The sequence below is a fragment of the Erpetoichthys calabaricus genome, chromosome 9 (genome assembly GCF_900747795.2).
Source record: "Erpetoichthys calabaricus chromosome 9, fErpCal1.3, whole genome shotgun sequence".
In the NCBI taxonomy this organism is placed as follows: domain Eukaryota; kingdom Metazoa; phylum Chordata; class Cladistia; order Polypteriformes; family Polypteridae; genus Erpetoichthys; species Erpetoichthys calabaricus.
In genome coordinates, this window is record NC_041402.2 from 181,125,881 (window position 1) to 181,197,239 (window position 71,359).

The 71,359-nt window shown below is 41.2% G+C and overlaps 5 protein-coding genes across 8 annotated transcripts in view; 1 reads left to right on the forward strand and 4 right to left on the reverse strand.

Annotated features, from left to right (window-relative positions):
- Positions 1-8,503, reverse strand: part of phldb1a (pleckstrin homology-like domain, family B, member 1a) — a 65,652-nt gene extending 57,149 nt beyond the window's left edge. The window contains 1 exon segment of the mRNA XM_051932160.1: positions 8,079-8,503. The gene's annotated coding sequence lies outside the window, so the exon portion shown is untranslated.
- An 8,578-nt stretch (positions 8,504-17,081) lies between these two features.
- On the reverse strand, positions 17,082-36,901 carry arcn1a (archain 1a). The gene is made up of 10 exons (XM_028808511.2): positions 36,748-36,901; positions 33,812-34,075; positions 28,257-28,436; positions 27,963-28,168; positions 27,715-27,879; positions 27,464-27,629; positions 27,215-27,362; positions 26,937-27,048; positions 26,514-26,718; positions 17,082-17,707 (listed from the first exon to the last, which is right to left on the reverse strand). Exons 1-10 carry the CDS (start codon positions 36,748-36,750, stop codon positions 17,618-17,620), a joined length of 1,539 nt encoding a protein of 512 aa, XP_028664344.1. The 5' UTR covers positions 36,751-36,901; the 3' UTR covers positions 17,082-17,617.
- Positions 36,902-41,349: 4,448 nt separating this feature from the next.
- Positions 41,350-50,075, forward strand: hmbsa (hydroxymethylbilane synthase a). 2 transcript variants are annotated; one of them, XM_028808512.2, is made up of 14 exons: positions 41,350-41,570; positions 47,597-47,650; positions 47,749-47,821; positions 47,958-48,007; positions 48,088-48,143; positions 48,219-48,296; positions 48,367-48,444; positions 48,532-48,607; positions 48,705-48,818; positions 48,905-48,943; positions 49,022-49,141; positions 49,257-49,310; positions 49,396-49,482; positions 49,700-50,075. In XM_028808512.2, exons 1-14 carry the CDS (start codon positions 41,538-41,540, stop codon positions 49,871-49,873), a joined length of 1,086 nt encoding a protein of 361 aa, XP_028664345.2. In that variant the 5' UTR covers positions 41,350-41,537; the 3' UTR covers positions 49,874-50,075. The 2 variants fall into 2 exon arrangements, with proteins under 2 accessions (XP_028664345.2, XP_028664347.2); XM_028808514.2 differs by lacking the exon at positions 41,350-41,570 and adding an exon at positions 47,138-47,495.
- An 11,179-nt stretch (positions 50,076-61,254) lies between these two features.
- LOC114656910 (histone H2AX) lies at positions 61,255-63,529 on the reverse strand. Its single transcript, XM_028808516.2, has one exon. The coding sequence runs from the start codon at positions 63,284-63,286 to the stop codon at positions 62,858-62,860; it is 429 nt and encodes a 142-aa protein (XP_028664349.1). The 5' UTR covers positions 63,287-63,529; the 3' UTR covers positions 61,255-62,857.
- A 3,433-nt stretch (positions 63,530-66,962) lies between these two features.
- c2cd2l (c2cd2 like) overlaps positions 66,963-71,359 on the reverse strand; it is a 6,068-nt gene continuing 1,671 nt past the window's right edge. For 2 of the 3 annotated variants that reach the window (XM_051931572.1, XM_028808517.2), the window contains exons 6-13: positions 70,928-71,027; positions 70,741-70,849; positions 70,576-70,643; positions 68,375-68,496; positions 68,124-68,277; positions 67,775-68,040; positions 67,423-67,699; positions 66,963-67,344 (exon numbers count right to left, since the gene is read on the reverse strand). In XM_051931572.1, coding sequence (XP_051787532.1) covers positions 67,118-67,344; positions 67,423-67,699; positions 67,775-68,040; positions 68,124-68,277; positions 68,375-68,496; positions 70,576-70,643; positions 70,741-70,849; positions 70,928-71,027 — 1,323 coding nt within the window. In that variant the 3' untranslated portion in view covers positions 66,963-67,117. The remainder of the gene's footprint in view (positions 67,345-67,422; positions 67,700-67,774; positions 68,041-68,123; positions 68,278-68,374; positions 68,497-70,575; positions 70,644-70,740; positions 70,850-70,927; positions 71,028-71,359) is intronic. The other variant, XM_028808518.2, reaches the window with a different exon arrangement.

The following is a 71,359-nucleotide window of genomic DNA, read 5'->3' on the forward strand; positions in this document are numbered from 1 at the left end:
ACCGTTGGCACACCTGCGTTCTGATTGGCTAGACGAAAGCCCATTCTACTGTGCAGCCACGCTCTTTGAAATCCGGGATAGAGTCGAGTGGTTCTGACCGCCCCGCGTTCTTTTCAGGTGTCTCAGCGGCTGTCTGATTCTCTGTCCCTCCCGTTCATACACTTGCACTCGGCATCAAACCTGAGACTTCTTCCGTATATCTTAATGTTACTTACTCATCTGTTCTCCATGACAATCCACTGTCGTGAGCTGACAGAATATGAGCGTCATTGCGCCCGAGGATGGATGGGTTGCTGTTGAATTTTTAGGGCACATTGGCTCACCCGCAGTTTGTGTGACAGCCACACCAGCCACTGCGCCATCAAGCCCTCCTGTAATACCAGATAACGAATTTAGAAGATCAAATGTGCAAATGGCCACAGCACACAGACAGCGTGAAGAATAAGAATTCAGATAGGAGCTCTCGGGCGGCACGGTGGCGCAGTGGGTAGCGCTGCTGCCTCGCAGTTGGGAGACCTGGGGACCTGGGTTCGCTTCCCAGGTCCTCCCTGCGTGGAGTTTGCATGTTCTCCCCGTGTCTGCGTGGGTTCCCTCCGGAGTGGGTTCACTCCGGTTTCCTCCCACAGTCCAAAGACATGCAGGTTAGGTGGATTGGCGATTCTAAATTGGCCCTAGTGTGTGCTTGGTGTGTGGGTGTGTTTATGTGTGTCCTGCGGTGGGTTGGCACGCTGCCCGGGATTGGTTCCTGCCTTGTGCCCTGTGTTGGCTGGGATTGGCTCCAGCAGACCCCTGTGTTCGGATTCAACGGGTTTGAAGATGGATGGATAGGAGCTCTCCGTTTACAAACCAGTAAGTAAGGCTCAAAACTCACTTATAGCCAGTGAGCCACCCTGGACAAAGAGTCAGGGTGAGCTACCAGAGGTGAAACAAGTGAGAGTGTGCTACAGTGTCAGTTTAGTGACACCAAGAGAGAGTGATAATGCTTGGTTCAAGAGACTGAAAATGAGATATGGCAGTTGAAAACACACCCAGGTAAAACAAACATTACGAGTAAAACAATTTAGAGTGAGCGATCGTGGATAAAGAGTCAGGGTGAGCCACCACAGGCTAAACAAGTGAGAGTGGGCCACGGTGTCAATTTAGTGACGCCAAATGAGAGTGACACTGCTTGGTTCAAAGGCTGAAAATGAGCTACAACAGTTCAAATCACACCCAGGTAACACAAACATCTTGAGCAAAATATGCCATTGTAGATAAAGAGTCAGCGTGAGCCGTCACTACTCAGACAAGTCAGAGTGAGCCACGGTATCGATTAAGTGACACCAAGTGACATTGACACTGCCTGATTCAAGAGACTGAAAATGAGGTACAGCAGTTCAAAACACACCCGGATAAAAAAAACAGCTCGAGTCAAAGGATTTAGAGTGCACAATTGTGGGTAAACAACAACAACATTTCTTTCTATAGCACATTTTCATACAAACAATGTAGCTCAAAGTGCTTTACATGATGAAGAAAGAGAAAAAAGACAAAATAAATAATAATTAAAATTAGGGAACACTAATTAACATAAAATGAAAGTAAAGTCTGATGGTCAGAGAGGACAGAAAAAACAAACAAACAAACAAAAAAAAAAAACTCCAGACGTCAGAGTGAGCCACCACAGACAAAACAAGTGAGAATGAGCCACACTGCCGATTGGGTGACACTAACTGAGAGTGATCCTCCTTCTCGGTTTAAAAGACTGCTGGTATTTATTAAAAACACACAGAGTGCACTTCCTGGCCATGATCTACCCTTCTGAAACCAATGAGAGTGAGCCATCATGGATAAAGAAGTCAGAGTGAGCCACCACAGATGAAACAAGGGAGAGTGGGCCGCAGTGTCCATATTCTTTGGTACACTTTATTAATACCCAATGACAAATTGGGTCAGCCATTGTAGAGCCCCACCTGGAGCATCTTTCAGGTTAAAATATGGTAACACAAATTGAGAGTGAGCCTCCTAAAAGGCCATAATTTATTTAAAACACTGAGAGTGAGCTTCCTTACGTAAAATTAGTTATCGCGAGTTACCACTGTAAAACCAATGAGAGAGGGCCACCACCAGAGAAACAAATAAGGGAGAGCCATAAGTCAGCAGAATTTATTTAAAGCACTGACAGTGCGCTTCCTCACTTAAAATGTGAGATACGAGAAGGAGCAGTAAAAGTGAGCCATCATGGATAACGAGTCAGAGTGAGCAAGCACAGGTAAATCAAGTGAGGGTGAGCGACAGTTTTTATTTTAGTGAGGCTGATTGACACTACTTGGTTCAGGAGACTGAAAATGAGCATGGCAGTTAAAGACCCCCGAGAGTGGGCTCCACCAAGTAAAACAAGTGTTAGTGAGCCATCATGGATGAAGAGTCAAGGTGAGCAACCATAGATAAAACAAGTAAGAGTGAGCCATGGTGTCCATTTAGTGACACTGAGTGAGAGTGATCCTGCCCCCAAGTTCAAGACACACTAGTAAAGCCTCAGTAATCGATTAAAACACTAAGAAGGAGCTTCATCACTTGAAATCATTGAGGTGGAGCTACCATGGTAAAACAACAGAGAGTGAGCCGCCAGAGGTGACTTAAGTGTTGGTGAGGCATCATACCCAATTACTGGCTCCCAGTGAGATGTACTCTCTGCTTGGTTCAAGAGACGGAAAATAAGCTTCAGCAGTTAAAAACACACCCGGGTAAAATGAGTCAGAGTGAACCATCATGGGTAAAGTGAGCGAGAGTGATCCACCGGAGTTAATACAAGCATTCAAGTGAGCCATCACAGGTAAAACAAGTCAGAGTGAACCATCATGGGTAAAGTGAGCGAGAGTGATCCATCAGAGTTAACACAAGCGTCAGAGTGAGCCATCACATATAAAATGAGTTAGAGTGAACCATCATGGGTAAAGTGAGTGAGAGTAACCCACCAGTGTTAACACAAGCGTTAGTGAGCCATCACAGGTATAACAAGTCAGAGTGACACGAAGTGACATTGAGTGAGAGTGATATTTCTTTGTTCAAGAGACTGAAAGAGGGCCACAGTAGTTAAAAACACAGAGAGTGAGCCTCCTCACTTTAAACCAGTGAGAGTGATCCATCATGGGTCAAATGAGTCAGAGTGAGCCCACTACAGGTAATAAGAGCAGCCACAGTGCCAACTGAATGCCACCAAGTAAGTGTGATCCTCTCTCTTAGTCCTCTTAGATTGAGAGTGAGCTAGAGATGGTAAAAACATCAAATCTGAGCTTCCACACTTAAAATAAGTACACATGAGTGATCACAGGCAAAAAAGTGTTTAAAACCACTAAGGGGCTCACGCATAAGGTAAAACCAGTCACAGTGAACAAGTCTGCTTGTTTTAGACCAGTAACAATCGGCCACTATAGTGACACCAAGTGAGTGTGAGCCTCCTCACTACAAGCTGCCAAGTAGGAGCTGCAAGCATAAAACAAATGCCAGATTGCATTTTTGCTTAAAAAAGTGACAGCAAACAATCTCAGGTAAAACCAGTAACACTAAACTGGTGAGAATGAGCCTCCAGTCTGAGACCAGTGACCATGAGCCGCCCAGTCACACTGAGCCTCAGAGAATGAGCTTCAAATTTTAAAGCCAGTAAAAGCAATGTTCCCAAGTTAAAGTTGGTAAGAAAGCACCAAGGTTTACAATTTAAAACAAGCAGTTCAGATATTTAGAGCTGGACGCTGAGCCCCCCCTCACCCAAGTTCAAGAGACGGAGTGGACCCTTTCACTTTAAAGTCAGTAAGCGTACACATCCCAAGTGTTACCCTCCTATTTTGGGATATGGAAAACCTCCCAGTTTCAAGTCAGTGTGAGAAGCAGTTTCCCACCTTAAACAGTCCAAATGAAATCCCAGCCGGCCTCCCAGTTCAATCCTGGCCAGTTTATTTTTTCACCTGGCTGCCAAATGGAAGCTGATTTCACATCCCTCAGCCTCTGCGACAGACTCCCAGTCCAGTCAGCCCCCCGCCCGGCTGGAAATCGGAACACAAAGCTGTTTTTACGGAGTGCCAAAGGCCTTTCTCACAGTTTCCAGTGGTGACTCATTTCTGCTGCTGGTGTCCCTCAGCGCCGCCTACGCTAGGGGGCTGGAGGCGGGAAGGGTGGCTTAGGGTTAGTGGAAAGACCCACTTTCCCAGTCTTTCGCCCCCTCCCTTAAACCCTGCCTGTTGGCTTAAACGAAGCAGCGTGACGGTCGGCCAATCTGCCTTGCTTACCTCCAGCGCGATCTGAGGATGCTGCTGTGGTCAATCCATCTTTGCTTCTTTCCCTGCATCAGCCATGAATAAAAGCACAGGCATATGCCCAGCCCGGCACTCCTCCTGGGCAGCAAGGTTTTACTGCTCAAAGAGAGTCGTGTGGGCTTAACCAGGAGGGGACAGGATGGAGGGAGCTACCATTAGATGAGGCAGCAAAGTGGTCACTTCCTTCAGGGGGCCCTATATCTGGCCTGGCCTTCAAGGGGCTGGTCTAAAGCCAGCTTGACACTTCCCACAGCAGGAAGAGCAACATCCCGCCTTGACTTTACTTCAGCTCTTGGATAGTCATTGGGGGAAAGGTGCCGTGATAATACCGATTTAAATGGGACCATTCAGTGATGTTCTAAAGGGTCAAAAATATGAGAATGAGGAATAACATAACGAATAGAACAATAAAGGATATTATGGCTTCAGAGAAAAGATTACATGCAATTGGACACCAATGTGACCAAATGGACACGAACATCTGAAGGAGAAGACCCACAAATGAAGAGTTTGAGGTGGGGGCCTCAGCATAAAGATCAGATAGAAAAGGGTCCTAATAAAAAAAAATCATAGGAGGCATTACTCCTACATTCTTAAAATAGACTCAAACAAATCAGCAGAAACAGGAAACCTCTGTAAGGATCTTGAGATGATGGGGTCCCCACATAAGGGGTATCAGAAATAAATCCCCCACAAGCATAAAACATTAAATAGGGCCACAAACATATTAAAAGAAGTGGGACCCTACAATAAACATCAAGCCCAGTGAAGTTCAAATGATGAACTGAAAAATAATGGGGCCCTGATATAAGATTGGGACAGGGTCCCCATTATTGCAATTATGTAAAAATGGGCCCCAACACAAAAAAAGAGGAGTAGACGTCAAAAAGAAGATTTTGAGGTGGTGGCTGTGATATAAAGAATCAGGCCAAAAGGGGTCTTGATATAAAAATCATAGGGGACCCTCCTGCTACCTTCTAAATATAGACAGTAAAGATCTTGAGGAGGTGGGGGTCCATACATAAAGGATAGTGGCCACAAACACGTTAAAAGATGTGGGACCCTGTATTACGATCAAGACAGATACGGCTCAAGTAAAAGAATGATGATAAAGTGGGCCCCAATTAAGACTCGGAGTAGGTCATCCATCACTAAAATTATGTAAAAAATGAACCCAATACAAAAAGCAGAAGAAGTGGGTCCAGAAAAGAACATTTTGAGGTAGTGCCATCAGTATAAAGATCAGACAGAAAAGGGTCCTAATATAAAAATCATAGAGGCCTTCCTACTATACAGTATTCTTAATAGAGACCCAAACAAATCAGAAGGAAGAGGAACCCTACTGTAAAGATCTTGATGGGGGTCCCTACAGAAGAGATTGTGGTCACAAACACAAATATGTTAAAAGAAGAGGGACTCTGCATTACCATCAGGATCAATAAGGTTCAAGCAAGAAAAAACTGAAGAAAAAGTGGGCCCCAATTTAAAATCGGTGGTGGGGTCCCCATCATTGCATTATGCAAAAAATGGGTCCAAACACAAAACCCAGAAGGAGAAGTCCCAGAAAAGAAGATGTTGAGGTGGAGGCATCAAAATAAAGATCTGAAAGAAAAGGGTCTTAATATAATAATTATAGTGGGCACTCTTCCTATATTCTCAACAGAGACTCAAAAAAGTCAGAAGGAGCAGGGACCCTACTGTAACGATCTTGAGCATATGGGGGTCCCTACATAAGGGATAACAGTAGTGAATCCCCCCACAGGCATAAAACACTAAACAGGTTCACAAACACAAACATATTAAAAAGTGGGACCCTGCATTACAATCAGGATCCATAAGGTTCAAGTTAAGAAATGAAGAAAATGTGGGTCCCAATTTAAAATTGGAATAGGGACCCCCATCATATAAATGATGTACAAAAGGAGCCCCAAGACAAAAATCAGAAGAAGTGGGACTGGAAAGGAAGATTTTGAGGTGGTGGCCGCAACCTAAAGATCAGACAGAATAGGGTCCTAATGTAAAAAAATATAGAGGGCCCTCTTCCTATATTCGTGATAGATACTCAAAGCAGTCAGAAGAATTAGGCACCCTACTGTAAAAATCTTGAGGAGATGGGGGTCCCTACATAAGGGATAGTGGCCATAGACACAAACATATTAAAATAAGTGGGACCCTGCATAACAATCAGGACCAATAAGGTTCAAGTACATAATTCAAGAAAAAGTGGGCTCCAATGTAAAATTGGGATAGGGCCCTCCTGTCATTTAAATTATATTAAAACGGACCCCAACATAAAACTCAAGGGGTATGCTTTCTTCTAACTCAGTGTTTCTCAACCCCTTTGCCATTGATTAAATAAAAAAAAAAAAAAAAAAAAGTGGCTGAGTACTTCAGAAATCCACAGGCACAAAACACCAAGGGGAGCCCCCCTTTTTGATATTCTATACATTTATCATTGTGTTTGTCACACCAAGGGGACTCCAACTCTTCAATATTATATAATTGTATGACTGCGCTTGGAATTCTAAGGGAGACATCTTCAACATCATACAATTGTATGACCACCTCGCTGTTTGATGTAACACATGCATACAAATGCCCTCAGAACTCCGAGTGGGACCCCCCCACCTTTCAACTGTGCACTGACAAAAGAAGCCAACAAAAACAGAGAGCACTGGCTCTAACTCAAATAAGAGAGAAAAACAGACTAAAGACCCCCCAAAAAAAGAGAATTAGGTTTAGGTTTAGGGACAGTGATGTCATAGAGAATAGGGTACGGCTAACATACATTTGTAAAGTATTATAGCTACAACAGGAATAAATTATAAATATCAAGATAGTTAAGCTAAATGTGAAGAAAAAAATCAGAAAAATGGGGGCTCCAACATAAAAATCCTAAGGTCTCGGGGGCACTGAACTAGAGAAACCCGGTCCCAACCTAGCTAACAATCATGGGGGAGGCCCAGTCTTAACCAACATAACTCAAATAATGGGGACCATAACCACAAAACAAAAAGGAACTGGACCCCACACCGTGACCTAACATGCACATCCCTGGGAATGGGGCCACAGACCCTAGAAATATCAAAAGGAATGGAAACATGAGTGAGAGAAAATGGTACTCAACACAAAGACAGGGGTCATCCTAACTTAGAGAAAAGGGGAAATGGAGTCCCAAAGTAAAATTAGGGGACAAAACAGAACACGAATAACATAAGAAATGGCACCCCAGAATAAAGATCCAGAAGGGTGGGCCCTCAACATTATGATCACACAGAATTCTACAACACATATCATCTGAATGGCATACACATGTGAGGGATCCCAAAGATAGAAGACCAAGGAAGAGAGCATTCTGACACAAATTGTGAATTGTGAATTTCCCATTGGGATTAATAAAGTATCTATCTATCTATCTATCTATCTATCTATCTATCTATCTATCTATCTATCTATCTATCTATCTATCTATCTATCTATCTATCTATCTATCTATCTATCTATATGAGAAGAAGAAGAAAGGTACACAGAAATGACAAAAAGGGGGTCAATGGATTTGGGGCCTCAGGACACCATGGCTATTCTCAAGGCTGGTGCTGCTGTTGGAATTTCTAACGCCGGATTTCTGAATCCTTCTAGTGAGGACAGGCGGACAGCACATCTTAGGGTTTTGGTCCAAGGGTGACTACAGGCACCAGTCTGAAATGTGTCGTGGGTGCCCGGATCTTAAGACCCCCAGCACCACCACTACCCCCCCCCCCCCCTCCCACTCAAGATAGAGCTCACCTGAGTAGACAGTGCTGGTCAGTTGCATCAATGTTGTCTTCAGACGGCTTCAGGAGTGTGTTTGCTTGCTGCTGCTTGAAGGGTCTTCCTGTCCCTCCCCCTTGTCCGGGGAGCCCCTCCTTGGCCGGCACAAGGACTTCTTTATTCCTGTTCTAGCAGCTGAAGAAACCCCTACTTGTTCTCCTGATCCTTCGAAAAATCTCACTGGAGGCTTGTCTTTCGTCACAATGAGAGCCTTGGACAAGCATCGGAGGAGAGGGGAGGGAGAGGTCTGGTGGACGTGGTGACCACCGTGTCCAGCAGCAGGGAAGGAACGGACAAGGTGCTGAGTGACTGAACTACAGACGGCAGCTCTTGGTACAGGGGCACTGCGATGGCTTGTTACATTCACAGGCTCAGCCCAAAAAAACCAAAAAAGCCTGCACAGAGGAAAGTTGTTAAAAATAGGAGCGCGGGAGGGAGGAGGGATGGAAAGTTAGAGAGAGAGAGAGGGAAAAGGAGGCGGGGAGACAGACGGAGGACTTGTGAGCACCCAAATCCACACTTGGAGCAGACATATTAAAAAAAAAAGAAATGGCATCAGCCTGTTGGCACAATTCAGGGGTGTGTGTGGCACTGATGATGAGCATCCAGAAAGAGGCGTGGAGGGTAACACTGCACATCCTGCAGTCGGCACTTTCCACATCCAGGAACACAACAAGCTCCTAGGAAGGTCTGTTCATAAAATACCAACCTATTCTGTCCCCTCTATTCTTCTATTCCTGGATTTCACCTGCCACCACCCCCTTTCTGCATCTTGCACAGGGTACAAGTTCACAACACCAGGCTTCTTTAATTAAACTATTGTCCACAGTGCAGCCCAAATGTCTCAAAAATAAACCACGATATATTAAAGGCCGTATCTGGTGTGCTGAAAATTCGCAGGTCAAACTAAAAGTCAACAGCTAACGTAGATCCTCAAAGGTGCCCACTTGTTTCCGTCCCGGTTTTCCAAAGCCATTTAAAAGGCAGCATGCATTCGATGGGGGAGCGCTCCCTCTATCGGCAATAGCAGGAACTACAATTTACAGGACAGGGGACTTCGAATCCGATCCGGGTGCGCTGCTGTGGCTGCAGGTTTTAATTCTAAAACTTTTCTTATTTAGTTAACCGTTTTTTTTTTCTGCTAGGTAACTTAATTTGCATTAATTTTAATTGACTCGCTATTTAAGACTAAGGCTGCTTAATTTGGTCTATTTACTTGTGTCCTCGAGTACCTATTTTGTTTATTGCCACAGTAATTAAAAGGGGTGACCTGGCTGGCACCCCAACACTTCATATAGTCATCCTCTGTTCCTTCCACCTGTCCACACTTGTTAGTGTTTACATTCAGCCATGCCAAGTCATTCTTATATCATATCGATTTATTTTCCCTTTGAAGGATATCATCCAAATGACATGAAATGCCTGAAGCGGATGACTAATTCTCAGTCCTTATCCTTTCAAATATTTTACTAAACCAGGCAGTTCATAATGAATACACACAGGTGTAAATTGGTAGCAAGTTACATGAAGAACTGCTTTGTCTGCTATTGCTAACAAGCAGCAACTAAAAAAAAACAAAACGGGAATGCAGCAATTTAAGACTAAAAGAAGCAATTTAGAAGGAGAATTTTAACAAGCGAGACCACTACAATGAAGCTGAAAAACACTGCTTGAGCAATAAGAGCTTCAGTGCTTGACTTCTCATTAAGAAATGGGGTTGAATAAAAACCTGCAGCCACGACGACCCTCCAGACCCATCGTTTAAGACAGTGGCTCTCAAGGTCAGTCCCGGGGAGTCACTGCAGCTGCAGGTTTTCATTCCAACCAGCTTCACAAGCCATTGGCTCAGTCTTGGCTCTCACTGAGAAAACTCCACAGAAAAAGCCAAAGGTAAAGGAAGATGGAAAATGAACGTTGGTTGGTATTTCTAAATTGCTTTTGGCATGCAAGCATTTCGGCCCCCTTGCTTAAAATATCTACTGCTGGGAAGAGAGAGTTATGTGAGCAGAAGATGAACTGATCACCAAAATGCTTCAAGTTCAAGATGACACAATTTTTATATATTTTAAGTTAGGTTACATTTTTATTTTCATCATTCACAGGTACAAAATACCAAAAAAATGAAAAACAAATGTTCGGGCACCCAATGTGCCCCTTTGGTGAGTATCACAGCTTTTAAAATTTTTTTTGTAGCCAGCTAAGTGTCTTTAAGTTCTTACTTGTTTTTTTTTTTTTTTTTTGCCCATTCGTCCTTGCAAAAGGCTACTGTTTATGCTTTATAAAGCCTTAAATAATCTCACTCCATCTTATATATCGGAATGTCTGACATCTTATATTCCAAATCGTAACCTTAGATCCTCAAATGAGTGTCTGCTTAGAATTCTAAGAGCTAAACTTAAAAGAAGTGGTGAGGCGGCCTTCTGCTGTTATGCACCTCAAATCTGGAATAACCTGCCAGTAGGAATTTGCCAGGCTAATACAATGGAGCACTTTAAAAAACTGCTAAAAACACATTACTTTAACATGGCCTTCTCATAACTTCATTTTAGTTTAATCCTGATACTCTGTATATTCAATTCATATAATAACTATTCATGGTGGCTCTAAAATCCGTCCTAACCCCCACTCTCTCTTCTGTTTCTTTTCCCGGTTGTCTGTGGTGGCGACCTGCGCCACCACCACCTAATCAAAGCACCATGATGTTCCTACATTGATGGATTAAAAGCCAGAAGTCTACATGACCATCATCATCAAGTCCTCCCATGAGAACCCAATACAAAGAGGACTGTTTCATTTATGTTAGGCAGAATGCCCAGAGGGGTCTGGGTGGTCTCGTGGCCTGGAACCCCTGCAGATTTTAATTTTCTCTCCAGCTGTCTGGAGTTTTTTTTTTGTTTTTTTCTGTCCTCCCTGGCCATCGGACCTTACTCTTATTCTATGTTAATTAGTGTTGTCTTACGTTAATTTTTACTTTGTCTTTTTTTCTCTTGTCTTCATCATGTAAAGCACTTTGAGCTACATTATTTGTATGAAAATGTGCTATTGAAATAAATGTTGTTGTTGTTCTAATTCTACCAGATTTTTGGGCCATCTTGTACGCACTGCTCTTTTCAGATCTTTCCACAGATTTTCAATGATGTTTAGGTTGGGGGACTGTGAGGGCTTTGGCAAAACTGCCAGCTTGTGCATCTTGGGGTGTTCCATTGTAGATTTTGACGTGTGTTTCATTTCATTATCTCATTGTAAGGGCCCGTCCTCTTTTGAACTTCCAACTTTTCACTTTCTCATATACGGAGTATTGGAATTGTCCAAAATTTTTGATTTTAGAGATTTTGATGAATCTCGACATTTTAGACATCTCTGAGTCCGAAAATACCATTTCTGGAATTATGTCTGTGTGTGTGTAAACATGATAACTTGAGCACACTTTCTCTTTGGTTAACCAAATTTTGCATAAAAGTATTCGGTACAAAACAACTTTTGAGCTATTTCCGCTAACCGGAAGTGGTACTTTACCTGAAACGTTTCCACAAAAATATTAAAAATTTGATCATTTCACATCATATTATGGTAAAGCACCACATTCTAAGCATTTTTTGTCTCTTTGCATTTTTTCTAAAAACAATTGGTTTTCAAGAAAATTGCAAATTAAATTTTGTGTACAAGTATAACATTACACATATTACTAAAGTCTCTTGCAACTTTTGACCCACTTCCACTGACTGAAAGTGGTAATTTGCCTGAATTGTTCGCCAAAATAAAATTACCATGGCAAATTTTTTATTCATGCAGCTGCAGAGTCCGATTTGTTCAACTTTACTTTTAGAATAATTGTTCAATATATTATTGATTCATTGTTGATGGTTTTCTAATGTACATAATATCTTATATATAAACGTCTACGCGTGGAAGTGTGTGTCTGGCCTGGAAGTGAGAGGTGGAGTCGGGGTAAGGGCTCCACCTCCGAGGAAACAGAAAACTCGCTTAGCTGCTAATAACACAAGCAAGGCGAGCACATCAACAAAATAAAACTTCTGAAGAAAGACAGTCGGTTAGCCACTGTTGTGATGTGAGATTTTGCATACAAGTTGATAAATATTTTGTATGTCTTTATTTGTAACTTAGGCAAAGCAATGTAATATTACTGTTACATTAGTGAAAAGCATCCATGTTTACAACCTAACCATGTATGGCAGGATCTGGGGAAAGTGCCTTAAACAAGTTTGACTGATGTTTCTCTGAAGTCTCTCAAGCCTTTAAGTACAATGACATCCTATTGGCTCTAGGGGTTGGACAGAACATCTATAAATTTGCTCACTCACTCTCTCTCTGTCTCTCTTACCAACTGATGAAGGAGCAGCTCACACACACCATGAACTGAAAAGGACAACACAATGAAGAGCACAGCTCGGCAGCCATATTGAGACAGGCATGCGGCCTGTTCTGAAGAAAGCTGACCACCAATGATGACTTAACTAGAGACATTTTAAGTAACTAACAAGTCTGTGTGCCGTCTGAAACTACACATCACCATTTATCAGGTTGTATGGTTGCCAATATTCAAATGTACTTTGCATATTGTTATTATTTATGAATATTACCAATAATACATTGTTTAAATTGTAACTTAACTCCTGTTTGTCTTTTACTACACCTAAATGCCTGAGGTTATAGAAGTAGAAGGGAAGGTGGGCAGAGGTTATATACTATAATACCTTATAAACAGTGGTAAGTCTGTGATATCTGAAGCATTCTGACAAAGGCTACACATTAATAATACAATAGGGGAAAGTAGAGTAAAATATTACTCTACCAAGACAAAACAGCCACTAATGCACAAGTGATGCGAGCACATCAACAAAACGAAACCTCCTAGGAGAGATGCCCAGAGTTGTTCCTTTCAATTACCTGACATTTCTACATTTCAATTTTTTTTCTGATGATTTCCATAGTTTCTAGGACTCCAGGCTTTTTACACCATGGGCCTACACAGCTAGTAAAAATATAATCATTGTCTTGCAGTTTGCTCCTCAAATATCCATCCCTATCTCTGAGTATACGAGAAAGTCGAGAGGAGACCACTCCCAATCTTTTTTTTTTTTTTTTTTTTTTTTACAAATGGTGTGATATTTGCTTCCAAAACTTGCTGGTACTGTATTGATTTAAAGCCACTCTTCCCTCTACCAATGACATGTTCTGTGTGCCAGTGGCTGCAATACAAGCCCAAAGCTGATTGATCCACCGCCATGCTTAATTGTTGGAGACTTGTTCTTTTCCTGGAATTCGGCCCCCTTTTTTCTCCAAACATACCTTTGCACATTGTGGCCAAAAAGTTCTACTGTGACTTCGTTAGTCCACAGGACTTGGTGTTGACTTGCAAACTTCAGGTGGTGAATTTTGTGGCTAGGACAAGGGAAGGGTTTTCTTCTGCTAACTCTACCATGATAGTCATATTTGTTCAGGTGCACAGCATAGCAGCACACCACCACTCCAGAGTCTGCTATATCATCCTGAAGGTCTTTTGCTGACAAATGTGGTTTTTAAGTTGCTTTTCTAGCAATCTAATGAGCAATTCTTTCAGAAACTCTTCTTGGTCTTCCAGACCTCAACTTGACCTCCACCATTACTTGTTATTTCTTAATAACATTATGAACTGAGAAAACAGTAGCCTGAAAACACATTGCTATCTTCTTGTCGCCTTCTCCTGCTTTGTGTCAATTTTTTTATTTTCCAGAGTGCCAGACAGCTGTTCAGAGGAGCCCGTGGCTGCTAATTATTGGGACAAGGTGTGAGGAGTCTGAGAATTTATACAGCTGTGCAAATTGCATCACCTGGGGTTTACTAACGATGACCATGATCAAGCCAGAGCCCTGACGAGCTAATGAAGATCTGAGACCACCTTGGGGAAAAGTTATCAGAGACCTGAAATATCTTGGGGTGCCCAAACTTTTGCTTGGTGCTTCTTTTACAAAATAAACACAATACACAAATCCTGCATAAAATATTAAAGAAATATGTCACCTTGAACTTCATGTCTTTTGATGATCAGTTCATCTTCTGCTCACTTAACTACTCACAGTAACATTTTAAGCAAGGGGGCCCAAACTTTTGCATGCCACTCTAATTATCATGCTAGCACATTTTGATGAATGTAGAACAGGAGAATGGTGGCCTACTTGAGACTGACCTGCTGATCTGTGAAGCCCACTAGTGTGAAAACCTGCAGCCACAGAGGGCACCCAGGAGTGAACTTGAGAGCCACCGCTGTGAGACACGCTGGACCTTCTCAGCATGCGCATCTTCTTCACTGAGGGATACTAAGGATCTACTGGTCAGGGTGGTGGACCTCACTGGGAGGTTACCTAAAGAGGGGGTCTGGCCTCTGGTCACTTCCAAAGAGTGGACATAGTGATGAGGGCCAAATATTTAATGCAGTTCACACATTTACAGCAGTGGCTTCCAACTCCAGTCCTGGGGGCCCCATTGCTGCAATTTTATTTTGCCAGGCAGTTTCCCAATTAGTTATTTTAACCTCTACTTTGATTTTATTGTGTAATTAGCTAGTCTTTACTGCTGTTTTCTAAATGTTGAATAGTAGTGTGAGATTTACATCCAGAATTGTTCCATACTTTCCAGTTCTTAAATCTCTGCCGTCCCATTCCTGTGAACTCTGCCAGAGTAAGACATTTGACCAAGAGCATCCCAGGAGCAGAGGAGATTTTCAAAATTCTCAAAAGGCATTGATAAAGCACATCCGGTAAGAATTCTTGGTGGAAATTAAAGGAGGAATTTGGAGTTTTTCCAATTTAAAGTTATTTCTTCAAAAACATGGTATATATACATTTGAAATTGTGTCTCAAAATAAAGTTTTTTAAAAAAAAAAAAAAATTTAAATAAATATATTTCTCCCACTGGAGATTTAAAAAGGAGACTCTGGAGTACCACTGGAAAATAAAAGTGTAAAACACTTACTGAAGACCATTGCTGATTATTGATCCATGCCTTATGATTACTCACATGTACACATTATAAAATAGTTTATACACATTGTTTCTGAACAAAAACAAAAATTATGATATTCAACCATTTCAAAAGAATACCAGCTGTGCCCAGCGCCTCAGCATCCATCTCGTTCCGCAATAGTCTAACAACCCTCTTGGTGTGGTTTCCTCTCAAAAAACAAAATCACAGTAAACTGTTGGTGCCGTGTGGTTAGTTTTGTTTTGATTAGTTACTATTGTATTTGTGTGATAACTCACAGAGCTGAATAGAAAATGCAAAAAGTAGTACTACAAGCATGAAATATAACAACTTTCACATCCCTTTGGATGACATAAACATGGAAGGCATATTTTCTTGTATTCAAACATTTGTTGCTTCATCTGCAAATCTGGCTGAATCTCACATTATTGGTGTTTTTTGTTCAAAAATGGCATACATAAACTATTCTACAACGTGTGTGTAATCAAAAGACGCAAACCAATGCGGAAAGAGTCTTGGACGTATTCAGTAAGTTGAGCTTGTATTCTCTGGTGGTGCATCATGCCAGCATGGGCAAGATATTTTTTTAAATTCACAGAAATTCAAAATTTCACATCGCAGATGCATATATACCATGTATGTGAAGAAATAACTAAACTTGAAAAATACCAAACTTATACTTTAAGAGGAATTGCATTTAGGACCTAAGCCAGAAAGCACTACTTCACTTAAAGAGTTGAGAAAACAAACTACTGAGACACATCATGGAAGTAGAAGCCTTCTCCACCTACTGAGCGGAGTGGTGGCTCTGAGGCTAGAGATCTACACTGGCAATTAGAAGGTTGCTGGTTCGAATCCCGTAAATGCCAATAGGGACTCTGCTCTGTTAGGCCCTTAACTTGCAATTGCTGAGTGCTTTGAATAGTGAGAAAAGTGCTTTATAAATGTAAAGAATTATTATTATAATTTCTCAGCCTGCAAGAAGTACCTGGATGAGACATCGAGACAAATTAACAACTACAGCCTGATGGGCTGAATGTCCTATGAAGATTACTCTCTTAATTGTATCTTAATAAAGAACAGAACATTGAATGATGAAAGGCATGACACTAGAAATTGCAAGTGTTTGCTAAATTTGTATTAGACTATGTAGTAACCTTTTATATGTGATATGGAGAGGGCTGAATGTTTGTACCTTACGTTTCATTCAGATGTTCTGGTTATTTAAGGCTGTTACTCCATAATGACCACACCAGTGGGTCGACACTCAAATAGCGGCCGCCTTTCAACATTCAGTGTTGTTTGCCCCCCATGTCTAGTCCCCTGAATATTCATAGGATACAATTAAGGATGTAATCTCCACAGAAAAATAGACAAACTGGGAAAAATCACAATTGAGGAAAGAACTTACAACTTAGAGTACAAAGTACACACCTTTCTAAAGTATCCTATAAACGTAAATAACACACTGCTGTATTTTTTTTTTGAATGCAGACTAAGAGAAGAAAAAAATGTAATTAAACACAGAGATTAATTAAATGTAATATGAAAGAGGAGACAAAAACACACAACCACAGAGGCCTGCCAGGAATGGGACCGGAAACCTTATGCACACTTTTAGACAACTGGCTTTTCATTACAGGTGCAAACACAGAAGAACTGGATATGGGCAAAGTCACAGTAACCAAATCACAGGGGGTCAGGGGAGGTATGGTCACCCCACATCGGTTCATGTGGATAACGTGTCATGTCAAGGGGCAGCACTAATGGCTCTGGTGCATCACACTTTTTACAGTAGGACCACTTTCTGCTTTGCCTGCACGGATGCCAAAATCGGTTGGATGGGTTAAAATGGGGAGGACACTGCAAAGTTGAAGACAAAGAGGGAACTGCACTAAAGGAGACCCATGGCAACAAAGCCTTCACAAATGAAGGTCAAGAGCTTCTTTATACGCCATCCAAATCAACAACAGATGCCACGCAGATAGACACACGTGCTTCTTTTACTATAATACACTTTAATCACTTAAAGAACTTTTATTTATTCATCTTTACACTGGAATGTCATGTCATCCTCTAACAATTTGTACAGGAAGCTGATCTCCCACGAAAAGAAAATCCTAAAAATGTCCCCAACTCACCAGGGGTCAAAACATGCAGCCACCCAGACCAGAGGTGCGAGGGGGTTGCCAAGAAGGGATATGGGGGAAGAACACTAACTCCTCAGACTCGGTCTTGTCCTCCTGGCAGGAGCCACTGGGAGGAGGCATCAGACAGAAGAAGGGCCTCTGAATTGCTGAGGGCCATGTCTCCTCCCACTCAACAAAAGCAGCACTCAGCAATCCATGAGGGTCTCATCCACTTCCGTGAAACCAAAGCTCTCCCGAAAGGGGGGGAAAAAAAAAATACCACACCAGGAGGTCCCTGGTCCAGTCCAGTACTGGCTGCTTACAAATGTGTCCACCGAGACAGAGATAGTCAGCTGCTTCATTTTTTTCTTTTCTTTTTTTTTCAAATTTTTGGTCTCTTTGTGTTTACAGTATTTCATATTTCTCCACCATAAATGAAGTCTCTGTAGAAAATTTCACTGCATCATTTGAGTCGACAAGAGTCACTTTGGAGACCTGCAATTAAGAGACAAGATATTAAAATACAAATAAGAATCGGGAGCCTGCAGACACAAACTAATTCAACAAGATTACTGTGTATAAAAGAAACTCACTTTAAACCACCAGAACGGACATAAAGTGTGCTGAATATGTTACTGAGACCAACACTGCACGCCATTTTTATAGACTTGGCTGAGTTAATATTTAAGATGTCAGGTACTTCTTCTCACTCTTCTGCTAGTTATCACTGTTGAGGCTTTTCTTTCACCAAATATGCACTTTGCACTTTTTACACCTGAAGTTGCTGTTATGTCCGCACTTGCCCAAGTCCATCCTCGGTTACAAACTACTGATGTCCCATCATAGCGCGGGTGCCTACACCTGCAGGCATTGCAGCATCAAAATCTACTTCTAGTCATCCTGGTTTTTTTTTTTTTTAAGCTAAAAATATGAAAAACAAAAACACTAAGCCTGCAAATGTCTCCTATTTGCTGTGGCTTACAATTCAAAAGTCCCTCAGCTTTAATTTTATGAGACTAGACTCTCTTCAGCAACTCTGTTCTGCTCATGGTGTGGTTCAGGATTAAGACAGAAGGTCACACATGACTGTTCTAATGTCTCACTGTACAGCCCTATTTCTCAAAGAACAGAAAAATTTAATTTGAATGGGACCTGAACTTTGGAGCCCTGTGAAGTGCCCTTCTGGGTCCCACCACTTCATGCAAGATTACGTAGATGAGGGTATGCAAGTGATGGCACACAGCAGGATTGTCTTAAGTGGCTATCCGATTTTGAACTAAATACATGCTAACCTGTTATTTTACTGGACTGTGTGATCCAAGGAGTCAAAATTGGTTCATGGAAGAAGACAATGGCTGTCGGGTTTTGTTCCGGATTCTTTCTAAATTAGTAGCCACATGAAATGGCTGACAAAACACACACACACTATGAAAGCCATTTTAGAGGGTGGCACAGGGAAACTTTCAATTGATGTTCAATGCACGAACAAACACATTACAAAATACATTTAATGATGAAATGTATTGTACAGGATATGCAATTAATGATGGTAATCAATATTCATTTTAGGTTTTGAAGAAATCATGAAGGTGGTGTCCACTTCTCTGTACATATTCTGACAGCCTGTTGTGGAATTCTGCATTGCACAACATAACACGTCAAGAGGAATTCCAGCGATTTCCTCTTCAATCCTCCTTTTTACTTCAGCAATGGTTGCATGACGTGTCTGCGTTACATTTTGCTTTTATGATGTCCCCACAGAGAAAAAGAGAAAAAAAAAAAAAAAAAATCACAAACAGTGAGATCTGGGGATCTCTGAGGCCATGGAATGTCATCGTTGCATGAAATAACGCGACTTCCAAACAATAGTTGAATAGCTGCCATCGATTGTCTGGGAGTATGCGAAGCAGCTCCATCTGTGGAATGCTTTTTTAAGCCTCCTCTTTTCTTCGAAATTACACACCCATGTTGAGCAGATGGGACACGATCATGATGTCCCAACTAGTAATGACGCCGAAATTCCCTTTCCACAGCAGTCATGCGATCTTCATTCTTATAAAAGGCTTTCACAGCGAATGCTCATTGCGCACTACTCCACTGCTCCATTATAACTAATGGCAAGGGGTTCTAAAAGAGGTTGCATTGGTTCCAAACAACTGCCGACACCCCAGGGTCTCCAACGCCTAGTTCCAAAATTTCAGTTTCCCTGCACCACCCTGTACAATGTAATGACTGATGACATGCACTCAATACGATATGAACATAAACAGTATGAGAACACATGTCTGATCAGAAAGCACATTTGGTTAAGATGTTGTTTTTACACCACAGGAGAATTAGATTCTTCACCACCTACTTGCTATGATGATATGAGCATTAAAACTTCCAGAGGTCTAGCTATAGATATATATTGTATGATGGTACTGCTTATGTAATGCAACACTACTGGTATACAAATTTGTTTTCACATTTTTCAGGTCAGGAAGTCAGATGTTTCAAAGCAGTTACACTCACTAATCAATTGGGCCAGTGAGTGGCAAGGAGTTGCATTTTGATTAGCACATGCAAACAAGAATTTCACTGTACAGGTGACAACAAGGTCTCTATGAGTATCAATGCTAATGGAATATACTACTGTACATTGCCTTGATTTTAACCGGTTCATTTTTTTCTGTAACCAGCTACCAAACTGATGACCAGGCTAAATTGTATCCCCATTTGTACCAGTGTTTTTAATATCTGTCACTGTAAATGTCTCAATAAAATGGTTGAAAAGAAAGTGAATGTCTGTATCTGATGTGGTCTGCAAAGCATTTGGATGATGGGCATCAAAAACAAGAAAAATCAGCTTTAGAAATGGCAGAATGAGAACATTAATTACCCAAAGAACCAAATAATGGGGTACAATTACAGCTAAGAGACTGGTTGGAGTGAAACTGGTGGCTCTCCAGGACTGTTTGCACCCCCAGAGTTAGCTGGACATCTATTGGTTTGCTTTGTATCTCACTGTTTGGCTGCTGGATTTTGAAGGAAAAAAAAAAAAGTAAATTAAAATGAACACAAAATAAATCTATTGGCCACATTAACTGGTGACTAATGAATAAAGTGCCTGTAACAAAAACCTGCAGCCACTGTGGACATCCAGCTGTGATCACTTCACTCTAACCTGCTACCAAAAATGTGGGATGTTCACGTGGCATTTAATCTTGTCCATACTCGGGGGTAGCGACCTGTTGATGCACAGGGTAAACTTCCCATACATGACATATAACAAGGGAACTCTGGTTCAATAATTGGCCTTTATTCAAAGAAACAAAGTTGCTGGCTCTTTGGTCTTACAGCTGAAGGGGACTGCATTGAAATAATGTTAAATTAACTCACAGTGTGGGGTCTGAACATTTCACTCATGCCTGTGAAAACTTTCACCTTCTGGGTCTCGTTTATTCTTCCCACATCCTAGAGAAATTGCGGTAGGTTAACTAAAGACTACAAAATGGCCCAGAGCGTTTAAGGGTGTGTGCATTAGATTAAACCAGAGTCTCAGTTTAGTGCCAGGCTAGGCTCTGGCCCCCAGTGACTCTGAATAGTAGCCAAATCTTTGTGAAGCTGGTGTGGATGGTTTCTGCAGAATTTTCTATATTTAGCACAGTCAACCCAAACCCCACTTGCTTTAATTCACAATAAAGCAAAAGCCAAGGGTAAAATCTACATCTATCTAGGGTAGTGTACTGTGCTAATGAAGCTAATCATTTGTCAGCTGCTAGCTCAAAAGGCATGCCACCACATTTTAACTGAATCTGGATGAACACTGTGTTGGTGGTGTTACTGTACTATATATACTGTATATTAATAGAAGCATTTTACAACAGCATTTTTTTTTTTTTTTTACGACCGTACTCTTAGCAACTGACAAAACTTGTTATCTTGAGGAATGCCACAAAGCACTCAGGCATGCTGAATTTTACTTAAATTTCATCTGGACTGCACATGACAGCAAACTGTTACTTCACCTCTAAACAAATGAGTGTAGTTTTCATTCAGACTCGGACATTACTATAAATGAAAGATAAATTCAGGATATTGCCAATGCAGTGGTCAATTGGTTAGTTAGTTATTCAAGTCTACCAGATACCCACTCCCCCCACCCCCATTTTGGGTCCTCTTCTAAATTTAACAACTGCAGCTGCAGATGCTCCAATCCAGTCACCGTCAAACTACTAACTGCTGATGGCTTTGGTGGGTGCTGGTGTGTTGTGCAAAATGGCAGTGTGTCAGAAGATCAGGGCTTAGTTAGAAATTTTAACTCTTTAACAGTTTCAGTTAGAATGAGTAGTAATAAAAAGAAAATGAATACCACTATAGACAGTTTTGGTTCCTCTGCTTTAGTGTTTTTTTTTTTTTATTTTAAGTACATCTTTGCCACTATCCTTTCAGGCTGATTGACATTTTCATCTTCTGGTTTTACAAGTACATGAAAAGAAATTTGCCGTAGGTCACCATAGTTCAAAGTTAAAAATTGCCAAAAACAAAGTGAGTACAGCAATATTAAGAACTTTTGCAACTTAAAAAAAAAAATAATGTTGCCAGACTTCACACGTCGTTTTAAGGTAACAAAGAAACATGATGGTCCGATTATAAATTTCAACTTTGTGTGTTTGAATGAACGAGATGTGGGTTTGGTTGGTTTCCTCCAGGCATTCTGCTATTCTGGGTATGCTAGGACCTGGAGATTCAAACTCAGCCCTGCCCTTGGTTTCTCTGCTTATTAAGTTCAAAATGAGTTCTTTTTTTGAAAATTCAAAAATTTTGCTTAAAAGTGCAGTGTAGTGCAAACAGGGTGTGGAAACAAGCTAATTACATGTTTGCTATGAGGGAAAAAAAAAAAGTCAGGAAAACACTAAAATCTGATTTAGCTCTCTTAATACCTATAGCAAACTACTCAATAATCAACCAAAAATGAGTTTTGTGGCTCAAATGAAATACACACCAAATCTATCTGGAAAATTTAAATAATGACAAAATTCAGTATAGATGTTAATAAAAATATGAAATGAAAAAAAGAGTTAAAGTGTGTGTGGAGAGGGGGAACAAAAACAACACAGATGGCAGAATATATATATATATATATAATTATGGTGTGAATTACTATCAAATTCTGACAACTGCAGTATATTTTTGGACTTTAATATTGCTTAGCACGAGATATGTGGAGGACACAGACATAATAATTTAAAATGTGTTTAAAAAAAAAAAAAAAAAAAATCTCTAGTAACTGTCATTTTAGCTACTCTATATTTAAATATAGGTGTATAGTACATGCACAGTTCTGCTAATTAATTTCTCAACATATAAAAACACAATATGAGTGAAGGATTACTACTGTTAGAAAGTATTTGTCCCCTTATTTCTATTATTATTGTAAATTTTGGACACAGTGTCAAACATTCATATGTTTACAGGGTTGTTAATGCCATGTGTGTAGAGTACAATGACATTTTTACTTGCATGTGCTAATCAACATACAGCACATTACCACTCACCGGTGCCATGATTATCGAGTACAACAATCTCATCTTAGAACTTCTGTACTATATTCTTCACCTGAAAACTCTCAGATTATTTAAACTCAAATTTATATTTACAGCATACAAGTGAAGTTAGAAGTTTCCATATAGTTTGGGTGAAGTCTTTAAAACTCACTTTACGACCGTTCTACATATTTTAACACATCTTTTAAGACATCGACTTTGTGCAGGGCAAAAGTAATTTTTTTCCAACAATGTTCACAGGCAGATTATTTCATTTTTTACTATCTATTTCACAATTCCAATGGGTCAGTTAATATGCATGTTGTCAACTGTGCCTGTAAACAGCTTGGAAAATTCCAGAAAATGATGTCAGGCATTTAGGTAATGTCACAGTGTACAAAGTTGTAGGTTAAATGCGAGCAATAAGTGTGCCTAATCCTTTTAAGGATACTGCTTAGACCCCGGTACAATTTAAGATGGTAAGATAAAAATCAATCCACTAGTGGGAGGAAGAGTGAAAATAAGCATTTTGACAGTTAAAAAGAGGTGCACCTGTGTGCATAATTCATTATTAACACACACATGTTGCATGTCAAAAAGCATGTTTCATTCTGAAAAGTACATACAAATAACATCATTCCAGTATTTATCGAAACAATATGAATTTCTAATTATAACTTAAGATGTTTTTTTGACCATACCTCCAATTCCTATGTCCAATCTAGATATGCCCATCTCAACTGCCATCTGCCATCGTTCATATCAGCATATGGATGTCTCTCTTCATTTGAGCTATGTGTATAGTGTTTCTCCCAACTTTGTTTATTATGGTACATATGTATCTCTGCATTTGTTACCTTGCACTTTGACCTTCTACCCTTTTATCAAGTTAATATCCAAGCAATGTGCATAATTTAAAGCAAGCTTTAAGCAGCTTTGAAGACAGTAATTTACTGAGTGCCAGGTGTGCCAACACGACTCTGCTAGAAACAGAAACTCTTCTAGACTTTTCACAAATGACCAAGTAACTTGACAACAGGATACAATGAAAAGCATCCAATTTTGTGCACTGTTTACTCATGAAAATCATCACGGCAATATGCTCTACTACAATAACTAGGAAAACTCAAGGGTAGTTTCAGTAATATGATAGTGGATTCTGCTAAATACAGTTGTCTTCTACAGCAAGACAACAACTGAAGAACACACCTTTGTCAACACTGACCAGAATCCCGGCATGACACTTTTAATGCATCACCTGAAGAGTTCATGCTGTCCTGGAGTCAAATATCTGACAATCTTGCCCTAAAGGCAGAGTATTTGATAAACTGGTCACATGTATATAATTTGTTTAAAATTTAAAACATACTTAAAGTATGTTTAGCTGTCCCCTAGTCCAAACATTAGGTTAACACCAAGTTAGTTAAAAATGCAACATTTTTAACAAGAAACAGGTTTGTAAAAAAATCTGTGATATGTTAGTTTTTGCTGTGTAACAGGGGCGGCACGTGCAGTGGTACCGCTGCTGCCTCGCAGTCAGGAGACCCGGGTTCGCTTCTCGGGTCCTCCCTGCGTGGAGTTTGCATGTTCTCCCCGTGTCTGCGTGGGTTTCCTCTGGGCGCTCTGGTTTCCTCCCACAGTCCAAAGACATGCAGGTTAGGTGGTTTGGCGATTCTAAATTGTCCCTAGTGTGTGCTTGGTGTGTGGGTGTGTTTGTGTGTGTCGGCACCCTGCCCGGGATTGGTTCCTGCCTTGTGCCCTGTGTTGGCTGGGATTGGCTCCAGCAGACCCCCGTGACCCTGTGTTTGGATTCAGCGGGTTGGAAAATGGATGGATGGATGCTATGTAACACCAACTTTAAAATGAATTTGTTTTGTTAATGTATGGAAGTACATTAAAATGGAGAGACTATGTAAATATTAATGGCTCCAGTAGGAAACAGGGACTGCAATAACCCAAATAATTACTGTAGCTACAAAGAATGACAGGATGTCAATTTACTATTGTGCAGTGGAAACACATATGGGAAGGACTCAATTTGTCATTTGTCAGTTTGAGAAAACATTCATGAATTTGCCACACGTTATATAGTACTAGGGTGTTGTACCATGTTAGCCATTATGAATGTAGTGAAAAGTCAAGCAAAATGACATCTTTTATTGGCTAACTAAAAAGATTACAATAAGCAAGCTTTCGAGGCAATCAGGCAAGATGTTGCCTCGAAAGCTTTCTTATTGTAATCTTTTTAGTTAGCCAATAAAAGGTGTCATTTTGCTTGACTTTTCACATGTGATATAAAAGGCAAATTATCAAAATGGTCATAGATGGAAAAGCAACAATTAACATTGCCTTTTTAAACTGCCCCACCCCTGGAACTAAAATATGCAAAGCAAACATACCAGATGGCTAACTTCTGTTTGATTAATCAAGCCGTCTTAGGTTGAAAGATGTACTCCTGGTTACTGGACTTCAAGGAGCTTGTGGTAACTTTACATTTATTAAAACACAATCTGTGCTCAGGTCTACAGTTTCAGTTCATCCTTTTCTGTTACTTTATATGCCTTTTTGGCAGGTGTGTTTTATAACTGACCTTGATCCATGTTAACTACAATGATTAACAAAGAAACATAAAAATCTATTTATGCCATTATGTAATGTTATATTATATCTATGCTTAATTTATAAAAATCCTTTTGACATTTCACTGTGCGAAACCTGTCATATACACTTCAAAGTTCCTCCCTGTGTATTAAAAACACTAGACTGATCAATTGTTAATTATATATTATGCAGTAAACTTGTGAAACCTGTAAAGCTCCTTGTGGTGTTTTATAAAAATAAAGACGGACTGCTATGGATACTGGTCGCATGGTGTAGTGGCTAAGGAACTTGACTGTAAACATGAATATCGCTGTTTCAGTTTCTGTCTCTGACTCGTAGTGTGATCTTAAGCAGGTCATGTATTCTTCTTGTGTTCCAATAAGAAAACATAAAACAGCTGTACTATGCATCTGTGCTTGTTCACTATGCAAAAGCGCAATAAAAAATGAGTAGTTGTAGTAATTGAAAAAAGACAGTAAAATCTGACTTATAATTATAAAACATTTCTATTAAAAATTTCCTCATGTTTTTCAGAGGTATGTCTAAAAACATCTCAGCATCCAAATGAATAAAATGTAGCTTACTTAGGGAATTAAACTGACATGTCCAGTGCATTTATTGCCCATTTTCAAAAAATTGCAAATTATAAAATGCAAATGTATATCCCACTTTGAAAAGGTGGAAACAATGTCAAAACGTCCAGGATTATGAGTTTGGTGTGGTACTAGGGCTTGAGTTCCTCGATATGACTTAGAACTACGTTGTCTGTAGATGTGTGTTCTTGACAGGGTAAGACTAACCACAGCAATTCTGTCTAACAGGGAACTCCACAGAACTAAACAATCTACAAATAACCATAATTATTTCAAATTAATCAAAGAGAACCACTCCTAAAACACCAAGTGAAGTCAGATGCCAAAGTGGTGCCAGCTGGGCTCTGTCTGAAAAATGCATTGAAGTAGCCATGTCGGCTTGCTACCCAGAATATAAAGAATGAAGGTCAAGAGCAATGACAGTTGGGCAACAGAGGTATGGATCCAGGAATACAATGAAAAACATGCTTTTCTAACCAGTAGTTTTACAGAGAAAATACTCTGGGATCTTCAGTAGTCCATGTAGAAATTTGTTGCATTAAACCATAGGATGACAGCATTAGAACTACCATGACTCACCTGTATATCACAGAAGTTGCGCTTGGACACAAAGGAGACGTGGACAGGAAAAAAATCACTGGGCTGGCCAGCAATGCTAAATTCTAAACTGCCGGACTTATTTTTTGCATCAATGACAGGCAGACACCACTCGAGAATGTTTCGTCGGCTGTCATGCCGATATTCGCCATCCAAGTCACCAATGACAGGAGCACCAACACCAGACCTTTTTATAGATTAAAAAAAAAAAAAAAATGCAAAAATGAACAAAGGACAACTATGTAGATCTTCTGAGGAAAGAAAAAATGAATGGAACAAAAGTAAGCCCTGCTGCAAGTCAAGCATAGTAAATCTAGACATTAGAAAGGCATCTAGTGATAGCATGAGGAGGTATAGATCAAAATTACAAAGACCCCCACCCCCATACAATCTCCAAAGACTCACGGCACTGGGATACTGATGACCACATCGTTAAGTTCCAAATTCTCCTCCTGTAGCTCATACTCTATGTTGACATCACAGGTACTACTACCACTTTCAGATGGCCAGCAGTTTACTGTAGACAAATGGGCAAAAGGGTATAAATTAAGATAATCTGCATATAGCACCAGAAACTTGAAAGCAATAGACAATTACACTTCTCTACTCCTATTCAGTATTTAATAGAGAAGGTGAAGTGTCTTGAACCACCAAAAACATTTGCGGAAACATACAAAACTTACTGGTAAGGGGTATGAGAGACTCATCGGTGGTCTGTAGCCTCCATTTGAGTACACCCACATCACTGTTAAGAGGGAAGGATTTGTCTGCATTCTTTAAACCGACGAGTGACTCAGAAGTAAACAGCTTCTTATCTACATTTGGATGAGTCTAATTAAAAGAAAGCGACACATCACAGGTGACCACTTGTAAAGGACACACTGTAGCTATGTCAGAGTGTTACAGCATATGCACTCATAGGATGTGCTTACCTGCAACTGGATACCCTTCTTGTCACCGTTATCTACATGCACACGGATACGACCACTCTTTTCATCCGATACCCGGAGTGTTATCATGCCATGAACTTCCATGTTTTGTAGTCCTCCATCTCTTCCACAGGTAAGTGAAATTTTCTCCTCTATCTTCAGGTGTGTGCTTTAGGTAGATAAAAAGGGAATCTAGCCAGGCTGCTCAGCTAATCAAGATGATCAGTGCAAAATGATCACTAAAGGCAGCTTACCTTTCCATGTTTATAGGAGGTGAAAGCACTTTGGCGGCTTCAGAGGGCCTCTTCCCCGATCCTGATAGGATAATTGTCTCACCTTCGGATTTCAGCTTGTCAACAAAGTTGTCTACTTCCTTCCCCTTGGCTCCAAGTTTTAGGGCTTTGCTGGGACCAGATGGTCTTGAGGAAGAAAAGGTCAGGTATGACATAAGAAATTTGCTACTGATCCCTGCTTTGTATATTTACAAATTGACATAACCTACCTGACAGGAACAGGAGTTACTTTGGGCTTCTCTGGTTCCATGAGTGTATCTGCAATGATTGAGGTGTTGTTGCTGCTGGATACTGCAGAGTTACCAAATCCTCCAAACCCTGGGGCCTTCTTTCCTGACCTCTCTGCATCCCGTCTAGCCTGCTGCAGCTCCTTGGCTTTACGGCGCATTTCAGCCTTGGCTTCACGCTCTTGTGTCTGAAGGGAGTGAGTCAGTTGAAAGACGGGGTGAGGCTTTAATCACACAGTGCCAATTTATAAATAATGGGCAAATCAGGTCTATTACCTCACGCACTGCACGGAACACTTTCTCTTCATGGGAATCCATCTCTGTGAATGTGCGGATCTGTGCTAGATTTACATTCTCCCGGTATCCAAGTGCAACAATCTCATCAAAGGCAAAAATGAGATCAAAACAATGATCCGATATTTCTGTCTCTTCCAGCACACGGCAATATTCTGGTATCTGGGCAGAAGGATGAAACAGGAGAAAGGTTAAATAATGAGAAGTCACCAATATAGCAGATTACACAAGTAGAATGACAATGTACTGGGGTGAGGGTAAGAGAAAAGAACTGAGTGTTATGATAAAATGTGGTTTGTCTAAGTGCCAGCTGATAAAGTACATTAAAGCAAGTAAAAGAAGAGATTCTCTCTGGGAGTGGCATTAAGCTGATTCAATGAGCTCTGCTTAATAAACTAATCACAACATCTACTGGACGCTTCACACTTAGCATTCGTTTTTGACTCGGAGGCAGATGCCATTGCTGTTTTACTACCAAACTGGGACTTTGGCTCCAAGGTTCCTTCACTGCAACATGGAGTGGGGGGCTGGGGGAGAAACAGGCATTCTTAATTCAGGTGATCCACAATGACGCACAGCAAGATAGTGCTTGGACTGAGGACAATTTACACATAGTCTTCCCAGAGGAGTGTTTAGAAGTCTAATCATTTAAGTGACATAGCTTTGGAAAGACAGCTAGAGGCTCCTATACATATTTCACTCCAAATTAAAATGCAATCTAGGTACCCAATCCCAGACTTCTAGGAGTTCACAGTTAAAAGGCAGAGAAAATAGCTGCCTGGAGGAGTGGAAGTCTCACCAGGTAAGAAATGAGTGAAAAAAAGAATTTGAGCTTACATGTTAGCAGTGCAAGGAAAGAATTTAGCACAATGACAACATATTAAAGATTTTATGCTTTTGTAATTGTAAAATTGCAGAGGAAGGAACGAATACACTTTACTATGCTAAATCTGAGCAAATGTCTATCTTTTTATAAAACCTGAGGTGTCCAAGTTTTCATCCAGACCTCATGTTTTAAAGAATATTGCGGGACAACATTAAAACCAAAGTTGAGAATTTAAATACAGATGACATCTTTAATTTTTAGGTTCATGCTTTATTTCCTGTTAGCATGAAGATTTGCCCAATTTTCTTACAATTCAGAAGAATGTTAATAGCAATGTGATAGCTCTGGAGTTGCTTTACAGTTCAGTCCTAGCTTGCCGTCTACTATCTGCAACCCTGAAGACATTAGAGAAGAATGGGTTGCTAGTTGGTTGTAAATTTCATTGTTAACTGGATGACTTATCACGTTTTTGCAGGCTTGATTAATTCAATCTGAGGGAAAAAAAATGAGAAAAAAAGAGAGAGAGCAATGCTTCAGGAAGGAGAACAACTCAATAAAAAGATTGATTTTATATGGAAGTGGAAAATACTGAAAAACAGTTCATCACAAATAACTTGCAAAACAGTCAGAAATCATGAGATCAGTGCAAAAAGCTGAAAAAAATCTATTCTCAATTTCTGTTTTTCCTCATTGATTTCTTATTAATTGGTGAAAATATTACTGGGTATGGGGAGGGCACATGAGTGGTTTCAGATGATGAGACTGCAACACTGAAGTCTTGACATGTATCCTTGGCCTCATCATTGTGCAGACATCATGTATGCATTTTACTTTGGTGAATCAAAATGTTCCAAAACATGCATCTTAAGAGTGGCTGGTCAAATTAAATGATCCGCTGTCCAATGAAGGTTGCTCCTTTGACACAATACTGCATAAATATGTCCAAATATGAATATAGGGTGCACATGCTGTTTTAATATGCTCAGACTATTAGAAGCTCAGAGTTGTGACGTTTCACCTTCCCACATGTGGTCATGTGGGTTTCTGGTCGAGGGGAAAAAAAAAATTCAAGGTAAATGGTGTTTTTGTGGAGATTAAGAGCAAAATTGTGTATATATATCAAAAAATGGCATTCTGAGCCATCTACCTCATTGACTAAGTTGAATGGTTAGCATAATGCCACAACTCTGACAATAACAGTAGTTTTGTTTTACCCAAATTATAATTCAGGGTTCATCAAGCATTCATGTGGTATTTATGACTAGACAACTCAGATTTATTGCATGTGAATGCAGCAAGAAAGTAGAGAAGTGCTCTGACAGTCTCAAATGATCTTGCACCAGAGAGCGAGGAGGCTAGTCAGAGATAGAAACAGACAGTTTCACCAGTAAAGGTTATGTAAATGTGACACATTCCCCTAATGAATCACACAAAAAATTTAAAGTGAACATTTAACACCACTCTATTTATTTTCTAAACCCACTTAATTCAAAAGAGTTGTTAGGCGAGGATTCAGATCCCAGAGCATTAGACACAAGTAGAAACCATCATTCCTAGATGGTGCACACCAGCTGATTACAGGGAGAACTCACTCATATTTACAGCCTATTCTACGTATCTTTCGGAAGTGGCAGAAAAAAAAAAAAGAGAGAGAATGGAGAGATTACCCCACTGTGATACGGGGTTTGGGGGGGATGAGAGTGTAAACCCCACACAAAAAGTGTCCAAATAAGTTTTCAAAGCCTCACTCGTAGAATAAGCACTGAAATTAAAAATAGCAAGGTAAGAGTATGCTTACATAACACCATTTAAAACATTCTACAATTTCAAAAAATGCTCTGCAATACATGTTTATTTTAAAAGTCCAAAATGTGGTTGTGCCCATGTGTTACACCAAATGGTGCATGCATAAAAGAACAAGTTTTGTCTATCTTATACAGAGCTCTTTCAAGAGAAAAAAAAAACAAGTAAAAAGAAGGTCATTTCACCATCCCAAACCATTTCTGTGTAATTTGACTTTGATATTCAACTGTATCCTGGAGCTTAAAAAAAATGACATATATGCAAAAATGTTTTCTTTACTGCACTCTGGTTACATTTTAATTCTAGAACTACGTCCAGTTAAAGTGTACCCTCTCCAGAGAATTCTCTTTCAGTTTTTTAGCAAATTGCAAATAACATGAAAGAGAATAAGCAAGAAGAGTTACAGCCGAAACCCTGCCATTTATTATTTTTTCCTTCCTGAGATGAACACTCAAATGGCACATATAACAGGAGATTGACTAAACGTTCCTTAGTGGAACGCAAAAAAAAAAAAAAAATACGTGAATTGCTCAGAGCTAAACAATGGTATGGTAGTCAGGATCGAAGAGACATTCATGTAACTTTGCAGTACTGCAAAATGTGTAACTGAGGGAACAACTTAAATAGGCATCTTTTATTAGCAAGTCACATAGGGTAACAGTCAAATAAATACATGTAATAAAAACATGTATAACACATGGTATACAAGCTTTATAACACATTGGTGAGGCCTCATCTGCAGGTATGTGTCAAGTTTTGGTCTCCAGGCTACAAGATGGACATAGCAGCACTAGAAAAGGTCCAGAGAAGAGCGACTGGGCTGATTCCAGGGCTACAGGGGATGAATTACGAGGAAAGACTAAAAGAGCTGAGCCATTACAGTTTAAGCAATAGAAGATTTAAAGGTGACATGACTGAAGTGTTTATCCATTGAACTAATTTCCTTCATAAATTTTAGAGACTGTTATTTTAAAATGAGTTCATCAAAAACATGGGGACACAGCTGGAAACTTGCTAAGTGTAAATTCTGCACAAACATTAGGAAGCTTTTCTTTACGCAAAGAACGATAGACACTTGGAATAAGCTACCAAGTAGTGGGGAAGAAAGACAGACTTTACGGACTTTCAGAACTCGACGATGTTTTTTGGAAGCAATAAATGGATAGGACTGGCAAGCTTTTTGGGCTGAATGACCTGTTCTCGTCTAGATTGCTCTAAAGTTCTTTAAAAAACAAAAAAAAAACAAAAAAAAAATAAAACACATTCTTCATAAGAATATGGCTAGAAATACCTGTGAGGATGTAATACCATTATCAAACCATTTCTACTAAAAAAAAAACAAAGCTATTTTATAGAAAACCTTTCCATAGCAACCATTATGTCAAAGCACATAAAAGTTCAGAGACTCTGTACAACTGTTAAGATACATATATATATATTTTTTTGTTGAAGTACAAGCAGATTAAGTAACTTGCTCAGGTTCACGCAGAGAGTCAGAAGTGGAAACTAAAATAGCAACCTTGCGTTCCAGAGTCAAGTTTATTATCCCTGTGGAGACTGGAGGGAAAGATTTGGGTTAGACCAGTGTTTCCCAACCTCACTCCTGTGGCCCATCTGTGACTGCAGGTTTTTGTTCCAACCAGATTCCTAATCAGTGAAAAAACCTGATAACACTGATCTCATTTAATTAGATGGTATTATTTTTTTTTTATTCTACATTCAGAAAAGCACAGCAGCATGATTTGTACATTTACAAGACATTTAGAAATATTTCTGCTTTTGCTATATATTTAAATGCTTAACTCTCTTTTACAATTTCATTATATTTTGCCCTTTCTCTGTGCAGTTTTTCCCCTTAGTTGTATCATATTAATGGCAATTAAAAATGAGCAGAGCAGACACGCTGGCAAACACCACTGAATAATCAAAGGCTGTAATTAGTAAATAATGGATTAATTAAACAATTAGAACACCTAGAAAACTAAAATGAAAATCAAGATGAAAATATTGTTAAAAAGAAAAAAATGCATTATTCCCATATAACTGCTTGGTACATTTTAATTATATATATAAAAATATAAATAATACAAATAATATATATATATATATATATATATATATATATATATATATATATATATATATATATATATATATATATATATATATATATATATATATAAAACCAAACTTAGTTTTCTAACTTCTATATTGTTCCCAAAACACAGAACTTGGGAAATAACACATCACTAAATTAGCCCAGGAGTCCAATTAAAAACAGAAGCTGGTTGGAACAAAACCCTGCAGCCACAGGACCGAGGTTGGGAACAACTGGGTTAGACAGCTCTGGTTAACATGGGCAGACCTGATAAATGGCTATTAAACCAGTCTGCTAAACTGACTGTCAAGAAAGTGTTATTAGCTTGTTTACCAACATTAACCTTTTCTGTTGATAAAAGACAGGAAATATATAAAGTGCTTTTCTATGGTAAAAAAAAAAAAAGCAGAGCTATTCTAAATTGTTTACATCTGATGCTGTGGCAGGTTGAGTGAGTTAAATAGGATTGTAAAATGCATTAACCAAATAAAGCAGATTTAAAGATATATATAATCAACATGAAATAATTGATATTTTATAGGAATCTTATGTGCCAGCATCTCAATCAATGCACAATCTTAAATGTTGAATTTACTAAAATGAAACAATTTTAATTAAACTGACACACAAAATGAAAAAAGTCCACCAAATATATGAAACCAAACATTTAGAAAGCACTGGAGAATTTTTTAAAAATGTGGTGTTGTCAAACACTCCTCTACTCCTTGGACAACAGATTGCATGTGGAGACAGGAAAATGAGAACAGCAAAGAAACTGTGTAAGTGTTTCATGTGTTCACTAGTACTTACCACTCTGGAGAAGAGACGCAAGGTCTCAAGATCTTCTAAAATGTTACTGTTCTTGGTAGTGATGAGCACCATGTAGAGCTTCTCCAGGGGCTGATAGACATAACGTACGCTTTCTGTCTCCACAAAGGTGTGTTGCTTGCCCGTGTTCATCAACTTGGGGAAGGCAGCCAAAAGTCCTTCAATGCGTGTACGGGTCATCTCCACAAACTGCCGTGACACGATAGCCTTGCCAGCCTTAGTGCAGACCGCCGCTGCCAGCAGCACCTGTGGAGGGAGCGATTATAGTGGATGTGAGTAGCAGCCTGTGTGTCACTTCAGACTAGCGATAGCACACACTGTTATAACAGAGAATCCATCCATCCAATTACTGAACTCAAGTTAATTCAATTTTAGAATCCGAGGGAGTTAGAGTCTATCCAGACAGTATCAGGTATCAGGTATAAAGAAGAAACCAACCCTCAACTCTGAACAGTCATCTTAATGCAATGCATAATAAGGGCCGATAGTTCAAACATAATTTGTATATATCAGTTGGCACTCATACATAGAATTATGACAAACCAAGAATTATATGGCATGATGCCAGCATACTTCATTGATAAGTTAGCACAAACAATATGGTTTTAAATACCATAAGTCAAAAAACAGGCATTTCACCTTTTAAAAACTCTGGGACCACATCCTGCAGGACAATGGGATTAGCATTACACACACGCAACAAATGTGTTTAGAAGGAAGAGTATCTAAATGTTTGAGTGATCATTGTTGGCATTAGTTTTTGAGTAGTCTGCTCACCTCTGTGGACAACATCAACAAGCTTATTCACTCATTAGCATTACATCCTAAGTCAGCATGGAAAATTTCAGATGCATAACAATAAAGTACATGACTTACTTTATCAAGCCTAGAAAATTTAACTTCTTTAGTTGTGATTTGAAGGTGGAATCAGGGCCTATCCCTGATAATACATATGCTTATTTGGCTAAAGACTTTATCCAAGGTGAGTTACAACAATTGAGACATAAATGGTTACATTTCTTTTGTTTTCGAGTTGGAGCACAGGCAGGTGAAGTGACTTCCTCATGGGCACAGTCTCAGTAGTGAGATTTGAATGCACAATGCCATAGTTTGAAGTCCAAAGTCTTAACTACTATGCCACAATGCCTGATCCTATAGAGTTTTATTCTCAAAATTGAGAAATGCACGCAAATGAGGATCCCACCGGAAACTAATAGGAAGTATATTCAAAGCAGTAGCCAGGGAGCTCTTCTCACACAACCAGTTGGGGGGAAAACTTGTAAAAACAACAAAGTTATGTAGTGGATGTTTTTAAAAAAAAAAAAAAAATAATAAGGAGGAGATGTTTGGGAGAACTTAGCTATTGATATTCAAACGCGCCTGACAGACTAATTCATCTTCTCTCATTTGGGTTCATGCATTAAACCAATTAAAAAAATAAGTACTCCACTCCACCAGTACATAGCTTGATCAGCTCCAGTGAAGTCTGCAAGCTTGTGCCTTCATTTTAAAGGTTCATCTTATCTTGCCAGTTCTGCCAAAGCTTCCATAAATCCACAGATCCAAATAACCAACTACTTTTACCACAATTTAATAAAACATATGTTGGTGCACTGATGAAAACATTTTAACCGAAAAAAGAATTTTTGGCTTAATTAACCTAAACCTTACAATTATGCTTGTCCTTAATAACTGACTGATCAAATGTTGGTATATCAACCTAACACACGCACAAAAAATACATGCCAGTTACATTTCCTAAGTTAAAAAAACCTAAGCCAGTATCACGTACACAGAAAAATCATCAAAGAAGAGTTTGGAAGGAAGTGGGCAGCTTGTTCCACCAAAATGCAAGTACATATAGACAAGTCTGAACTGAGATTTGATGCCACACATTGGTGGCATCACCAGATGACATTCATCAGTCGACCCGAGTGGTTGAGAAGGAGCATTGGACCTCGCAAGGTGTCTCTCCTTAGTAACTGACTGATCAGCATGTTGGCATCTCAGCCCAACACACACAAAGACAGTGAGGGGAAAATGGAAGGTGGTGCTGACAAGCTTACTTAACTAACTTAAAGAACTTGTAAGAAACTGCTTTGATCTCAGTCTTGATCTCCATTCACCTGCAACACTACCAAGTGTTGACTGGTAGTAAAATTAGAATAGCAGAGACTATGCTCTTCGGGAGACTTGGTTAGCTTTTCAACATGTCTGTAGTCCACAGATTAATCTTTAGGGTTAAGTGTTCAGCTGGGAATATACAAGTTCCCAGTGTTCTTACGTGTCTCTCTTCACCTGTAAATAAAAGTCGACAGTGACCACGAGACACAAAAATACAACCTAACAAGAGCTCAAACTAAAACTCTTGACTACTGGTATATAGCAATGACTGTCAACTGTCTCGTCCTGCCATATCCTACTGCCTCTGGATCTTCAGCCCAGGAGGAATCTCCACAAGTAATCTCTACAACTTTCTTCTCACCCTGCCATCTCGGAGTAGCTCTTTAGTGTCGTCAAAATTTCAGAACGATTCTTGTAACAGTCAGCCGTCATGCGAGAAGAATGTTGATATCATTTCGGTCGTCTTAAAACATTATGTACACACCGGGTCGTTCCTGTTCTCTCAGTAGAAGCAGATTCTTGCAATCGTATGCTAACATCTGTTGGATACGGGCACCCATTCTTGGCCACCCCAACACCTTCTACCTCTCTTTATCAGCAAGCCAACTTCCCAAGTTTACACCACTCCGCCATCTGGACCCAGCGTCTATTCATGCCAGATCCACGGTTTCTATAAACCACTTATCCATAGGCCGCGGCTAGTCACAGGGCTACATTTCCTCCTTCAAACACAAGGCAAAGCCACCTTCGATCCACTCTGACACCGTGAAATGACACCCGAACAATCTGCTTACCATGATTAATCAGTGTGTCAGAGGCTCCGGGGTGCTCTGCTCAGTTTCTACGCTGTTTAAGTGATGGTTGCTGGCACTTAGTGTCTTCGATTGCCTGTTTCACTCCCCACAGGTCCAATATGGCCGTCAGAGCCACGTCTCCACCGGAAGTGATTTTTTTTCTACGCGTAAGCAGACTGAGACACGCCCACTCGGTAAAACCTGTTATGAGGAGGCGGGACGTTCACAGAAGACTTCTTATGAATGGATAGAAGGCTAAAGACGGAAGTGTTCACTTATTGGCTAACTTGCCTGTCCATGAGAACATAGTCCCAGATTGTGGACCAAGAGCTATGAATACGGACACACTTTCGAGGAGTATTTAAGTCGCATCAAGTATTTTGGATATTGCAAACTATTTATTGCGACAATATAGAATTAAGGTACAAAGTAATTATTTATGAAAATTTTAAAGACGTTGTGGGCGAGGAATCAAAAAATGGTTTTGTGAACACTGTGAAAGTTAATGAAAAGGGACCACAGGAGATCTTAACATCATCGTCAGTGACACATCCAGCGTCAGAGAGTTGTTTCAAGGAACGTAAATAATGATTAGTGGTGGAAACAAATCAAGAATGAAACTCCAACACTTTCATTTTGCACTTTCAATTCAATTTTAGTTTGTCTCCTTTCCATTGTAGCAATAAAATAACAGACAATGAGGAAGTCAAGTGTATTGGGAAAAATAAAGACAAAAATTATATTACAGTACACTGAAACTGAAATGGTGGTTCTGAGGCTGGGGATTTGCGCCCCGGCAATTGAAATGTTGTTGGTTTGAATCCTGTAAATCCCAGAAGTGACTACTCCATTGGGCCCTTGACCTGCAATTTTTTCGTCTTGGGTATGACGTTAACCTGCATCCAGCCCTGCAGGCAGGTCCTCCAACTTACAGGGAAATCTTGGGGGTTGCTGGCAGGATTGGCACTCCAGCCACTGTAAAAAAAAACCTCACAGTGTTCCAGTGTGGTGCTGAGGTGTCACCTACTGCACTCGGGTCCCAATCCAGTTGGTTTGTCATGTGCTGGGTGTGGCTACGCGCTATCAGTGCATGCCCCCAACCTCCTTAAATAGCAAAAGCTCTAAATTCACAAATTTCTGAAATATTTAATGTGAAAAGAAGTTAGTATCCTTCCAAAAGTTGCAGGGACTATTAACAAGGGAAACTGTAGAGGGAGAAGTGCTGCTTAGATTAAAAAGGCTGAAGTCAAACAAATAGCTGGGATCAGATAACATTTATTCTAGAGTGCTTAGGGAGGATAGTGGGTACTAGGGTTTCAAGTGGGTCAATACTTCCCTAGTACAGAGTACTGGCACTTCATAAGTTTTAGCTGTTACATACTGACGCTGTTTGTTGCATACCAGCAATGTTTTCAAGCGTACTGGCTTGCATTTCACGTATCTAAAGCCACCCTGATGATTCACACCCCCCTGTCTCAGTGCATGAAACTCCAAGGGGTAACTGGCTCTTCGATTGACTGTCAGTGTGTTGCTACACTCTAAGCTCCAAAGGGGAGAATCCCCCCCAACCCATTCTCTGATCAAATGTCTCTGTGTTGCAGCACTTGCAGATCCAGCTGAGTACATCAGTCTTAAACATAGGGTGCTGGCACTTATGGGTGCATATTTATAAACCCTTAACATATATTTTTGGAAGGACTGGAAGTTAGCAAATGTTGTTTATTACATTAAAAAAAATATCAAGCTGATCAATTTAAGCGTAACATGCATCACAGGTAAATTAAAGAGAAGCAAATATTTAGGAGAAGATTGATTATGACATGTCAAAAACAGGTGAAAAGTGGGAGATTGCGTTTGAACTGAAGAAGCAAAAAAAGGATATGATCACAGAAGTGTGTGTGATATTTATCTTAATTTTCACAAAGCTTTCGATAAGGATAGATAGATAGATAGATAGATAGATAGATAGATAGATAGATAGATAGATAGATAGATAGATAGATAGATAGATAGATATGAAAGGCACTATATAATAGTGAAAGGAAAGCGCTCCACAGGGTCATCAGGACTGCGGAGAGAACAATTGATTGTACCTCCCCACTCTGGAACAAATCTACACCTCCTGATGCAGCAAAAAAGCAATAGACATTTCACAGAATTCATCACATCCCAGTCATTGCCTCTTCCAGCTTTTGCCATTGGGCAAGAGATACAGAGCAATGAAAACCAGGACAAACCGCCTTAAAAACAGCTTTTATCCAAAAGCAATCATGGCCCTGAACTCAGAATAAAACTGCTCCATATCATTCTCCCAATGTGCAATATAGACCTTTAGTCAACCAGTGTAATTTGTACATTTAACCAGTGCAATTTGTATATATAACAAGTGCAATTTGTATATTTTGTAAAGTACTTTTATTACTATTTGGTTTGTTATTATTTTCTCTCTTCTTGTCTTTTTAACTCTTAAGCCTCACACTGAGTCGACTGCACCTTCAGTTTCTTTGTTTCTTTGTAAAAGTGACAATGACAATAAAGATCTATCTATCTATCTATCTATCTATCTATCTATCTATCTATCTATCTATCTATCTATCTATCTAGTCTAGATAGATAGATAGAAATTTATTTATCCCCAGGAGGAAATTTGGCTTTTTTACATAAGTGCGGTAAATGTAATTATTATATTATGACAAACACCAAACCCTCCTCTCAAATGTACACCAGAATAACTAAAAACAAAGAAAACTGAAAAGTCAGAAATCTTCTCACTTGGCGGCTACAGTCTCAGTGAGGCATTATGCCTGTATATTGTCATTAACATAAAAGGAGCACTCGTAGCCAGTGGTGTTTTTGAGGGGCCTTTAGGCCCTGATCTCAGGAATTCAGCCCCAGATCAATCAGAGCCCACCCCCTCACCTGTCTAATACATTTAAACTTTTTTTCCCCCCCCCCCCCCCATGTTTGCAAGCCCAACCCTTTTTCCTCCTGTTTTGCATTCTGACAGCATTCCTCAAAAGGTGACTCCCTCCTGCTTGTTGATCATGCAAAAACTCCATTTGGGGCCTTCTACTCCCCACACAGCTTTTCCTCCCACTTTATCACAGAGGGGAGGCTAAGCCCTTAATATGTGGTGAAACTAGTGACGCCCCCACCAGTCGTGATTCTTGACACACTTCTGCTGAATAATTTTTTGGCTGAAAGTCCTCAGTGTTGGTGTGTCAGAGAGAGATGTACAGCACTGTTCCTGATGGCATGCAGTTTTGTTTCATTCCTCCATTGGGGTTCAGAGAGCATCCCATAACTGAGCCCACCTTTTTAATTAGCTTGCTGATTTGGTGGGCCTCCCCTGAAGTGATGTTACTAACCCAGCACACCACACCAGCTATCACATAGTTATAGAACATGTGAAGGATGTCACTTTCCACATTAAAGAAATGGCGACTCCTAAGAAAAACAGGACTGTTTTACCCTTTCTTCTATAGTTCCTCTGCGTTACGAGACCAGTCCAACGTGTCACTGATGGGGACCCCCAAGTATGTGTAGCAATGCACCAGATTCACATCTACTCCCTTAACAGTGTCTGAGCACAGAGGCTCTTTTATGTGGTGGAAGTTCCTTGGTTTTCTGAGGTTAGGCTGCAGACATGAAATTCAGGGTGCAATGTGTAGGTGGGCACAAAATTGAGTTAAATCCTTTACAACATTTAAAGGGTTATGGAAAAGGGAACATTTTCAGAAATAAGTGATGTTAAAAGTAGTGTCCCTGAGAGATCAGTCCTGTGGCTGCTGCTTTGATAATATGCATAAATGATCTTGACAGGAATGTAAATTAAGGGGCTGGTTAAGTTTTCAGATGATACCAAACTTTCTGGAACGGCACACAAGGCAGAATTAGCCGAATCATCATAGAGAGATCCGGAAAGAATACAGACTTAGGCAGATTAAATTTAATGTAAAAAAGTACAATATTACACATAGAAAGGCATCCTCTGAACTCAGTGCCTCAGACCTCCAGGATGATGGACCACAGAAGGTGGGTTCACTCCTATCAGTGAAACTACAGTCAACATATTTTCATCAAAACTCTGTAAATGGCAGGAATCCATTAGGAGTCTTAATAACAAACAGTAATCATTTGAAAGTTGTAGCATACTTAAACTTACTGTTGATGAACACGTACCTCTCTCCACTGCCACATTCTACCCCCTTTTCAAAAGGGTAACTCACAAAGTCACAAAGTGCTTATGATATTAAGTGGATTCCATGAGCATGACAGTGACTTCAGTTTACTCCAATGGCCTTCACAGTCTCCAGATCTCAGTCCAATAGGACACTGTTAAGAAGTAACTGGAGACAAACACTGCGGGCAGTTCTCTACTGCGCTCTATCAGACTCTATAGCAATCAGTTGTTACATGAGCTGCTGTCAGAGACTTGTCAAAATAAACAATAATAATTTCGCCAAATGTGTCTGAAATCTCTCTACATATAGTGACAAAGTCTCCAAGTTGGCAACACATGGGATTCCCGTGACTCAGCTGAGTTGTCCTGTCAGTTGTTAAACACGTCGCGCCAAACGCGACCTTTCTGCGATTGCGCGGTCAAGCCCATCCCGGTCGCGGAAGTGACGTAAAATGGCATGCTGAAGTGCATTCCTTAGCTTGTACGACCACTGCAGCCCCGAGAGCGGCGGTCACGGCACAACGTGGAAATCTTTTTTTCTCTCCTGGATGCCAATCGGATAGTTGAGTCTTTTCTGTAGAGAAGTGTATTTTTTTTGGAAGTTATAATGTCGCGCCATGATGCACAGCCTGAAAACCAGGTGAGTCCCATCCATTGTCATTTTGAAAAATGCATGACTTTATTGGACTAGTGGAGAGCCAGTCTGTGATGAGCTCTGATCTTATTGGTTATTGTTAACCAAAAGTGCTTTGATAGAGCCAATGGGGAACTAGCTGTAGTGATTCTCGAACTCCGATTAGAATGACCTGTTTGTTATGCTTAACTTCTAGAATGAATTCGAGTTCATTTCAGAGGTTAATCGGATGGTCCTCTAACCTGTACCAGTGTGCTGATCCTTGTGAGTGTTTGTCGTTCACAAGTGATTTCTATCTGGAATGAATGGAAGCTTTGACCGGATATCCTCCCATTAGTGTCCCTTCATTGCACGGATATCTCGTCCGATACCGATTCTTGCTTTGTAAACCCGACACTGCGTGGATGGACACCGGCCACCGAGACTCTAAACCCGGTTAAAATACGCTTTACAGAGTAAGTGTTGATAGAATTTAATAGCATGCCCACCCCGGCAGCTCTTTTAATCCGCATATACCAATCCAATCACTGAAACCGATTCCCACATTAGGAGTTAGGATGTCTGGCTAACGTGCTTCCTTCGGTCTCACCTCGCTAGATTTATTTATGAGCATAAATCTGTAGAGATTCACTGTACTTGCTTGTTATTTTTGTGATCTGCGTAACAAAGTCTTACCTCACCAGTGTGACTTGGGGGTTGGGTTGGCGAAACGTGATGAATATGAGAAAACCCCACTCACACCTAGAGAGAACATGTAAACTCCATATAGATAATGTCTGAATACAGTATTGCAGTACTGTATATACATTTAAAATAATGCAGTGGAATTTTTGTTTTGGAATGTAGTAAGAGGGTTTACAGGGTCATTAGAGTGAAAAGTTTGCCTACATATACTAATCAATTGCCAGCTTCGAAACTCGCACATTTCTACTGTTATCTCTATTAACTTGAAAGGACAGACTTTGACAGCCATACCTCTTGTGCTTTAGAAGAGGTCATTCACCTGAAGCTAACTAAGCATGTTAGGGCACAGCCAGTACATGAATGGGAGACCATCTAGGAACACCTTTGGTGGCCGCTGGAAAAGGTGATGATGTGACCATCAGAGGATGCTTAGCTTGTGGTCTGTGTGTGGATCCCAAATCAACCCAGTGCAGTGTCAGGGACACTGTACTGTAAATATGACTCCGTCCTTCAGATGAGATGTAAAACCGAGGTCCTGACTCTCTGTAGTCATAAAAGATCCCTGAGTATCTGGTGTTTCATTATGTCCATCAAGGCCTGGTCATTCTGGCCCCCTAATCATCTCCTGTCCCTTCTTGGCTAACTATCTCTGTCATGGCCAGTAATGCCAGGAGTGGCTCTGATCTATTGTGATCCAATAACTGTAGGAAAAGTAAGCCCACCTTTGGCTCTGATAGCTGGTGTTACCCCCACAAGTGGATATTTTCTGTAACTGCCTAGCAGTTTCTGATTGTCACTGAAAGAATGTTTTTTCCCATTTTTCCATGCAGAATTCTTTCAGCTGTGTGATATTTGAGGGGTGTCTTGTGTGCATAGTTCGTTCCGGATCCCAACAGCCCTCCACAAACTCAAACTTCTTGGTGGGATTCAGATGCAGTTTTTGACATAGCCCTTCCAGAACCTTCCATTTCTGTCTTTCATCCATTCCCTAGTGCATTTTTATATGGTCATTGTCATGTTGTAAGATCCGCTTTTAGTTGAGTTTCTATCTTCTGACAGATGGTCTCATATTACCCCCAAGCAGCCCAAAATTCATAGCTGATTTCATGATTGTGAGCCACCCAAGCCCTGATGTAGAAAACTAACCCCACCCCTTACCCCAAACCTAACCCATCATATTTCCAGCACCATGCTTTGCAGTTGGTATCAGGTTCTTCTGGTCAAATGCTGTCTTTGCTTTTCACCAACCATGTCTTTTGGTACTGTGACTAAATAAGAACTGATTCTTGGGACATGCTGCCATTATACAGCTAGTTTAAACTGGCCATCTTTGCCTTGTTTGTCCGGAGCACATTTTTCCAGAAGTCCAGGTCTTTGCCTAGGTGTTTAATGTTCAAACTTTAGTCTTGCCCTGAAGTTTTTTCTGGATGGCAGATATTTCTTCATGGTACACCTCACAAGGTCATCACATCTGTGCAGCTTCTTTCTAATGGTAGACTCCTGCACTTTGACATCAACAGTGACAAGAGGTACTTGAGGGACCTGTAGTGACTGGGGTTCTTAAAAAGACTCCCCCAACCCCAATCATCTTGCATTCTGCTCTCCATCTGATCTTTCTGGGGTGGCCTGGCCTGTGCAAGCTATCCTTTGTTTGAAATCTACTCCACTTGCAGATGATCTTCCGGAGAGTGAAATGGTTGATTTCCAATGGTTTGGAGAGCTTTTTAAATCCATTCCCAGACTTCTAGATATCTATACGCTTCTTTCTGAAGGCCTCAGAGGGCTCTTTCAGTCCCTGCATGGTGATAGCACATAGTTCAAACCAAACTGAACATCTTCGGTTCAGATAAGATCCTCTCTAGTGATATTCTGATTATTTGAACTTATCTAATTTGAACTAATTTTAAGTGTCTGCGGTAGTGATAAACGAAAGGGGTGGGCTTCCTTTTACCACATGCAAAATTTGCATTTATGTTCATTTAAATTATATAATGAACTACAAAATATAAATGTGGCCTGATGCTTGTTATATGATATCACCTATCGACGACAAGTAATAGAATACATTTTGAAGTACATGTATTTGATATCTCTTGCTGCTCGTGTGCTCTTTGCATTCATCCTACACCTTTCTGTGGTGTCCTTGTCTGTCTCAACCTGTCTTGCCTGGTGCTTCTCGTCTCAATTGTTTTCTCATAAAGCCTGCTTCTCTAATTCAGACTCTCATTTCATGGTGCATTGCTTGGCTCCTGTCCTCTTTTTGACTTATGGAACCCCATCATTTATACTCTTGTGAATACTTTCCCGTGTTTGAAGGCAACTCTCTGTGTTCCTTCAATGCCGTTCCCTTGGCATTCTTGTGTGTCAGCCTGCTTTGCTTGGCGTTTCCTGCCTCAGTTGTGTTTGATTGAGCAACCACAACAAAACTGACCAATTAGACCAAAGCCATACTGACCAATCAGATTGCTTGGAGGAACCGGGACCATACACAGGCGTAAGTGTTTTATTATATGGACTAGCTGGGCTACCCATCTAAGACGGGTTGAAATCCAAGTAAGCAATGCACACCCCGGCGTTAACGTTTGCAGGGCATCATCTATTGCAGTGGTTACCAAACTCGATCTTGGCTGCAGGTTTTTGTTCCAACCAACTTCGATTTTTCATTGGACTCTTAGCCTAATTAAGTAAGTCATTATTTCCAGTTTCTGTGTTTTGGAGTCAATGGAGAAATTACAAACTAAGTTTGATAGATTTTTATTAAAATGTAATAAGCAGTTATATGGGGAATATTTTGTTTAAGTAATTAACAGTGTTTTCAACCTAATTTTCATTCTGCTTTTCCAGGTGTTCTGGTTATTTATTTAATTGATTATTTACAAATTAGTGAGTCTGACGATGAAGTCATTGCGGCTTTCATCATCCTGGGTGTCTGCTGTGCTGGTTGTTAATTGTCACTAATAGGGTTAAATGAAGGGAGCAAACTACACAGGAAAAGGGTGTTAAGTGTTTATAGCTTTAGAAAAAAATGGAAATATTTCTAAGTGTCTTATAAATGTAAAAAACATACTGTTGTGTTTTTCTGAATGCAGAATAAGAGAAGAGTAAAAAAGACCAGCTAATTAAAGGAGATCAGTTGTTATCAGTTATTAACACAGATTTACAATCAGGTTGGAACAAAAACCTGCAGCCACAGTGGGTCCCCAGGATCGAGTTTGGGAACCACTGATCTGTTGGAATGTATTTTTCAATAAAATACATTAATATGCAATATTAATAATAAAAAGCATTGCATTTGTCATTCCAATAGATGGCAAATAAAAAACATCAGCACTGCATTTATGAATCCCATACCAAGTGGCATATAGCAGAGAAAAATACATTGCATTTGTCATTCCAGCACATGGTACATTGAAAACATTAGCACTGCATTTAAGAATTATGTACCAAATGACATATAACAGAGACAAATGTCAATCCAGCAGATGGTGCATCACAAACATTAGCTCTGCAGTTAAGAATCCTATACCAAATGACATATAACAGAGACAAATACATTGCATTTGTCATTCCAAACATCACAAACATTAGCACTGCATTTATGAATCCCATGCCAAATGGCATTTAACGGATACAACCAACACATGGTGAATAGCAAACATTAGCACTGCAGTTAAGAATCCCCTACCAAATGACATATAACATATATGCAATGTATTTGTCTTTCCAACAGATGGTGCATCCTCACAAACATTAGCACTGCATTAATGAATCCTTTATCAAATGACATATAACAGAAACAAATGCCTTGCATTTGTCAATCCAGCACATGATGCATAGAAAACCTTAGCATTGCATTGAAGAATCCTATACCAAATGACATATAACAGGGACACATGCCTTGCATTTGTCAATCCAACAGATGGTGCATCACAAACATTAGCACTGCTTTTTAAGAATTATATACCAAATGACATTTAACAGAGACAAATGCAAGGCATTTGTTAGTCCAACAGATGGTGCATTGCAAATATTAGCACTGCATTTAAGAATCCCATACCAAATGGCATATAACAGAGACATGGCAACCAGATGAACACACAGCCACTTGTCCTTTTGTTAAGGTGGATAAGCTGATTTCTGTCCATCTGGCAGATACTCTCTGTTGGACAGATTCAACGTTAACGTTTGTAGTCCGGCGTGTCTGTCCGTTGGCTATATCTCTGTTACTTGCTGTTTAGTACACAATACATAAAAACTGTGCTAATGTTTGTGATGCACCATCTATTGGATAGCAGAAACCTAGCAATTGGATGGACACAAAGACAGACACTTGTCCTTTTATTAAGGTGGATAGATGCTATTTAATTGAAGATCAAATCTTAATAAGTCCACATATGTTAAAAATGAAAAAAAAAAACATTTCATGGGGTTTACTTGCTTTTTCACATGACTGTGCTTGCATATACCAGACCAATGTCTTGAGATGCATTGGAGTAAAAATCAAAATTCAATAAGAAATGCTTCAACAGCCCCATACTAATGTTCATATTCCATACACACAGTGAGCCGGCTTGGAATTTCCACATATAGCACCTTTCATGATCCTGGTAAGGCAAAAACAAAAGGGAATACTTTTTAAAGTAGCAGTTAATTTGTACAAAGTTTAAAATTCACACAGCCTGCTACTTAGGACAACACCTAATTTGCCCGGCTGTTCATTCCTTGTAGAGTGCTGGTGTGTTCCGTCCCCTTTCTATCCAGTTGTGTTGATGGTCCGCGCCAACCCAAGTATGTCTGTTCTAGCTTTATGTCTGGACGTGTGTCCTCATAGCGGCTTAGCGAGTGTTTCTGTCCTTTCCATTATGTCTTAGAGACAATGAGAGGAGGACCTGAACTTACTATTTGACCTCCCAAACCCCCCACCCCCCAAGACTCAGTGTTTGTAGATGTGCCCCCCATGTGTGTTTTGTGTGCGAATGACCCTAACCCTGCCAACTCATGTGCACACACATGCACAACCTCATTAGAACGGGTCAAACTAAGGAGGGGCTGGCTAGCTGTGGTACAGCCACTGGTCTGTAGACCCCACCCCAGCCTCCCCTCCCAGCCCACCATGAATCGGCAGCTCGTTATCTGGGAGGAGCAGCAGCAGCAGCAGCCCCTTGTGAGCCCTGCACAGAGGCAGAGGCGGCCGAGTAAGCTACTGGACAGAGGAACATGCAGAACGGGAGTGTGGAGTTCTTGCAGGTCAGGCCGCTGACCGGACATTAGGCTTTTTGTCTTTGTCTAAGTTGACCATTCTGACTGTTCTTTTTTTTTTTTGTTTGTTTGTTTGTTTGTTTTTGCAGGAAGATCTCAAAATGCCAGGACGGGTCATTCGTGTGGGCACGAGAAAAAGTCAGGTGGGGGGTTAGGCACAACAGCCACATGCTTGGGGGGATTAAGCTCCGAGGGTTTCTTCTTGCCTACACGGTTGACCGGCTCTTTTCTGTGCTTCCAGTTGGCCCGCATCCAGACAGACAGCGTGGTGGAGAAGCTGCAAGCGCTCTACCCAGACTTACAAATGGAGATCGGTAAGCGGGGTGGCGGAGAAGGTGCTCGAGTGCCCTTATCTTTTTCATTCTTGCCAAGAACCTGATAAAACGTGCTCGGGGTGTTTGAAGGTGCCATCCTTCCATGGTTGTTCTGACTTGTGTGTTTTGTGCGCAGTTGCAATGTCAACGACTGGAGACAAGATCCTGGACACTGCGCTGTCGAAGGTGAGTGTTTAACTGACTTACATCGAAAAACCACATCTGTCCTTGTCGCCAAAATAAATGTGTGCCCCTGTGCCTTTCAGATTGGAGAGAAGAGTCTCTTCACAAAGGAGCTGGAGAATGCCCTGGAGAGAAATGAGTATGACCGAATTTTGTTACCCAGAAGAGTGTGACCAGTGGGTTGGCACTGACACTTAACTGCTTCTGTTTCCAGGGTCGATCTGGTCGTCCACTCCTTGAAAGACTTGCCCACCACCCTGCCTGTGGGATTCACCATTGGAGCTGTTTTAAAGTGAGTACACTTTCCTCTGCGCCTTTGAGGAAGAGGGGGACATGCTTCTAAAGCAGTTGCTGTCTTTCAGGAGAGAAAATCCGCAAGATGCCGTTGTCCTGCATCCAAAAAATACGGGCAAGTCTCTGGACAGCCTTCCAGAAAAGAGGTTGGTGCCAAATGTGCAGACGTTTCTTCCCGGCTTATGCTGTCAAAGTCCCACCATTTTGCCCACTACTTCTCTCTTGTGTTTTAGTGTTGTTGGGACGAGTTCTCTGCGGCGGGCAGCCCAACTGAGAAAGCGGTTCCCTCATCTCACTTTCAAGGACATTGTATCCTTCAGCATGTGCCCTTTTAGAATTGAGCCTGGCATTGTGAGGTAAGTATGCCCGGGTGGTACGTGCAGATAACCTTAACGACATATGCAAGCGTGGGAATCTGAACACTCGTCTCAAGAAACTGGATGAGAAAGAGGATTTCTCTGCCATCATCCTAGCCGCAGCGGGTCTGCAAAGAATGGGTTGGCAGGAACGCATCAGTCAGGTATGTCGTCTCTGCCAGGGTGGCAAGGGGTTTGCATAAAGCGTTAGTTCCCCCTTCAAACATTCTCGATTCTGTTCTTGTTTCAGCTGCTGGAGCCTGAGGACTGCCTCTATGCTGTCGGCCAAGTGAGTGTGTCTGCTTGGTGCTTTGTCTTTGCTATGCTTGGTGACAACTCCTAAGTTGTGTGTTTGTTTGACTGACAGGGAGCTCTGGCTGTGGAAGTGAGGGCATGTGACCGGGACATCCTGGATATGGTGGCGGCAATGCATGACCATGAAACGGTCCTCCGTTGCATTGCTGAGAGGGCATTCATGAAGCGCTTGGTAAGGTCTGAGTTACCCAAGACTGTACCCCTGGAGGTGTCTCATTCATGCAAATCATTTGTTTAGCCTGGTCTTGTGGAAGCCACTTCCTAAACTCCACTTCTTTCTTGTACAGGAAGGAGGCTGCAGTGTCCCTGTTGCAGTTCATACACAGGTGAAGGAGACCCAGGTGAGGCGCAACACCTAACCACAACCCTATGACAAGCCTACTGTCCCGTTGATGAAGCTCACATTGTTGGTCTTTCTTTGTTTAGCTTTATCTGACGGGCGCTGTGTACAGTTTGGATGGCTCAGAGTGTTTGAAGGAAACCATGCAGGCCAACCTTGAGTCACCTTTGCAGGTAAGATGGCACTTTGGGAGGCTGCGTTAGCATTGCGGTTCAGCTTCTGGGCTCTGATGCTATTCAAGATTATCTGTCCATCCAGTTCTGGGTCACAGGGAGCTGGTGCCTATCCCAGGTCCTGCTAGAGTGCCAGCCCCATTGCAAGACACACACACGCACACACACCATTACTGGCCAATTAACCTAAACTGCTTCTTTTTTTTTTTTTTTTTAGGACCAAGATGTTGCTAGTGATGGTGTCCAGCGGGTTGGCATCACAGCGTGGACCATACCTGCCAGCCAGCAAGCTACAGCCGAGAAGCTTGGTGTAGATCTAGCAGACCTGCTATTGAGCCGAGGGGCCAAAGAGATACTCACGGTCGCCCGACAACTGAATGATGCCAACTGAACTCCACTGGACAGGAAGAGCAGAGATGCCAGTGATGTGAGGTAGCGGTCTGCTGGGTCACACGACGTCATGGGTCCCAAAACCTCATCCTTATTTTGTCAAGATGATAATCGGTTTCACCAGGTGGCCTTAAAAGCCGACGTCTCTCCGGTTATAGAGGGCATTGTAGGTATAAACAGCAATAAATAGTTATTGTATGCAACTTGGTCGGTGCTTATTTATCAGTAAGGTGGGGTGAAGTGTGTTGCGAAGGGTCCAAGAATGAAATGGGTGATAAGAAATTCAAAGCAGGGGGTGCTGTTGGTTTAACACGTCTCGGCGACCGCGTGCCTCCAGAATTATTACCAAACGCCGACTGTGAATGCTTAGACAACAAACCAGGTCGTGTGAAGTGTTTCGTAGCCACCAGCATCTTTACAAATTGCAATCCGACAGTAAAAGCACACGGAGACAGCCAAGTGTGCAGAAAATCACTCAGAGCAAAATGATGGAAGTTTATGTGGGAAGACAGAGAATATCTGTAAGACTGATATGTAAAGACAAAGAAAAAAACTTCGAGGTGGTTCTTCTGCTGCGCGGTGTCGCGCACTGAATGTTTTTAAACAAACTGGTGCGCGTCCGCGTGTGCAGTTCGGCCGACGATTCTACCCACTACGCAACCGTCACGTCCTTCGGACTATTCTGCCTTCTTTTTATATACATTATGGTAAATAGTAAGCTTTAAAAACGCATGGTTTATTATGACAAAAAACTGTTTACTTTAGACGTACAAAAGCAAAACGGTAAGTTAACTTCATATCTCTTGGCTTAAATTCCGGATCGATCGCTACCTGTTGCGTTTACACCTGTCTATCATCCATCCATCCATCCATCTTCCAAGCAGGGTCGTGGGAAGGCTAGAGCTTCATGCAGGCATCGGGTGCAAAGCAGGGTAAACACAAACAAACATTATTACACACACTATGGCCTATTAAGTTTAATTCGAGTTCAGATTTCAGTTTTTTTTTCTGCCGTTGGTGTGGGGTTTTCACTCCGCCCAAGGACTGAGGCCGATGCGAGCGGGACAAGACAGATTTACTGGGACATCTTCACAGACAAGTGAAGGGGGATACAACATTTAGAAATCTTCTGATTTTGCCTGTAAAGTATATTAAAACTGACCAGTTTAAAACAAACTTAAAAGTCCAGATTTAGCGTGAGCGGCCATTGTACATAAACAATGTAAGGACTTCCTTCAGGAAGTAGAAGTACAAAATAAACAAGAATAGCTGCGTCAAATATTTGAAATGTTTAAAATGTGGGCAATCCTCCGCATACCGGTCCCAAATTATTTAAGTGGACAATACTACACTGAAAGCCGCGAAAAAACATTTATTGTAAGACAATAAGATGTATTTCCAATATTTTGTATTAATTCCAGCACAACAGCTGCAACGTCTATTAGTGGTAACGGTTCAACACGGAGCAACTAAATGTTGTAGTTATCGCTGAGCAAATGCATATAATTGACGAAAAGATTGCGTTTGTGGCAGTTGCACGTATGTGATGACGTCATGATGCAACCTATATTTTTAAATAAGTAAGCTGGTTATAACTAACCTTATTGCTCCCGCTCCTAAATATTGTCCACTCGATAGGAAAAGAGTTGTTAAATAATTTGGGACCGGTATTCGGAAGATTGCCAAAATGGCTGCTTCAATTTAAAATATTCTTGATTGTTATAGAATTTTGTTATTTTTTTACCCTCTGATAGAAATCCCTAAAGAATAAAAAATCGACCTGGGGACCTGGGTTCGCTTCCCGGGTCCTCCCTGCGTGGAGTTTGCATGTTCTCCCCGTGTCTGTGTGGGTTTCCTCCGGGCGCATCGGTTTCCTCCCACAGTCCAAAGACATGCAGGTTAGGTGGATTGGCGATTCTAAATTGGCCCTAGTGTGTGCTTGGTGTGTGGGTGTGTTTGTGCGTGTCCTGCGGTAAGTTGGTACCCTGCCCGGGATTGGTTCCTGTCTTGTGCCCTGTGTTGGCTGGGATTGGCTCCAGCAGACCCCCGTGACCCAGTGTTCGGATTCAGCGGGTTGGAAAATGGATGGATGGATGGATAAAAAATCGCATCATATTCTTCATCACTGACCTTGAAATAGCCTAAAATGATACCCACATGCTTATGTTTGAAATTTGTCATTTTTAGGACACAGATAAAGAATATCAAAAATATTATAATAATCGTGATCAGCGACTTCAAAATAACATAAAACCACTGCACTCTGTGTGCCAATGTTACCGGTTTTGTTTAAAGTTTTGTGAAAAGGAGAAACTTTGACCTCTCGTATCTCATTAGACCCTAATGATTAGGGGGTGAACCCCTGGGGTCGGTTGATGTGACCTGCACAATTTCAAATTTTTCTAAAGAAAAGTCAAGCAAAATGACACCTTTTTATTGACTAACTAAAAGATTACAATATGCAACCTTTCAAGGCAACTCAGGCCCCTTCTTCAGGCAAGATGTAATAATTTTTTGCTGGGGACACCTATTGGTTTACTGTTTAGGGTGTATTTTCCTGTACAACATATGATCCAAAATTGAACACAATAAATACGTAACATTGTCAAATCCGATTAATCCAATTCAGGGTCACGCGGACCCGAAGTCTGATCCGGTGTTCTGATGTTTTCTCTTAAATTATGAGGTTGATACGATAGCATTTACGCTGATAAAACTATTTTTGTTAAAGAAGCGAAAAATTAGATCTGAAAACGATATATAATGAATATAATAAATAAGGCACGTTTATTGTGACAAAACATTATCTGGCGTGAAGTTTCCATCTCACGCGTATGCTGTACTGGTAGTGTAGCGCATGCGCAGATTTTGAAAGCCTTGCCTTTTAGAAGTTTCGTCATTTTCTAACCTGCTTTGATTCACACCTGGGCTGTTTTTTGGGCGGAGTTCTGGAGTCTGTCTAAGCTAGCATAGGACGCAAGGCAGGAAAAACTTCGCACAGGTCGAACACGCACATACACCGAACACGACATTTCACCTTATCCTGCGTTTCTTTGGACTGTGGGACGAAACTCTTTCAGATACGGAGAGAACCTGCCAGCTCCAATCAGGCTCACTGCTCAGCCCCCTTTTTATACAAGTACAGTAAATACGTTATGATAGTAAAACACTGGCAACGCGGTGTGCAATGCACTAAGCAGCCCTGCAGAGGGCGGTGCTGCCAAATGAATGAATTCAGTAGAACTCAGTAAGAGTTCTACAAGTATCTCTTAAGATCCTGTATGCAAATGTGTAGCATACCCACATTTTCATTTTCTAGCTATGTATTAATCCCTAAAACCGACGGATGTCATGTCTGTAGACCCACACTTTGAAGTTCTAATCTCCAGATTCTACTTTCAGATCTTGAATTGACTACCAGATTACAAGTTAACTAACTCAGAAATCACTAAATGTGAACAGCTGGCTCCAGGCTGATACATTTCCACTGTGAAATTCTACCAAAATTTCATATAGAAACAACACTGAATTCCCAGTTTTCATTCACTCTATTCTGGAAATCCTATTGTACATCCAGGTTTACACCATGGACTTCTTCTTCTTCTACTTTCCCATTCCTATGTGAGGTCGATGTTTTGTAGGTTTCCGTGTGACTTTTACTGTGCCAACCCTAGCCATTTATAAGGGCTTAGGACCAACTCCAAAATGGAGACTGGGTTTTAAAAAAATGCTAAATTTTAGGTAAAAATGGCAAGTGGGGTTTTGTGCTATGGATCTATCTGTCTCTAAAATTTCACTTTCAGGCTCATGAAAAAGTTCTTAAAATGCTGGTTTTAAATTCACATTAAGATGCAACTGAGTTTCTGCCCTACATAGAGCCAAGAAAAACTGTCCTCTGGTCTGATGAATCCAAGGTTGAACTGTTTGGCCATAATGACCATCACTATGTTTGGAGAAAAAAGAGTGAGGCTTGCAAGCCAAAGAACACCAGTGCAACTGTCAAGCATTGGGGTGGGAGCATCATGTTTGGGGGGCTTCACAAAACAGATGGCATCACAAGGAAGGGAAATGATGACGATATACTGGAGCAACATCTCAAGAGCTCAGCAAGGAAGCTGAAGCTCAGTCACAAATGGGTCTTCCAAATGGACAAGGACCAAGAGAAGCCCTCCAAAATGGTGTCAAAATGGCTTAAGGACAACAAAGTCAAGGTACTGGAGCGGCCATCACAAAGCCCTGACCTCAGTCGGATTGAACTGAAAAAGCGTGTGTGAGTGAGGAGGCCTACAGATCTGTCCCGGTTACACCAGTTCTGTCTGGAGTGATAGGTCAAAATTCCAGCAACTTCTTGTAAGAATGAGGAAGGAGACCAGAAATGTTTGGCTCAAGTTAAACAATTTAAATGAAAAGCTATCAAATATGAACAAAGTGGATGTCAACTTGTGACCCACTGGAATTGTGATACAGTCAATAAAAAGTGAAATACACGGTGGTCTGTGAACACGTTAGATAATGACTTTAGCCCTGCACAGAGCCGATGTCTTAACTGACATGCCAAGTGTATAGTTTGTTACTGTAAAATATGTAGAGGGCTTAGAAAGAGACTTCTAAAGAATTCACCCAAGTGTATGGAAACTTTGGACCGCCAAAGCCAACTGAGAAGCGCACCTCCAGGTCTTCAGACTCGACCAACCTTGCAATCCCAGCTCCACCTTAAAGCAGCGTAGAATTCCGAGATTCAGGTTCCTTACAAACCCTCAGTTGTCATAAGCTGTATAAAGTTGATATACGAGGGACGTTCAAAAAGTATCCCCAACTTTTTTAAACTCTGTTTATTAAGAATTTCAAAAACAAATGACATCACTTTTCTTCATAGTCACCTTCCTTTGCGATGCAATTTTCCCAGCATCATACAAAGATTTTAATGCCCAATTACTACTACTCCTGCCTTCACCGTTTCCAACGAAAATATAAAAGTGTGGAAACTTCTTGAACATCCCTCATATATAAATAAAATGCATTATTATTTTTATTATTATTGTATGGAACCAGTAACGTGTTTCACAATTCAAGCAAAACCTTGTGCAGAGCAGAGTGCTGGCCCTGAAACAAGGGATCTGCACCGGCAATCAGCAAGCTGCTGGTTAAAATCCAATAAACGTCAGAAGTGACTCCACTCCGCTGGGCCCTTAACCTGCAATTGCTTCGTCCTGGAGATGACGTTAATCTGCATCCAGTCCTGCAAGCAGGTCATCCAATTTACAGGGAAATCTTTGGGGTTGTTGGCAGGATTGGCACTCCAGCCACCGTCAAAAAACTCCCACTGTTCCAGTGGTAACAGTGAGGTGAGGTGTCACCCGCTGCACTCTGGTCCCAATCCTGGGGGTATGGGTCTGGGTGGAGTTCGTCGAGTGGTGTAAAAAAATCAGCGCATGGCTCCCAACCTCCTCTAGTTTTGGAAACGGTCCTGTTTTCACTCTTCAGTAACAAAATGGACTCCCAATTGTCAACACCTCGATCACTTTATGGTCAAAATGGTGGGCCATGTCATCCTTATTGACTAATTGTTTATGGTCATGATAAGAAAAATATATTACTGGTTATGTGGGGGGGCAGCAAGGACTGTTTCTGAGCCCCGTTCAGTTCTTCCCTTGTCTGTGGACTTTGCATGTTCTCCCTGTGCAGTTTCTTCTGACATTGCATGTCATAAATAGTTCTGCCGTCCGTAGACTCGGCTATAATCTGGCATCTTAGGAGTGAGTGGATTGGTTTTGCAACTGTGGAAGGTTTTGCAGTTAATGATTTTGGGTTACATTATAGGATGAGCCCCCCTTCTATGACCCACCTGCTATGCAGTGTTACTTTTTTCAGACATTCAGCTCCATGATGGTGTAGGAAATAGAAGGCCTTTCCAGGCATCAGATGGTACTTTTGTTTAACTGTCAAAATGTTCCTTTGCTCCTTCGTTCCTCAAGGTTGATGGGGTCCGTATTTTTAGGTAAATATATTTTTACTACACCATCTGGTCCCCTCTGAATGTTGCGGCACAGGCTTCTTTGTGTTTTACTGAACATGGCCTGACATCTTGGCAATATCGATGGATTGACGTTCCTGTATTTAGGGGGGGGGATTGGGGCTCTCTCACTGGGCTGCTGGTGGCATGAAGCCAGCCGTACAGCTCGCTTATCTCATCTAAAACACTCGGAAGCACAAAGAGGAGCCGCATGGCCCACCAGAGCCGCACACGGCAGGTGGCATCGGGGTCGTTTAACGGCGACGGAAACAGCTGCGCTTAAAGTAAACACGAAAGCAGCCGCCTATGAAAACCTCCAGGGTCTCCAGGCCCGATGATCATGCCTTTGTTTTTGTGTGTTTTAGAAAGAGGCAAAAACAAAAGCTGTATAGGATAAAACAAAAGTCCATCCATTCTCCACTTATGGCATCACTCTGAAGAGCCGCTCTGGCACCTTGAGTTTTAAAGAGTGTACTTTTGGTCCCGGAAACGGCTCACATTCTTAAATCGATGGATGGAATCAACAAGATGGAAGAAACATTCCTTGAGGATTTGGAGCCCATGCTGACATGACAGCACCACACGGTTTCGGCAGATTTTTGTCCATCACACCATTAAACTGTCAAACTGCAGGTTCACCTCATCCCATGCTGTACTGGATGGATATCTGCGAACCAAGTAGGTCACTGAAAGAAACTGAAGTTAAAGTCGTGTTCATGGAACCAGCTTTAGATGATATAAGCTTTGAGACACTGGCAAAAAAAAAGGGTGGACTGCAACCATAAGGGGATACACATAGTCAGCAGTGGTGCTTAGAGATGATATGGATGGCCTAATGTGCAATTAGAAAATGTTTTCCCAACTGCTATACTACCATCAGCAAAGTGGGATGGATCCTTGAATTCTTACTTTTGCAGAAGGCTGTGACCCAACCTTAGGTCTGTCGTGTCTTTCCTAACACGCCTAATCCAGACTAGGGTTGTGAGTGGGTTGGCAGAGCCTGTCCCAGCTAGCATAGGGCATAAGGCAGCTACAAGCCTAGACAGGGCACAAAACCATCACAGGGTGAACACACACACACAACACACACACACACTAGGGCCTAATTCACCTAACCTGCGTGTCTTTGGGCAGTGGAAGGAAGCCCACGCAGACATGGGGAGAACGTGCAAACTCCATGCAGGGAAAAACCAGGATGAGAACCCTGGTCTCCTTAGTGTGAGGCAGCAGCACAACCACTGTCCCACCATGCCATCCACCGTATGTACTGTAAGTAGCATGGAGGGCAGACAGGCACGCTGGCTGGTTGAGGGAGCAACTTCTTGCCCAGCCAGAGGCATATAATGGATGGACTGGGTGGGAGCTCCATCCCCACTATGACAGGTGGCAGTGGTTATCCTGAGGCATCCCAGTTTTAACACCCTCAAGGGTACATGGGAATTGGAGTCAGGAAATCCTGGTGCTTCTTCTTTTGCCATATAGTTGTGAGACATGGACGCTATCCAGTGACCTGAGACTAGACTCCTTCATGTGTGTCTCTTCAGAGAATCCTTGGGTACCACTGGTTGGACTTTGTGTTGCTCATGGAGTCCTGAATGAGGCACATTAGCATCAGTTATGACACTATGGCCATGTGGTGTGAGTCCCAGAAGGTCAGTCTCCTCATAGGATCCTCATTATTGGGGACTTGAGTAGCTGCACCAGACCAGGGGGATACCCATATAAAGATAGAAGGGTCATTTCCAGAGGGTGGGACTGGACCGCGTGTTTGCATGGGGGGTTGCCAAACAGGAAACAGAGCTTTTTCATCATATTGTGGATGTGGCAACATGCTGTACCAGTGCATGCCCCCCAACCTGACCTGATCTTATAAACATACAAATTACACTGCTTTGCTTTTCTGAATGGCGATTAGAAGAGAAACAATCCCAGCTAAATAAATGAGATCAGTGGAAGTTCAAATGATTTCCTGGAATAAAACCGTGCAGCCATATGGGGTCCTGGGACTGAGTTTGAGGACCACTGCACTACTTCAATGCCAAGTTTATTTGCGTGGTAGTAAGAAAAGGCTTAAATCTGCAGAGCTCAAGTACAGTCCTGTGGACCACCATAACTGCAGGTGTTCATCCCAACCACCTTCCGCCTTTAACTGACTTCTGCCTTCATGAAGTCAGCTGCCGTTTCTCAATTTCTGCCTTTTCTTACACCAATTTAGAAATTACAAAATGTGTTTGCTTAATTTTTATATTGGAATGTAGCAAGCATGCATGTGATATTGAGAGCGACTGTGTCAAAGGCAGAAGCTCAGATCAAGGAGCACAAACACAGTCGGCAGCCATCAGCAGGTCATTGGAGATTTTGGCCAGCTGGGGGACAGGAGGCATGGGGGAAGGGGGGGGGGCAGGGGTTGGCTGGTGGGAAGGGGCCTCTACACTGCGAACTTTAGCACTAAGTGACATTTGCACCCTGGGTCTGCACTGCTTGTCACTAATAATCAGTATCTGGATACAATTAAGGGAGCAAACATTACAGAAAAGGGGGAATCAAAAAGAAAATGGTAAAAGAAAGTTTAAAGACAGTAAAAAAATACATTATATAGCACCTTTCACCTCTACTTATATCTGTTACAGATAGATGTGAAAGTCACTATATCTATTATATAGCACCTTTCACATCTATCTATTATATAGTGCCTTTTACCCATTTGTGTTATATAGTGACTTTCACATCTATGAGAAATCACTACTACATATCCACTATCTATAGCAGACTAGTAGATGGACCAAAGTAGCTGAGGCACTAGCAGGGCAACAACATCATAGGCACCCGGGCAAAGTAGAGCACTGGGGCCCTCATTTTGATAACAAAACAGAACCATACATAAGCATCAGAAAAAACGTGGGCCCCTATACTTGTGAGGCCCCCAGACAATTGCCCAGCATGCCTATGCAATAAGACTGCCCTGGGCACTTAATATAAAGGCGTTAGCTCCCATTACTCATCACAGTGTTTTGCAGTTTTGGAGTGACATCACCAGCTAGTGCTCATATTGAAAGAAAATGTTTCCAGAAATATGGAAACAAATGAGTAATGGTGCAGTATGTGACCAGCTATCATATTGTGCAAGTCAGTGGTTCTCAGGTTTAGTCCTGGAGGTGCACTTTGTTATTCATCTCAGACAGCATCTGCTTTTAAGTCAGGGGTATAAAACTCTTACTGGTGGGCTGTAGTGGTTTTCATTCTGACCCTTATCAGCGAACAGTTTCCATTGCTAATTAACTCCTTTTCCCTTCATTTTAATAGCCCTGTTTTAAGGATTCAGTCCTCCGACTCGTTTCTTTGTTAAATGGCAGCCAAACAGAAATGAGATGCAAGACGAGCCGACATAACCAGCTAAACTGGAACATCAAACTCCAGCCAATTTCATGCCAACCAGTTTCTTAATGAGAAGCCAATTCTCGCTGGTAATTAAAGCCCTTGTTGAATATTATAACTTGTTGCTGCTCTTGTTCTGTTTTCTAAGACCACCATCAAGAGGTTTTGGTGACCTGAGCAGACCAACATGACAGAGACCTTTCACCTTTATTTTCAGGTTAGCTTGTTTTGTGTCCTATTGTTTGGCTGCTCATTAAGGAAAAAGAAACTAAGGGGTCTGAGGCACGACTATTAAAATGAAGGCAAACCAAATTAATCTGCAAATTACACGGCTCACTAGTTAATAAGGTAAGAATGGAAACCTGCAGCCACTGCAACCCACCAGGACTGGAGTTGGACACCCCTGTTTTATGTGGTCTCCTGCTTTAATTAATCCAGCTGCTCTTTCCCCAATTAGTGTTTTGGTGTTGATCCAGAAATCACAAAACTTGTTTTATTAAAGCTACAAAAATTTACATAGGCTATGTGGACACACAGGCAGAGTGCTGGCGCAGAGGCCAAGGATCTGTGCTGGTAATTGGAAGGTTGCCCGTTAGAACCCTGCAAATGCCAGACGCAATTCCACTCCGTTAGGCCCTTGACCTGAAGTTGCTCCATCACAGGTATGACGTTAACCTGCACCCAGCTCCTCCAACTTGCAGGGAAAACTCAGGTTCTGGGTTGGTGGCAGGATGGGCTGTTCCACTCCATTCAAACTAGTGTGGTGCTGAGAGGTCAGTTCAAATCCCATTACTGCCAAAAGGGATCCTACTACATTGGGCCCTTGAGCAAGGGTTCTTCACCTGAAAATGGCCCCTTTCTGTACAATGGCTGACCCTGCACTCATTTTAATTTCAGTTCCTCAAAGACCAATGTTCATTTCAACTAAATTTTAGAGGTCAACTCGTGGTTTTGAAACATTAATTCAATAACTTCTCAATCCAGACATGTCCATAATTTTCTGGGAGAACCACCCAAACAAATGTTTTATGAGGGAAGTGAGAACAAGTAAGCTGTTCATCTCAGACTCAATGTGAGTTCATATATCAAGATTAGTGTGTTAGCAGGCAGTTACTGCTGCAGCCATAATGTGAAAAGAGGCTGAAATGAAAACCTAGAACAGCCATCTATGATATGAGTTTGAAATGCCTGCCTTAGAGACTTTAAAAATTAAATGCCAATCAGCAATAGTAAAGCATCCCTTCAGGTAAGGGTACAATATAAACATGCAAATCTCCCACCTCCCTCCATGACCATCAACAGTAAATGACATTAACAGCCCCAACAATATGGAGATAAAGAACCCCTCCTTTTCCATGGCAATCACTGCTATACAATGAAAGCATGAGATCCAGTCCCCCCCCCCCCCCCCCATTGTGATCCCATTCCCTGGATTAGGGGGATATACATTTTTTAAAGACTGGTCCATATTTAATTGGTTTAATAATGCCACCTCCTTAAAAATGGGCCTGTGAAAAATCCTGCTGGACTCCGGGGTTTGCAAAATTGAAACCTCAACGCCACCAAGGCAGCAAGACTAAAAAGCCAGCAGTGTTCTTCAAGAGCTACAGGGAGATCCATTTATTTAACCCACTTATAGAATTAAAGGGACTCATGCCCATCACTACAAAATTTATGATTAGGTAGGAACCAAAACAGAAGTACCAGTCCATCGCTGGGAAAAATTTAGACTTCAATTACAATTGAGAATTGTTTTAGGAAAAATGTGAGAAAGATACTTCTCAGTCTGTGCCAACACTGGGGTTTGAAACCAGAATCCTTCCAATAAATTTAATATCCTTCTAATAGTTGGGCTCCAAGAAAATTAAGAGCTTCTCCATTGTTTTCCATTCTGAATTCCAGCAGTCATACTTTGCTCAAGGATGAAATGCAGTATATAAATGTTCCACCTTTGTTGGCTTGACCTCACAAAATTACACTTCCCAGACAGTGGATTAAAAAAATTAAGTTTAGAATTTTAATGCAACTACTAGTAATTTCACATTAGGTATAATTCATCCATTTACACACAAATATACCCAGATGAGAGGCACAGCATCACTGCCGAGTATTAAATATTCAAATACTACAATTTGTACAAACCCAAGTAAAAATTATATTTGCATAGCACATTACCCCATGTTGGAAGTGCTCAATTAAAACAGTCTAAATAAACCAATATTTAACTTACATAGTGATTGAACATGAACCCTCACCAATCTATTGCAGTTTTAGTAAAACTGCAAATCCCCCAAGCAACGGGACTACGTAGATGTTAGGCTTGTGCATCTCGGTTTTGAGCCATGTCGTAAAAAAACGTTTGTTAAACTGAACACTTAGACCCACGGTAGGTAGGGGTTGAGCGTGCCCTACGCTGGGATAAACACTGCATCCAGTACTGATCGGTTTTGCGCACAGTCGAACGGATACTGGCCAAGAAATTGGCAAAAGCGCATACAGAAAACGCTTGGTATAGACCAAGTTAGGGCAATGCGGCCCTCTAGTGGCTAAAATTCATAACTACAATTGATTGAGGTCTGCTCCAAGTTTAGCGAGAAGTGCCATCAACACTAATATATATATATATATATATATATATATATATATATATATATATATAGATATATATCTCAATACAATAGATTATATATTTATCTAAAAATTACTCCCCGAATAAAGCCAAGCGAAACTGGATTATAATAAACATCCAACATTCTCACCCTAGAGAAATCAAAACCCACTAAAAATATAGTTTAAACTTTAACAAAGCAAATCAGCAGGACATTGGACAGATTTTCCCCCTCGAGTTGCGGTTCCTTTTGTAGCTGCATTCGGGTGTAGCCCAGAGCAAATTGAGAGTTAATCGCGGGGTAAAAGTGCGTATAAAATCACTTTACTCGGAGTGCGGGTTTCACCTGAGAGGAAAAAAAAAATCACATCTCAAATCTGATAAGCCGCCTTGGCTAAAGTAGATAAGTTTGAATTTACCCAAAGTCAGTCATGAAATCATGGGGCGGTTAACAAAAATACCAAGACCGATCGCCTACCTGTCGCTCACCCCATCCCCCAACTTAACGCCAATCAAAACATACACGCGGTTTAGTAATAGACAGGCCTTTCCAGAATTCTTACCGCGAGTTGAAAAAAAAGTTAACCATCTTAATATACCTGGATTAGAGTGTGCGATATTAAATCTTAAATCGCACCGATCCCATACGCGAAAAATTAATGCATGTATTGCACAGACACTAAGAGCTCAATGTTAAAATTACTTATCGGTGCTTAAAAAGGCAGAGACGCGAGTACAAGTCCTCTACGTGCATCAGAGAATTAAAAGCAAAAGACCCATTTATAAAGTATTTAGGACTAAAGACAAAGGTACACTTGTTCCTTTAACAAAAACCAAACAACGTGATTATCTACTAAAACGATTCCATACGGTACGAAATTTTTAAATACTATACGTACATCATTCTTGCATTAACAGAATAGCTCTTTGACAGGATTTGGTGGCCCTTAAAAGGGCCTTTGGGATATACAAGAGGTAAGGAAGGGAGTTTAGTACTCCTGCGATTGCTGGGAGCTCTTCTTGCCCGACTTGCTGGTACTGACGGTACCCTGGCCACTCTTCTTAGGCAACAGAACAGCCTGAATATTAGGCAGCACTCCACCCTGAGCAATGGTGACACCGCCCAACAGCTTATTCAGCTCTTCATCATTACGAACAGCAAGCTGCAAATGGCGAGGGATGATACGAGTCTTCTTATTGTCCCGGGCCGCATTACCAGCGAGCTCAAGAATTTCAGCAGTCAGATACTCAAGAACAGCTGCTAAATAGACAGGAGCCCCAGCACCAACACGTTCGGCGTAATTCCCCTTCCTCAAAAGTCTATGCACACGGCCAACAGGAAACTGAAGACCAGCTCGAGATGAACGAGTCTTGGCCTTAGCCCTGGCTTTACCACCGGTCTTTCCTCTTCCAGACATTTCTAATCGATCACTTCCCTTCTCAAAAAATGAGAGCAAACTGAAGCTTACTAACGTAGAGACAAGATTTTATACCACCCACTGCACGATTCATCCTTCAAAGCTATTGGCTACTTCTCGCGTGTTCTGAATTCCATTGGCCAGGATACATTTCCGCATTCAGTTCTCGTATTTTGCATAATCATGAAAGGAAAAGTTAACCAATCAAATGGTGAGATTTCACGCGGTAAAGGCGGTCCTTTTTTAAACGAACAATTAACCTGTCAATCAACCTCCCGCCAGAATTCAAAAAAGTGAGCTGGGAAATCGGTGGTTTCCCGGTTGGCCTGCAGCTTCAGTCCTTGTCTTTGCCGGTGTCGTGTGTCAGGTGAACAGATTATTTTGTCTTTTTAGTTATGCCCTTTATCGTTAATGATAAATGGTAGTCGAAGAAGCCAAAAGAAAAAGATCATACTGCTCCAGTAATGAATAATAATTGCCATATATTTCATAGTGATTCTTTTAATGATGTCTGTGCATTATCAGAGCCAGGGCACGTGTTGCTTTTAAGCTACCAAGCTGCAATTTTGCAGCTAACAGGCACGTTAAACAGGATCGTCTCAGAAACCCTTCCCGGGCTTTCTAGAACTTTCTTCTGCATTCGAATGGCAGGCTGATATCACTTCCTGTGATTTATTGCTGCCATCTACTGAACAAAAGGCCTTATTCATTTACACGCACAGTTTCTATTGAGATTAAACCTTCCTGTGATAATAACTGAAAATGGTGGTGTATGATGTTAAACTTGGGGGAAAAAAAACATTTCACCTCCTCCAACATTGTTAGTAAAAACTGTTTGAGGCTGATAAATATTTAATACCGATATTCAGAACACTTTTCAGTATTTCATCGATCATTTTAAACTTTCGTTAATGGCAGATTCCAGATAGGAATGCGTTTTAAGACAACACTGCAGCTGATGCCGTTTATTTGAACGTGAAGCAGGAATTCGTCATGCCTCCCATTCGAGAGGAGTTGGGGAATGTCGGGCAGTTTTATTTCTGCAGGATCGAGCACCCCCTACTACCATCATGATGTGAGGGCCTATATTGACGAAAATCTGCCAAACACATGGATTGGGCACAAAAGTAGCCCTCGCGTTCACCACATCTCATGGTAATTGGCTTCTTTTATAAGTAGGGTCATGTCCAAGATAAGATTTATTTCACAAAACCGCAATGATCGATAAATTGAAAACATTCGATGAAAGAGAATGCGCCCAAATACCAAAATAAAAGATTTGTGATGTTTGCGAATCCATTGGTCGGTGTTTTCAGCAGTGCCTGGGCCAGAGCAGCCAGCAGTGCGAACACTTGTGATAACTGATTCCACATTTGTCTTCTTTAATTTGAATTATACAACTTTGATGTATCTTAATATATCTTATTTATAATAATTCAAAGTGTGTTTACGTTTTTGGGGACAGCCGGTATTTACTTTTAACCTATTTGTGTCAAATGGAGCTGGATTAGGGTCACTCTAAGCATTTCGTGTGTTTTTCCCCCTTTAAAAACATGCAAATTTATGGCTGGTGTAGTATCTGACTTTTCACATTCATCAGTGTTTTAAGAATCTCATTTTCAGTATAGGCTCGTACAGATGCGGTATGTAAGTGCACAGTAGGTGGTAGTGCATTCGGATAGTAAACAAGATTGATTTGAGTTGTATGTCTAATACAGCACCTTTCATGCTGAACGCCTTCGAAGGAACAGATTTATATATAAATGTAATGAATTACAGTATTATTATATACCAGTGGAAGGAAAGCTTGGACTCACTCAAGCCAGGCATAGATTGTACAAAACAAACCCCCATGCTCCACTTCCTCAGTCGTTTACTTCCATTCTCCAAAAAACCTCTACGTTGTGAGAAATTTAATTTTCGTTCTGTTTATTTTGTGCTGCTTTGTGTGAGGGTTTAAAGTTTTCCCATGTGTCTTTTCAAATGTTTCTGAAGGTGAAAACCTCTGGTCATGCTTGCATTTACTATCATGTTTACATTTATAAGTTTCTCTTTCTGCAACAAAAACTTAAAGCCCCTTCTGCCAATACATTTTTTCATATCTATCTATCTTCTAGAACGCCATGTTTGCAGTGTTTTTTCCCTTTAGAAGGTGCAATTGGAATGCAAATGCTCAACCATTCATTCTTGATATCCGCTGTCCCAATTCCCACAACCTTGCATTAGCATAAGCTGACATAGAAGAGGAAGAAAAAGAAATTATTCTGTATGACATCACCTTCCAAGTTTCACAGCTGAGCCACCCAGAATACAGCCTCAACCCCACAGATATATTTCTCTGTCCCTTCCTTCACCTTTTCCACCATCTCCCATTTAACTTTGGTATATGTGCCTTCTCAAACTCATTACCACTTCATTTGCCTCAGGTAGCAGCCCAGCAAGTGCCAAGTGTCTTTTATATGAGTCACAGTCAGTTCAACCCAACCCTTGCTGACTTTGGCAAGGACCAATTTGCTCCATTCTTTGATTTATTCTGTACAAACAACCCTGCACTTCTTGAAGAAGAGAAGAGCCTGGCATGGTTGCAGTTTGTAGAGACAGTTTCAATTGCTAAATAATTTTTTGCATTAGGAATTTATTTAAATAAGTTACAAGTGAAAACATTAACAATTTATGCCACCAGTATAGACATTTGCGGCAGTGCCAGGTCAAGGCTCAGTGGAGCAAATCACAGAGCAGGAGAGCACATTTCTGCTCTAATTTATGAAGTAGGGAATAAGAAACTCTAACTGAGTAACATAACTAGGAAGTGAACCCTAGTGAGACAACCGAGAAACCTAATTCCAGCCTTGTAACACTGACCTGAGATTTGCAGGCTAGTAAAGGGAAATGGGGAAAATAAAATTCCAACAATGGGTAAACCAAGAGAAAGGCCAAAAATCCTGTCAGAGAATTAGAAACTGGAAGTAATGTTTCCAGCCAAGATGAAAGCTGGGAGATAAAGCCCAGTGAAACCACAATTTTAGGAAGTTAAGAAAAGAAGCCATGATTTTAGTCAGGCAACAGAGGGGGGTTTGGGCAAACTAAGAGGGGCAAAAGTGTTGGGAGGCCACAATTCCAGTTAGATAGTTAAAACTGGGAGGCCATGATTCTGTTCAGAAGGACTTGGAAGTGAAAAAACTGGGATAAGGTCATTTCCATTACTAAACAAAGAAATAGGAGGCCACAAACCCAAGTGGACAATAAAGAATTAAGAAATCTACCACTCCAAAAGGGGAGCAGAGAACTGAGAGGCCATCATTTCAGTCAAGGTGCAATTTCACTAAAGCTGAGAGAAACAGTTCGGAGAAATGCTACTCAACTTAGGAAAAATAATTGGAAAGTGAAGCGCCTAATGAGAAAACTAAAAAATGTGATTTCAGTTGGGAAATACAGATTGGGATTCCCACTAATAATTGTGAATAAGGAAACTGAGGAACCACTGTTCCAGTCAAGCAGCAAAACAATTGGAATCAAGGAGTAGGATTGGAAGTTTAGCTCCAGTAATTAGACTGGGAAATGTGATTATACTCTGGGAAATCAGACTTGAATGTAACAATGCCAGTCAAGAAGTAAGACTGAGAGGTGACATCATAGAAGAGAACTGACATGTTGCTATCTCAAATTGGCAAAAAGGGACTGGGAGACCACAATTCCAGTCTGAAAAATATGGAAGCTGGAGACTACTACTATTCCAGTTGGACAATAGAACTGAGAAGCTGTGATTCTTGTCAGGGACCAGGGTCCACAAGAATCAATTCTTCATAGTTTAGTCCATATTGGATGGGTGTCTTAGTTTTCGTTGCTGCCAGCAGTCCCATTGGCACTAGACTTGCTCTTGGTTTTGGAGCGGAAGGAGAAGTGCTTGATGAGACGGCGGGAGAAGCTACCCGATTTTTTGCGTCCAGTCACACCTTCACTTACATTGGATACATCCTCATGAGACTGGCTGTACCCTGGCTCTTTTTGCCGATGCCTGCGCCGAAACAGGAGTTTTGTGCCACTCCGAAGGAAGCCCACTAGAAAAAGGGCAGCAAGGTTAACAGAATGGAATCATACATATAGTACACTGAATAGAACTTGTGTCCAGGGCATACCTTTGTGGTCTTTCAGGCTGCGTGTCTCCAGAGCTCCAGTTGAACCTGTCTCGGACTCCATGTCATCTACAGATGGACGCTCAGAAATGTCAGAAGGTGTTGTCTCATCTGGCTCCTGCAAGCCACTCTGGGAAGTGCTGAAATGCAGAGATTCTCTGCTGGACTCATGGCGTTGGTTATTTGCTCCAGGGGATGCACCAGGCTCTTCTTTCAGGGTATTGTCCATTGCCATAGCACAACCAATAGAAAGTACTGCTTCCTCTTCCATGATGGGCACCTACAGAGTAGCAGAGTTTACACAGGGATAGCTGACAAGACAGTGTAAAGAAGGATGCCACGTAAAAAGGCTTACCTTGGATACACCAGAAATGATCAGTGTGCTCCTCTTGGTGGGCGTCTTCTTGTTGACCTTGCTGGCTGACTCGGTCAGCTGGCGGATCGCTGTTTCAGACACAGGATCGAGGGAACTGGACTGCAGGCTTTCACCTGCAGATAAACATGAGATGAGTAGAAGGCCTTTTGTATATTCATTCCTGTTCACCCTCAGGTTACTGTGGTACTTACTGCTTTCTGACGTTACAGTGGTGTTTTCCGTCACTTCCACCCTTGAGGGTGAATCTGTCATGACAAAAGTGGTCAGTTGGTACAAAGCAGGTAAGTGTGTCACTGTAGCCCCCAACCCCACCAAATTCTAGTCTTACCTAGCTTTGGGTCCAGTTTAGGCCGAGACTGAATGGTAGTAACTGTGGTAACAATGGTGCCGTCGGGCATGATGGTCCGGTCCAGCTCCACCTTTTTACAAGTAGAGGAGCCAGTTTGTACCTCATGTGGCTCTGTATTGTCCACGTATAGAAGCTGAGAGGAGACAAAAAAAGTCCAGCTTTCTTAGATGCTACTGGTTTCAACTTTAGGTACACACTCTTCAATATATATATATATATTTTGCACTCACCTCCAGGGACACAGTGCCCAGCATCCTCTCCCCAGGTGCAGCATATAAAGATACAACTTGTTGGCCCGTTGGCCATTGGCTCGAGGGATCCAACGCAAGGGTAGCCAGGCCTGGCAAGAAGTCTAGAAAGGAAAAGGCATTTTCATTAGTGATGTGTGCTATAAATGCCTCCATCAGAATTCAAACCAGCCTCTTGTGAGTCATGAGGATAAGAAATCCAGCAAGTTCTTTGGTCAAAGGGAGGCACTCCCCTTTACTTATATTGTACTAGCTGATATACCCACCATTGCCTGGGAGGGAAATAGTGGGTTTTCTTTAATTGTTTGAGAAAAATATAATTAAAAAAACTCAACTTTAAAAATAAAAATAAATTAACAAACAATGAACACTCACTAATGTGCTTGTCTTGCAGTCCTGCATGTATGTTATCATCCAGTTGATGCTCAGAACTGGCCAACTCCATTTAATTTCAAAAGCAACAGGGCCATGCTGGTGCTCAAACATTAAGAATGCTGGCAGTCACCTCCATTTCGCCCTCTGGTGGTCATTCCGAGTGTCAACTGGATGATGACATGCATACAAGACAACAAGATCTCCCCCCACCCTACCCAGAAGGGGGTGGGTTAGGGTTGATTTCACCCTACAGTAGTTTTAGTTGACCAATGAGAAACGTGTACCAAGTTTCATGAAAATCATTCCAGCCGTTCGGAAGTGACGCTGAAACATACATACACACACATACACTGACTTATATATATATATATATATATATATATATATATATATATATATATATATATATATACTATTCAAGTAGATACTGATGAACACAAAGCACTAGGAATTGCCCAGCCCTTTTACCCAGGAACAGTCACCACAGAAGTGTAGTCCATCCATTACATGGGCCACTTAATCACAGCAGGATATGCACCCTGGCAACCTCTAGGATGGCAGTCTGATGATGGTGCACATATACATACTGTATGAGCAATTACAAGTCTTGTGCCTTGAAAGGATGTGGAAAGTGTGTGTCCTAAACTTACTCATCAGTGTGCTACATGAGGCAGACTGTTACAAACTTGGAAATGCTGCTTCAGAACAGCATCCATAATATAGGCATGTAATGCCTTTGATTGCCCACAGCCCTGACATCACCCATTTCCCAAGTCATCGATAGCCATGACTGGGATAAACTGGTGCAATGATGACACAAACAAGCAAAGCCTGGAGCACCATAGTATTTAGTGTAATTTTATTCCTTTTAAATCAGGCAATGTGCACAAACATGCAGTGCAGTCTCCAATAAGTAAAATAATCCAAAATAAAAACAGTGCTCATTGTGAAGGTTAAAATTCATAAATAATATCTCTTTAAAAACAAGACATCTTCATTAAAAGTCAGTGCCATGAAAACAAGGAAATATCTTGTCTGTATTGGGAAGTGGTGACACAACGCACACTTGACAACTCGCACACACGGTGGGAGCCATTTTACTTCAGCTCCACCTTTGGCTTTGCACACAGCAATGCCTTTTAATTCCCTTCCCTCCGGACCCTTTACTTTGTCAAGCCTTCTAGCAGTTACTGCTCCTTTTAAGTGCACAACAGCTCCGGCCACTAAACCACCCAAAGGCTCCTAAAGGTGCACTGTCACTCTGTGGTCCTCTGACAACTTTGCTCCTCCTGTTCTCGCATCTTCTTTTGAATGCTCACTTGATGTTCCTCTTTCTCTTTTCAATCTTTCTTTTCCGTAAAAAAAAAAAAAAAATTCCATAGCTGCACAGCTTTGCAGCGGTGTGCACCCACACCCACAAGCCAAAGCCACATTGTTTTTACTGCACTGCCACAGACCCCTAACGCAGAGCACCACAAGGCAATATACTCCACTGTTCCTTTATGTGGTTAACTCAACATACACAGAGTCTCTATTACTTGTGTTAGGAACTTAATTCCTCCACACTGCCTTACATTAGACTAATGGATCTTTCACAAAGAAATTAAAATCCAATTTAAGCAAATGTTTAGTAGGCAGGATTATTTAACAATCATGTACAAAGAGGTGAAGACAAGCAGAAAGAGCATGGAGTGAAATGTGTGCTACAAGTGCAGGACCATCCCCTCCAGGATATGTGCCTACTAGAGACCTGGCATCATGTAATGATCATACTAAGACTTCAGACACAAGATAGTGTATTGACTTACACGCTGATCCCAGCATGCTGCGCTCCATCAGCCTGATCTTGAGTTCACTTGTTTTGGCTCCCACCACCCTGAAAGCATAAAAGGCAAAGCCTGAATGAGCAGATAAGCTTAAAGAAACAATGACACCCATTGCCCCACCCCGCCCCGCCCCACCCGTCCTGTTACAGGGCGAAGTCCTCGTTCCAGTCCAGATCTGGCGTTGGCAGCTGGAAGCTTGTGCTCCTCTGCTGGGTAGGGTGGTCCAGCTCCAGAATGCAGCACAGCTCTCTTTGGCCTATGTGGATACAGCACACATGAAGCCTCTGCCATGGGGCACATGATAAAGGTGACTCTCAATTTTGATAGCACTCACCCCTGTCTTTGATCCCAAAGATGTTGCAGGCTCTCAGCTGTTGAATGCGCAGTGCAGTTGTGATTGGTCTTCCTTCCCATTCAGAGTGGAGCCTTTGGTCCTGTGAAAGGAAAAGTCACAGAAAAAAGTCTCAGACAGCATTTGCTACTAAAAGGTGCTTTAAGTGGACTTGCACCAAGGAAGAGGAAATGGGAGACGGCAAGCACTACAGACAACAGACAAGGTGATGGCAAGACAGATATGGATCATAAACGTAGGATAAGCATGGAAGAACAAGCGATAGAGACTGTGGTGGGCTGAAAAGGTGTGAGCAAAGTTAGCACCAGCAGAAAGCAGTTGAAGTTGAGATAGATATCAGAGGTGAAGAAGACTGCCATCACGAGGAAGCTGGATGTGGTTTTAAAAAGAGATGTCAGTGACCCAGAATGATGA

Bases quoted from the DNA above. Each gene is read 5' to 3' on its own strand.
- arcn1a (XM_028808511.2), bottom strand. The intron at 28,437-33,811 runs GTAAGTACTAGT...CCTTCTGCCCAG, and splicing joins TGCGTCTCTTCTCCAGAGTG to ATACCAGAATATTGCCGTGT. The intron at 27,630-27,714 runs GTAAGCTGCCTT...ATCTACCTAAAG, and splicing joins CCTCCTATAAACATGGAAAG to CACACACCTGAAGATAGAGG.
- hmbsa (XM_028808512.2), top strand. From the start codon at position 41,538: ATGTCGCGCCATGATGCACAGCCTGAAAACCAG. The intron at 47,822-47,957 runs GTAAGCGGGGTG...TTTTGTGCGCAG, and splicing joins AGACTTACAAATGGAGATCG to TTGCAATGTCAACGACTGGA. The intron at 48,819-48,904 runs GTATGTCGTCTC...TTCTTGTTTCAG, and splicing joins GGCAGGAACGCATCAGTCAG to CTGCTGGAGCCTGAGGACTG.
- LOC114656910 (XM_028808516.2), bottom strand. From the start codon at position 63,286: ATGTCTGGAAGAGGAAAGACCGGTGGTAAAGCCAGGGCTAAGGCCAAG.